Source organism: Ranitomeya imitator, chromosome 2 (assembly GCF_032444005.1).
Source record: "Ranitomeya imitator isolate aRanImi1 chromosome 2, aRanImi1.pri, whole genome shotgun sequence".
NCBI lineage: Eukaryota > Metazoa > Chordata > Amphibia > Anura > Dendrobatidae > Ranitomeya > Ranitomeya imitator.
The window spans coordinates 542,664,061-542,736,149 of record NC_091283.1 but is presented as its reverse complement, the minus strand read 5'-3'; the positions used below and the strand labels follow the sequence as shown (position 1 = coordinate 542,736,149).

At 44.0% G+C, this 72,089-nt stretch overlaps 1 protein-coding gene across 2 annotated transcripts; it reads right to left on the bottom strand.

Moving 5' to 3' along the window:
* Positions 1 to 16,085: 16,085 nt before the first annotated feature.
* On the bottom strand, positions 16,086 to 60,311 carry NCOA6 (nuclear receptor coactivator 6). 2 transcript variants are annotated; one of them, XM_069751927.1, is made up of 15 exons: positions 60,120 to 60,311; positions 58,635 to 58,752; positions 58,290 to 58,545; positions 54,558 to 54,713; positions 53,062 to 53,184; positions 52,515 to 52,646; positions 51,238 to 52,029; positions 49,578 to 49,724; positions 45,070 to 46,132; positions 25,079 to 25,188; positions 21,035 to 23,737; positions 20,102 to 20,170; positions 19,678 to 19,705; positions 18,578 to 18,714; positions 16,086 to 18,007 (listed from the first exon to the last, which is right to left on the bottom strand). In XM_069751927.1, the coding sequence occupies exons 3-15, from the start codon at positions 58,525 to 58,527 to the stop codon at positions 17,961 to 17,963; spliced, it is 5,745 nt and encodes a 1,914-aa protein (XP_069608028.1). In that variant the 5' UTR covers positions 58,528 to 58,545; positions 58,635 to 58,752; positions 60,120 to 60,311; the 3' UTR covers positions 16,086 to 17,960. The 2 variants fall into 2 exon arrangements, with proteins under 2 accessions (XP_069608028.1, XP_069608029.1); XM_069751928.1 differs by lacking the exon at positions 20,102 to 20,170.
* Between the last annotated feature and the right edge of the window lie 11,778 nt (positions 60,312 to 72,089).

Below are 72,089 nucleotides of genomic sequence, written 5' to 3'. Positions count from 1 at the left end.
CTTTTCCTCAACTCCATTTGAAGGCCATGTATTTGAAGTTCTATGATCTGATTTGTAGTCCCTGCTTTTATCTATAGAGTGTACGTTTCCTTTTTTTTGGCAAGCTTGTGCATCATCACAATTATAATTAACATCATTTGATGCAGCGGGATCCAAAGTAAACAAGCAGTCATCTGCTATTTTAATGAAAAGCTAATGATGTGCAAGAATAGACATTTAACCAGTTAGGATCCAGATTAGATTCCTGGTTGCACACAAGCAAAGCGTCAGTCTGCAACTACATGACATCTTGGCGTATTCTCATACAGTCGACACAGCCATATTAGGGATCCACCATTCCTGTGCTTTTATTATTGCTGTTTCTGGATGCCCAGCTCCCCTATGCAGGTGCCATTGTTGCTTGCTTGGGGTAAAGCGATAGTATCTCTATACTGTCATAATCTAGGCAACCCTCCATCTTTTACTTCAGCTGTGCCTCCAAAAATGACTATGATAAAGATTGTTAAAATTAATGGCATTAGGCCTTTACCAATACTAGTGTTGCCCATAGCAACCAATCACATGACTGCTTCAATTTTTTCATGTCCTGTCTAGAAATGAAAGCTGTAGTCTAATTGGTTGTTGCTGGCAAGGCCAGTTTTTCTATTACACAATGATAAAATGGGTTCATTGTCCCCTACATGTATAGACAGTATTAACACAGGATTAATAATGGCTGTCTCTACTGTCTCATGAGCATTTTGGATGGCAAAAACAATCACCTCACTAACATGTTGTGTTTAGTGTGCCATTTCCATAAGTCGGCCATGTTGGTCTGTATGCGTGGCGTCAGTGGAAACCAGAGAATATCACAGCTCGATGGTGCTGTTCAACGTATTTACAACGTGCACCAGATTAGGATATAATCCTGGTGTTTTATTTTGGGTGCTAGTTTTGATCATTTCTGTGTGCTAAGAACTAGATTATAATTTAAAATGTAAAAAAAAACAAGTTGCAATGATAGAAGAGTTTCGTGTGGTGAAATGATCTGCAGCAATATAAAATCCAATGGTCTGCAAGCTGTGATCGTCCAGCTGCTGAGAGACTACAACTCCCAGCATCTCTGGGCTGGCTTCTCAGCAGCTGGATGGGCACAAGCTGCAGGGCACTGGTAAGTACTGTATATAGTAGTGGGATTCCAGACATCCTTGCGGTATATACGATGCATGTGCCTTTAGTCTTGTTTTTGCATGGATTTTCAATCACTTTAATTAGACAGGGTGAATATTTGCGGTTCTCCTGTGAGAACATCGTGTGAGTCCTTTTGAGATGTGAGCAGATGTTTTTAAAAACTTTTGACGCCCATAACAGGGCAACAAACCAGCAACTGGCAGAGAGACCGAGTGAGAGGGGTTAAAAGTGCTGAATACAACCAGCGTATGTGAGCGAGCGGTCCTCCAAGTCATTGGAAGTTCTTAAAGGGAGTCTGTCGGCACAAAATAACTGATCAAACAAAGCACACTCGCTCGGTGCACATTGAGTGTCTCATCTGGCGTGTTTTCCATCTATCTCCGTCCCCCTCTTCCATGATTGACAGCTCTGGCTTTACAGGAGCCGGAGAAGGACAGAGATACATTGAAAACCTGTAAGCGGAGGGTGCTCTGAGAACATTGTGCTTGGTTTGAGCAGTCGTTCCGTGCTGACAGACTCTATTTGAGATTAGTCTGTGTATTTAGGCCAATTGCGTAGAGTTCTACATGGATCTAATATACAGTATATAATAGGCTGACATACTGAAACGCTTAGATTCACATGTAGCGGGTGCACCATGGCTCTTGCCACACAGGTAAGAATATAGTGGCAAAAACCTCAGATTGTTTTACCGTGAGTGGTGGCGGCTTTAGGCTATGTGCACACGTAGAATGGTGCACTGCGGATTTTTCCGCAGCGGATTTGATAAATCCGCATTGAAAAACCGCTGCGGTTTTTACTGCGGATTTATTGCGTTTTCTATTGCGCTACGGATTTTACATCTGCAGTTTTCTATTGGAGCAGATGTAAAAACTCTGCGGATTCCACACAAAGAATTGACATGCTGCGGAAAGTAAAACGCTGCATTTCCGCGCGTTTTTTTTCCCGCAGCATGGGCACAGCGTTTTTTGTTTCCCATAGGTTTACATTGTAATGTAAACTCATGGGAAACTGCTGCGGATCCGCAGCAAAATCCACACTGTGTGCACGTATCCTTAAAGACCTTCACTTATCGTAGCTGCAAAACTGCGACAGAAACTATTTAGTGGTTTTGTCAAGTGGTTCTAGGCTGTGCGGCAAAAGCTGTAGCCCAAATACTACATCTGAAAAAAAAAGTCAAGGGCTTGGTTCACACTTGCTGAATTTGGCGTGAGTTTTGTACACAGATTCAAAAACTGAAATATTTATCATTTCTGCATCTGCAAACATATTTTTATATATTTATTAGTGTTTTTGTTTTTTGTGGGAAACATACCAAAAATGGATTGGAAGATCCGTAGTTTAACCTACAGATTTTGGGTCTCCCCATAAAAATAATTGGATAAGGGTGGTTTCACATTTGCGTGTTTTTGTGGTAAAAAACGCAAAAAAAAATGCGTTTTTTTCCCTATAGTTAACATTAAAAACGCATGCGTTTTTTTCTGCATGCGTTGTTGCAGAAATGCAACATGTAGTATTTTTAGCGGCGTTTTTTTGGCCGCAAAAAAACGCATTGCTGTCTATGTAAACACATGCGTTTTTAACCACATGCGTTTGCATGCGTTACAAACGCGTGCGTTTAAAAAAAACAAAACACACTGATAAACCACCCCACACCATAAAATTGATAAAGGGACCCTAACCCTACCCCCTTTAAGGGTAGGGTTAGGATCCCCACCCCTAACCCTAGCTCTTTCTGTTTATAGTGGGTTTTTTACTTTATTTTGATGATTGGCAGCTGTCACAGATTTATCTGCATGCGTTTAAAAAACGCAAACGCATGAAAAAACGCATGTAAACGCTTCAAAACGCCGCGTTTTTCACCACATGCAAAAACGCATGTGTCAAAAAAACGCAGCGTTTGCACGTGTTTTTTCACCATGCGGTTTTTTTTTAAATGCATGCGTTTTGAAACGCAAGTGTGAAACCAGCCTAAAATCCACATAAAGTGCATTTTCACAATAGCAATTCACCTGCTGCAGATTTTTAAAAAATTAAAATGCAATTTCCACACTGCAGGGGAAGAAGAAAAAACAAAAAACAAAACCCCATATGAGAAACTGACCCACACTGACGGTACTGTAAAATGACACAGATTTTAGATGTGTAAAATGCACAAAAATGAGTAACCTAGCTTTACGCCTCATTCACACAGACCGATTATTCTGATAAGAGTGTGGCCTGAGTGGCATCAGTTCCTCTCACACGTGGAAAAAGGAAAAAAAAATTCTCCACCTTCTCCTTTCTGCCAGTTTTGATGTCATCAGAGTTTGGTCCAGTTCTTTCATGTACTCATTGACTTGCATTTCCGATTTTGAGCTGACCCTCGAATACAAATCTGACATATCTCCACAATTTTCCATGGACAGAGTGGTCCGTGAAGATATACAGACTCGAATGGCCTCATAGACTATCCCAGGTACCAGTGCTATCCGTGAAAAACACGGCTGGCCCTCAGATGTGAAAATTGGCAGTCTGAATGAGCCAAAACTGTGATCCTGGGTGTACCCTTCATCTATTTCTCTGCTCCCTTACTTGGGGAGTTGGAAATCCAGCTGTTACTCCCTGTAACAAAGTAGTAGCCATTAGCAGTAACTCTGAGTTAGGTCAGTGTTACTACCCCATTATCAGTATATTCTCAGCTGGGGTCTATAACCAGCGCCAACGCTCCGTCCTTCCACAAAGCCTTTTAACCTGTCACTCTCTGTCCGCGCTCTCTGCCCTCAGTAGTGTATCTGTCTGTGTATGTAGCTGATGATCTTTTATTAATAAGCATAGTGCAATTAGACATGTATTAAACTCATCCCTGAGTGTTGGGAGGGGGTGAAGCCTTTTAACCCATTCTATGCCTTACAACGAAACATCTTTCTGGAGATTAGATAAAAAATAGGGTTCTGCCAGGCTCTTTAATAATGAGAAGTGAGATCTTTGCTGTCTAGCTGTCCTGTCTTCTTGCCTGTGTAGCAACCTCCTTCCAGTGAAGAGGGTCATAAATGAGTTTGTACGCTGATCTATGTAACCCTGTCACCGCCACCACATAAGAAAGTTGCACTCGCGTGGTAGTTAAAGGGTTACGTCCGTTTGCCTCCTCCCTCTTAGAGGGAACAGAGTTGAATTATTACTATAGTGTGTTCGCTATTGTGTGAGTTTGGGCGATAATTTGTTATCACTAGTGGGTACAGACTGACTATAGATTCTATATCTTTGGATGGCTGTATGTGGTTTAAGATTTAATTTGTATTTTATTTTTTGTCGAGGTGAGGCTGTTAAAATGTAACATGTCATTGACTAAAAAAAAAATATATATAAAAGGATAAAATGCAAAGAATTAAAGTACTACTTAATGCTATGTGTTGTGTGATTATTTATGGTAGTCATCTTGGATTTTAGCCATGGTCACACTTATTACAATGGTACCCATCTTGCCCAGTGTGGAGTACCCGATTACACCCAACTCCCACAATATACGTCACGCACAGACATTCTCCCCATCAGACGTCTGATTGTTATTCAGAAGAGATAAAGTATGGTACAGGATTAAAAGATCCAACTGCAGTCTTCCAGAAACAGCCAAGCCTTGGGGTTGTGTCTGGTGACCCCCTGTCCACATGATAGGCAATGACTTGCTGATGGTCTGACTGCCACCCCCTCTCGCTTCTGAGAACAGGGCTCAGCCGCCTTTCCTGAATAGTGACCAGGTGTACATGTGCGGACTGTGCTCCACTCATTGTATATGGGGGCTGCTGAGCGCTGGATCTGCTGTTCATCAGACCCACAGACTATGAATGGAGTGCAGACTGCACATGCACACCTCCCAATTCAAAATGTGGCTACACAGTACCATTCTGGAGATATCTGGGGGAAACGAGGTCCCAATGGTTGGATTCCCAGATATCCGCAAATGTTGCCCTATCCTATGAATAGGGGATAGCTTAATTTAAAAGTGTTTAGTTAGCTCAGCAAGTTAACACCCCCTCACGTACCTTGCTGGATATTTGATCACTGGTGCCACCACCAAATTCAAGAACAGAGTAATGAAATGTGCCAGAAGAACGGAGCAGAAGCCATGTAAGCATGCCACTAATCCATTCATTGCCTGTGAGACTGCCGGAGATGGAGTAAAACACTTAAAGCAAGTCTGTCATCAGATTTTGCAAGACAAACCTCCTTCATTATTAAATACATCTTTCTCCCGCTAAAGCTGATATACTATACTTTAAAAATCCATGTGAGAATGGCTGGATTATCCTATTTAAAAGTTTACCTGCCAGATATTAAAATGAGCATTTTGAATCCAGCTCTGCTCCTTTTAATATGGATTAAACAGCCATACTGCCACGGATTTTAAAAGTAAATGCATTAGCATCATCAGGTCTACAGCTACGTTTTTCAAGCAGAAAGAGGTTTGAGATACTCTTTTGTTAGAGTTATGTTTTTCCTGAAGAGGTTTTGAAACGTTTTTTTTTTTTGCAGCCTTTTGAGTGGACTAGTTTGGAGAGGTTTGAGGCTCTGCTTTAGTGTAGTAACATGCACTTTTTATTTTACCAATTGTGCAAAAAACAAAACGAACAGCAAATTTTCCATGAAAATATATTAAACCAATTTTCCGGAGTTAAGGTGATTTTGGAGACCATCTGCTCCAAAAAAAAAAAAAAAAAACACGTGTCCACAAAGCCTAAATTCTTTACAACTTTTTTGTGCATAACATTTTTTATTTTCATTAGATCGCTTTGGTGTGCATTAGAATTTTTTTCTGATTTTTTTTTTTTCCATCCCACTGAAGTAATGTCTATAATCCAACGCTAATTTAAAGACCCCTAAAAGATCACTTTATTTCAAATGTATCACTTAGAAACAGCTCTGTGAATCACGGATACAAAGTAGAAGTAAAGCAGAAGCCTTCCAACTTGCAGCCGTGTTTTATGGATCCATATATTTATGTTCACACTAGGCATTTTTTTCTGCAGCAAAACCTGCACTCTTGATTTAAAAAAAAAAAAAATTAAAAAACGCAGGTTTTAGAATTTATTTTAGGATCCCAAATTTCAGCTTTGCTTCCACCGCAGAAGCATGAACACAGGTGACCAATGCAAGACATATGATCATGAAAAATAGAATTAGACTTACCGGTAATTTGGTTTCTAATAACTCACCATGACAGCACACCGGAGGATGTTACCCCTTTCCTAATAGGGACAGGAAACACAAAAGAGGTCAAATAGCTGCTCCCACATCCTCTCCTCAGTGTTATTATAAGGGACCACAGGAGTATGAATGCTTCAAATTATATTTTGTTTTCCTTATTTGAATAATGCAAAAATTAATAAGCAAGGGGAGGGAATTAACCATGCTGTCGTGGTGGATTATTGGAAACCAAATTACCTGTAAGTCTAATTCTATTTTCTCTAATAATCCTCCACGACAGCACACCGAAGAAATACCCAAGAGTAATAATAGGGAGGGATAATAGCCTGGAGGACTTTTCTCCCAAAGGCTATCTGCTCGATGGAAGAACTGGTTTCTCAGCCCGGGAGACTGACACCGCTCTGGTAGAGTGAGCCGTGAACTTCCCTGGAGGTTAACAGCTCTGGATTTTGTATGCCTCATTGATTGCTCTCTTGGCGATTGAGGATCTGGAGGTTTTCTTCCTCTTATTCTGACCCTGAAGATGGATACACAGATTCTGGTCTATACTACACTTCTCCGTTTCCTAGAGAGAGTGAACAACTGTCCTCCGTACGTCCAGAATGTGGAACTCTTTCTTTTTCATTCGTCAGATTTTGATAGAAGGAGGGAAGGATTATTTCCTGGGCCCCATGGAACTCGGAAACCACTGAATGATAGGTCTAGTAGAAGAATAAGTCTGTTCTCCAGGAATCTCATGGTGGGTTTGTTAATTGAGAGAGCCGGTAATTTGTCCATTCTCCTGCCTGTAGGTTTGGCTACAAGAAAAGCTGTTTTCCAGGAAAGTTTGTCCAAATCTATAGAAGGGCTCAAAGAGTGATAGTATGATCCCTTTAAGGACAATATTGAAGACCCAGGAAGGGACTAGATTTGTAATTCTAGGACGTAGGCGAGATGCTGTGGTTATAAATCTCTTTTCCCAGCGGTGGTCGGCTAGGGTTTGGTCGAAATAAGAACTTTGAGCCACCACCTGGACCTTGAGGCTACTAGGTTTGAGACCTTTCTCTAGACCTTGTTGTAGGAATTCCAGGATCAGTACGATGTTTGGTTGATGCAAATCTTGTTGTTCAGATGCACTCCATGAGATGATCTCTATATCTTCTGATATATGGCATTCGTCACTGATTTCTTACTTCAGTGCAGCATTCTAATAACTATCTGAAAGACCCCTGGTTTTCAAGATTGAGAATTGCAGCTAACTATAGACCTGTCTCTAATCTTCCCTTCATCTCTAAACTCCTTGAACGCCTGGTCCACTCCCGTCTCATCCGCAATCTCTTAGATAACTAGTAACATAGTTAGTAAGGCCAAAAAAAGACATTTGTCCATCCAGTTCAGCCTATATTCCATCATAATAAATCCCCAGATCTACGTCCTTCTACAGAACCTAATAATTGTATGATACAATATTGTTCTGCTCCAGGAAGACATCCAGGCCTCTCTTGAATCCCTCGACTGAGTTCGCCATCACCACCTCCTCAGGCAAGCAATTCCAGATTCTCACTGCCCTAAGGGCTCATCTCCACTTGTGTGAGAAAAAAACGGTCCGATTTACGCACCGAAAAAACGGATGTAATGTATGCGATTGTCATGCGAGTGTAATGTGATTTTTTAATCGCATCATCCGTTTTTACATCCGTATGCAATCCGTTTTTTTTCTCTGCAACTATTTTTATACAGTCATTTACAGGACTATTTACAGTGTTCTGTGCCACAGAATGGTAAGGTATCCGTAAAAAACGGATGGTCCGTATTCCATCCGTTTTTTTTCTTTGCAACTATTTTTATACAGTCATTTACAGGACTATTTACAGTGTTCTGTGCCACAGAATGGTAAGGTATCCGTAAAAAACGGATGGAATACGGATGGTCCGTATTCCATGCGGTTTTTTTCTCGCACCCATTGACTTGCATTGGCGAGTCTCGTCCGAGAATCTCAGCAATACGCAGCATGCTGCGATTTTTTTCTCAGCCGACACAGATTTTTCTCAGTCCGATTTCGGCTGGGAAAAAAATCGCAAATGGAGTGTCACCTATTGATTAACATTGGTCCGAGTGCAATTCGATTTTTTTGTCGGATTGCACTCGTCCGTTTTCCTCACAAGTGGAGATGAGCCCTTACAGTAAAGAATCCTCTTCTATGTTGGTGGAAAAACCTTCTCTCCTCCAGACGCAAAGAATGCCCCCTTGTGCCCGTCACCTTCCTTGGTATAAACAGATCCTCAGCGAGATATTTGTATTGTCCCCTTATATACTTATACATGGTTATTAGATCGCCCCTCAGTCGTCTTTTTTCTAGACTAAATAATCCTAATTTCGCTAATCTATCTGGGTATTGTAGTTCTCCCATCCCCTTTATTAATTTTGTTGCCCTCCTTTGTACTCTCTCTAGTTCCATTATATCCTTCCTGAGCACCGGTGCCCAAAACTGGACACAGTACTCCATGTGCGGTCTAACTAGGGATTTGTACAGAGGCAGTATAATGCTCTCATCATGTGTATCCAGACCTCTTTTAATGCACCCCATGATCCTGTTTGTTTGGAACTCTCATCCCGAACCTCTTCAATCTGGTTTCCGCTCTGCTGAAACTGCCCTCACTAAAGTCTCTAATGATTTACTAACAGCTAAATCTAATGGTCACTACTCCATGCTAATTCTCTTGGATCTCTCCGCAGCATGCGACACGGATCATCAGCTCCTCCTCACTATGCTCCACTCCATCGGCCTTCAGGACACCGTTCTCTCCTGGTTCTCCTCCTATCTCTCCGACCGCTCTTTCACTGTATCTTTTGTTCCTCCTCCTCTCATCTTCCCCTTACTGTTGGGGTTCCTCAAGGATCAGTCCTAGGCCCCCTCCTCTTCTCTTTATATACTGCCTCTATTGGACAAACAAGCAGTAGATTTGGGTTCCAGTACCATCTCTATACTGATGACACCCAATTATACACTTCTGCTCCTGATATCACACCTGCCTTTTTAGAAAACACCAGTGATTGTCTTACCGCTGTCTCTAACATCATGTCCTCCCTCTATCTGAAACTGAACCTGTCAAAACCTGAACTCGTGTTTTATCCCTCTACTAACCTACCTTTGCCAGACATTTCCATCTCCGTGTGTGGTTCCACCATTACTCCCAAGCAACATGCCCGCTGCCTTGGGGTCATACTTGATTCCGAGCTTTCATTCACCCACCACATCCGATCACTGGCTCGCTCTTGTTATCTGCACCTCAAAAACATTTCTAGAATTCGACCTTTTCTTTTGACTATGCAAAAACTCTTACTGTTTCTCTTATTCATTCTCGTCTGGACTATTGTCACTCTCTCCTAATCGGCCTCCCTCTTAAGGTACCGTCACATTAAGCGACGCTACAGTGATCTAGACAACGATCCGGATCGCTGCAGCGTTGCTGTGTGGTCGCTGGAGAGCTGTCACACACACCGATTCAGCGATGTCTGCGGGAGTCCAGCGACGAAATAAAGTTCTGGACTTTCTGCGCCGACCAACGATGGCACAGCAGGATCCAGATCGCTGCTGCCTGTCAAACTGAACGATATCGCTAGCCAGGACGCTGCAACGTCACGGATCGCTAGCGATATCGTTCAGTGTGAAGGTACTTTTACCAAACTCTCCCCACTCAAATCTGTCCTGAATGCTGAAGCCAGGATCATATTCCTCACCAAGTTATTCCGATGCCTCTATTTTGTGCCAGTCATTACACTGGTTACCCATCCACTCCAGAATCCAGTACAACCTTATTACACTTATCCACAAAGCACTCCATGGCTCAGCACCACCCTACATCTCCTCCCTGGTCTCAGCCTGTTTATTGTTATGCTGTAATGTCTATTGTCTGTACAAGTCCCCTCTATAATGTAAAGTGCTGCGGAATATGTTGGCACTATATAAATAAAAATCATTATTATAATTTAGAAGCCAGGCAGTCAGGTGTAACTAATTGGGATCCGGATGATGAATTGGTCCCTGGTGAAGGAGGTCTCTGGTGGAAGTGTTACAAGCCCATCTATACTTGCTTAGAGTTTGGGCCAGAACAGTGCCACTAGAATCCCTTTGGCCTCTTCGGATCTTACTTTTTGTAGGTCCCTTGATAGGATTGACACCGGAGAAGGCGTATGCCAGTTTCAATTTCCATGGGTGAACTAACGCATACACCCCCAAACAGGCATCGTCTGGATTTTGGGAAAATAAAACGGAGCCACCTTCGCGTTCTGACCACTTGCGAAGGTCTACTTTCAGAAGACCCAAACTTCTGGTTAATATCTGAAAGACCTCAGGGTCCATACCCCATTCCCCTGGATGAATGCTCATTCTGCTGAGGAAGTTGGCCTTTATGTTGATTTACCCCTTTATGTGAAGAGCAGACGAGGAAAAGATGTTCTTCAGCCCAGGAGCATATTCTTGGTGAAACAGATTTCAGATCGTGTTTCGTGCTCCCTTGGTGACGGAGGTGGGCTCCTGTTGTCATGTTGTCCGAGTAGATCTTCACATGGATATTCTGAACTAGCGATATTGCAGCTCTGAGCACCTCCTCTACCACCTTTAATTCCGTGAAGTTTGACAATTATTGGCTGGCTTGGACCAGAGTCCTTGGAATACGTTCTGGGAAACCATGGCTCACCCATCCCTTTCTGATTGCATCTACTTTTAAGGTGATCATTGGGTTCTGCATCCATGGGACACCTGTGTCTAGGTTCTTTGGGCTGAGCCACCAGGCTAATGAGGCTCTTACACTAGGTGGTATCGCGATCTTTCTATTTAAGGACTATGGGAATCCATCCCAAGAATATGAGTCTGTAGTATTCTGGTATGTGCCTGGGCCCATGCTACCATCTGGATGCAGGATGCCATAGATTCGAGAGCTAACATAGCACACCTTATCGACACCACCTTCTTGCTTTGCAGTAAGTTTATCCTTGATCTTAAGATGATCTGTTTTGGTTTGGCAGAATCTAACAAGACCCCCAAGAATGTCGGTGTTGTTGAGTGAACCATGTCCGTTTTTTTGTGGCCCACTAACCTTCTCAGGCACGACAGGATCTGAGTTGTTAGCTGCAGATGTTCCTGGAGTATCAGTATTAAGGGAGCCACCAGCAGGAAATCGTTGAGGTACGGAACTAGGCATATAGCCTTACCATATATGCCATGACTTCGGAAATGATCTTAGTGAAGATCCGTGATGTAGATGATATTCTAAACGGGAGAATATTGAACTGATAGTGAACTGTATGTACGCTCTGGACATCTGCGAACCTTAGGAACTTTCGATAAGTTGGATGAATAGCAATGTGATAGCATGCATCCTGTAGATCGATCGTCTCCATGACGAAATCTTGACGTATCAGAGGGACTGTTGACCTGACAGATTCCATCTTGAGCTTCCAGTATACTATGTACTGGTTCAGTGGTTTCAGGTTGATTATGACCTGATGTGATCCGTTTGGCTTCCTTATTAGGAAGAGGTTGGAATAATGTCCTCTGTTGTTTTCCCTTTCTGGGACTAGGGAGACTACCTATGAGGATAATAGGTTTCTTACTCCTGCTATCAAAGTGGACTGTAGCTCTGGAGAGGAGAGTTGCATTGTTGGCGTCATGGTTTATTTTGCCGTTGGGTGTGGGGAAGAAAAATATTTTGCGAAATGCGAACTCGGCATCAGGAAAATGGCCGCCGCGATCTCCATCTGCGCACGCGTGGCATCCCGCGGCCATTTTCTTGAAGCCCCGGGCAGCAGAGGACTCCATATGCGCACGCGCGGCCTCAGGAAGATGGCTGCCCCCACAGATCACCAGGGAAATAGCGCTGATCGCGCGTTTTTTCTTCTCCTGCCCAGTGGATTCAGATGGGCATGCGCAAACCACTACGCCACCAACGGAAATATATGCAAGATCTGGGGGAAGAAACAGCGATGTCGCCACGCCCATATGACCTGACCAGCCTGATTGACAGGCGAAAACGGCGACTTTGGTAAGTTATTTCGGCAGCATAGGTGGGGAATCAGGGTAAACAAAATACACTATAGTAACGCACAGCTCAGGCCCTATTTAACAGTATTTTTATCTCGTACTGAAAAAACGGGGTGACAGGTTCCCTTTAAGGTGAGGCGAGTTTGCTGGCCAATCAAGCGCAGTGATGCTGTTGTTTTTAAACCAGGTATTGATACTTTTGGCAGTGTGGACAGGTGCAAAGTCCTGCAGGAGAATGAAATTTCCATCTCCAAAAAGCTTGTTGGCAGAAGGAAGCTTGAAGTGCTCTAAAATTTCCTGGTAGACGGTTGCCCTGACTTTGGAAATGATAAAACACAGTGGACCTATACTAGCAGATGACATGGCTCCCCAAACCATCACTGATTGTGGAAACTTCAAACTAGACCTCAAGCAGCTTAGATTGTGGCCTCTCCACTCTTCCTCCAGACTCTGGGACCTTGATTTCCAAATGAAATGCAAAATTTACTTTCATCTGAAAACAACACCTTGGACCACTGAGCAACAGTCCAGTTCTTTTTCTCCTTGGCCCAGGTAAGACGCTCGTGGTGTTGTCTATTGGTCATGAGTGGCTTGACACAAGGAATGCGACACTTGTAGCCCATGTCCCGGATACGTCTGTGTGTGGTGGCTCTGAAGCAATCACTCCAGCAGCAGTCCGCTCCTTGTGACTCTCTCCCAAATTTTTGAATGGCCTTTTCTGAATCCTTTCAAGGCTGCGGTTATCCCGGTTGCTTGTGCACCTTTTTCTACCACACTTTTTCCTTCTCAACTTTCCATTAATATGCTTGGATACAGCACTCTGAACAGCCTGCTTCTTTATCAATGACCTTTTGTGGTTTACCCTCCTTGTGTAGTGTCAATGACTTCCTTCTGGACATCTGTCAAGTCAGCAGTCTTCTCCATGATTGTAAAGCCTACTGAAACAAACTAAAGGACCTTTTTAAATGTTTAGGAAGCCTTTGCAGGTAATACTTTGGGGATTTCATTGGCTGTAAGCCATAATCATCAACATTACCAGAAATAAACACTTGAAATAGATCACTCTGTAATGACACTATATATGAATTTCACTTTTTGTATTGAAGAACTAAAATAAGTTAACTTTTTAATGATATTCTAATTTTGTGAGAAGCACATGTACTTACTGGGACCAGAAAGGTGCTGAGATATGCAGAGCGGGAAGAACCTGTCAACTCCTTTATAACACACAGAGTTGGTCTTAGCTTTAGGTGTCTTCCTTATCCGGGGCTCTTATATAGGTGACTGGATCCAGCACCTGCCCTTTTCATTAGAGGACCTCCTCCCCCTGATAATAATAATAATCTTTATTTTTATATAGCGCTAACATATTCCGCAGCGCTTTACAGTTTTGCACACATTATCATCACTGTCCCCGATTGGGCTCACAATCTAGAATCCCTATCAGTATGTCTTTGGAATGTGGGAGGAAACCGGAATGCCCGGAGGAAACCTACGCAAACACGGAGAGAACATACAAACTCTTTGCAGATGTTGTCCTGGGTGGGATTAGAACCCAGGACCCCAGCGCTGCAAGGCTGTAGTGCTAACCACTGCGCCACCGAGCTGCCCCTGATGTCCAGGTGTGGGGCGCAGGGTTCCACACCTATCTGTGCCAGAACTGCTATCCCGATAGCGGTCATTTGCAATGCGTTCCAGAGTGGAACACAAGGACCTTGGGAGCCGTGTCATCATCCTGAGACCGGTGTCTGACGTCTCTTCCGGCGCCGCCAGCATGTGCAGACCTGGAAGTGCACGCACCCCAGGGCATGCATCGGGAAAAAACTGCTCTTCTCCCCAACAGAGTCCTTCACTGAGACAGGATCAGTATCTGGGGAGGACAGGTAAGCCTGTCGGTTCCCTGCTGCCCGGCTATGTACATTTTTATCATGGTGTCCTCTTCATCCCTGATAGGGACAGGGAAAACACTGAGGGGAGGATGTGGGAGCAGCTATTTGACCTTTTTTGTGTTTCCTGTCCCTACTAGGAAAGGGGTAATATCCTCTGGTATGCTGTCCTGGAGGGTTATTAGAGAAAAATACACATACAAGTGTAACAGCAGGTGAGGTGAATTGGTCAGGAATCATTTACCCAAGACACTGGCAGTGAATTGAGTTTGAAGCACACCGTTTACTTTCATACTTTAGTCTGCCATTGAGTTGCTCAGACATTGTTCAATCTGACACCTTGGTGGACCACAGGCATTATTTAATTTTATACCTTGTTAAGCCAATGTTTACTTTTTACGTATCCTTAATTTAATTAAACTGTACTAATCCGTACTGCCATCTCCAGTGACCAAGACAAGATGGCAAACCGGGGAATATCACAAAAATAAATGGATTTCACATACTGCTGTACTTGCTTTTTTCCCATTAAAAATGATGCAAAATCTGATACGTGTGTTTTTGCAGCTTTTTTTTCACCACCAATTGCTTTCAATGGGTGAAAAACGCTGAAAAAAATGCCAAAAGGGACATGCTCTATTGTGCAAAAAAACATACAAAGCATAGAATATTGGATAAAAACCCAAGGTGTGCACATGGGATTTTTTAAATTTCAGACTTTGCTGGTACTGTAAAATGCAGCTGAAAATTGCATAAAATATGCCTGGTATGAACATAGCCTTGTTGCAGAAAATAATCTTACCGGCGGTAGCATTATCACCGATAAGAACTACCGCACCGGTGTTTCCCACGCTGTCACACAGATGACAGTGTGGGAAAAACCATAGGAAGCCAGTAAGACACAAAGAAAAACTAAGCAAATCTGCAAACATTTTTATACCTGAGTTTTTACTGCGGATTTGACTGATTCAAATGAAGGCAAAGGGTGAAAAACACCGCACAAAGAATTGACATGCTGCAGAAAAAAAAATGCACTGCAAATACTCAAGGAAAATTGCTGATCATGTGCACAACACTTCAGGATTGTCATTGACTTAGCTTGCATAAGGATTCCATAGTGTTTTTGGTCCATTTCTGAAATACTGCCAAAACGCATTAAAATGCACTGTGTGCACATAGCCAAACACTCAGTAATCAGAAGAGCTGATAGACTGGTTTGTGACGTGACACAGCTAAACTCAGCTGCACTGCTCCTCTAACCACAATGACTCATGCAGGAGAATGGACCAGGAGACGAGAGTTGTGTTGTTACATCTCTCATACAGAAACCTGATCTACGCTCTGTTGGGGGGAGAGGGGTGGTGTTATTCTTTCCTTTGAGTGTTTCTGCCTTCTTATGATTGGTCAGCATCATACAAGGAGAAAAAGTTTAAAAAAAAAAAAATACACTCTCCCCCCCTCCCCCCCCAGTGAAAACTGTATGACAATACCCGCTTGTCGAAAAAAAAGGTGAACTCATTAAGAGCCAAATACTTGATTTCAAGTATCTCTGCAGCATACAGGCAAAGTTAAAAACAAAATGTTTTATTCATTATTACAATGTGTATCCAGTTTAACATGAAACATCTGGTGAAAGGGCCTCTATAAAAAAAGAGCAGAGTGGGAGATTTCTGTTTTTTTAGGTGTACCACTGGGCAAAAAACAAAAACAAGAACTAACAAGTGAGTACCCCATAGAATATGAGTCCGTGCGCTGTCGGTGAGATGGCTACAGACCCTACATGTAGAAATTCTATGCCAGTCATACAAAACAAAAGCCACACGTTTGTCAATAAGAAAAAAAAAACATTTAATTTTAAAACATCCACATATTTGTTACAAATGTTTCCACTGGTCCAATTCTACAACAAATTAACCATATGATTGTTAAAACTATTTACAACATTTCAGTCTGCGAGCTGATGCTTTATTACTCAGCTATATAAATACAGTACTCCGACAACACAAAATAGGCCACGTTTTCACGGCTGTAAAAAGCGAGGGAGGGACAAGCATTCACCTTTATTATATACAGAATATTGCAGCTATGTACAGCGCGCGGCTCTCGGCTGATGTGGGTGTAACTCCCAGTAGGCACCTCAGGGCACAACATTAGGAGAGCCGTGGATGAAAATGCACGTTTTATGGTCTAAACTAAAAGTAAAGCCACTAGTTTAATACAATTAGTGGTACCACTGTAGCCCGGGTACACCAGTGCCTGACACCACAAGTGGCCTAACCTGTCAGAGCTCAGCTTCCATGTCTAACACTGCACGGTGACTGTGTGCTATGGGAAACAAGGACCGTTTTCTATTAGACAGTACTGATCGATGTGTTCACTTTCAGGGGCAATGAACCAAATATGCCGAGGCCATATAACAATCCTGGAGCGCTGTGAAACACGGTCTGATTTCATGTGCCTGCATGGAGATATATTATATATATCATGACATCAGATGGCGAGTCACAACGTACCCAATTGTATGACTGACTTACAAGTAAGGTGCAGAAATACATCAAATTGCCTAATATTAGAGGCTGCTCGTCCGTGGCGGCCTTAATGGGAACCGGTCATGTGAAAAAAACGCAGATATGGGGTCAATCTGCAGGTTAATAGTGTTCTGAAGCTACCACTTGCACTTAGAGCCCTGCTGCGTTTTTTTTCATTTGACAGGTTCCCTTTAAATCTTTTTCTGTATGGTCACAAAAGTTTACAATAGGATTATCCTGAAATTATGAGCTCTGTACAAGGGCTATTAATAAACATGTATGGGGTCGTGCTGCTGGGGCGCAGCAATCAGCAGTTATTGATTTATTGCCCTTGCAGTGGCATCCACGCTGGATGAATCTCTACTAGGGATTTTACCATTCTGAACATTCATGGCATATCAATTTCATGTGGTGTAGAAGTCTACCTGCCAAGGTGAGACCACTGGCGCCCCCACAGATCCTAAAAGTGCTAGCTATGCCCATGTATGCAGCTACTATTCATTGAGAAATTAAAACCGCCAGATACACTGAATTGTCTACTGTAAGTGGAAAGCAATGCGTGAAAATTAGCGATGAGCGAACATGCTCGGTTAAGGTGTTATCTGAGCATGCTCCTGTGCTAACTAAGGGTTTACAATGTGCTCGAAAAATATGTTCGAGTCCCCGCGGCTGCATATTGCGCGGCTTTTCGACAGCCAAAACACATGCAAGGATTGACTGTTTGGTAGGCAATACCTGCACGTGTTGCGGCTGTCGAACAGCTGTGAGACATGCGGGAGCGGGCCTCGAACATATTATTTGAGCACATCGTAAACCCTTCAATAAAAGGTTACAAACACTTTGAGACTCATTGTAATAGTTGGAAACACTTTTCCAATTAGATCAGATGTCTTCTAATGATCATGGAGCCCACTGCCCTCTAGTGGTACAAAAAAAAGTAAGTGACAGGTACAAATTAAGTTAGGTAGCGTAATTAGATTCATTTAACAAAGAAAAAGGTTTCTTCACAGAAGCAGGGAAAACAAATAATTAAAGCCGATGAGAACTGTACAACCGTATTCACCTCCAGTCAATAAAAAAATAGATATATCACAGCTCACGAACATATACATATCTGTCAGCAGATTTGTAGAAAAAAGTGGGGAAAAGTAGTAGACATGAAAACAAGCTTTACTTGGACTTCCTCCGTTTGGGTTGAGGGGGGCTGGCTCCCGTTTCTGCAAGAAACACAAAAACGAAGAAATAACTGGTTACTAAGAGCAGCAGACAGCGAACATTTGCCAGAAGCAGATCACTGAGGACTGATCAAGTAAATCCACTGTGGTGGCGGCATGTTCGGAAGGAGATTACTGTACGGCTGTACACATGAGCACTGCTAGGCCACATGATTATACGTCCTGGTTCCCAGTGACCCCACTTCTCTGTCTGGGAACCCAGTGGGTAGGTCATAAATACGAGATGCTGGCCTGATACCTGCTCCAGCAGTGGCCACTAAATGTTCTGGGCATGCCGTTCTGCTCTGTACATTGCCTTTACCAGACTAGATATCGGATGGTGGGTGCAGAAGCAAGGTGTTGCACCACTCCGATCTGATATTGATCACCTATTCTACAAAATAGGTCATCGATATGGAAGTCCTGAACAACTCCTTTAATGTACTGGATGAAGGAAACCCATTGATGCCTCCACACTGTAAAAGCCACTGACTGTACACCACCTTTTATACATGCCGGACTCACGCTCAGTCATATGTATCTGCTGGAAATTATTTGGCTGCTTTCCTTCACCTTTCGCTGAGCTGGATGCAGAGCTGGGACGTGCTGAACGCTTTCGCTGTCCACTTTCCATACTCTCCTGAGTCATGGGAAACTCTTCTGCTCTTGAATTTCTTCGGCTTGGCGGCCGCGACTGCTCAGCTGGTTCACTATAGAGGAAAAACGATGCAATACATCTTAGGAAGCTGAGATCACATGGGTGTATCACCATGCATGGTCTATCCAGGAAAGTTGGACAGATTGTGGCATTATTAATGCTGAACTATTGTACAATGAGGAAATCACAGGTCACAAGGTGCTTTATACGCCAATGTGGTGTACTGCAGACCTCAGTGTAACACCTGCCTCTCTTACTACACTAACAACCCCAAACACCAGTCTATTCTAAACCTCTCCATGGTGGCAGAGATGTACACCATCAGAAATGTAAGCATGAAGAAGGAATACAAGCACAGAAAATGCTATGACAGTGGGAGCATACAAGCAGTAGGCACATTGCTCCAGGAGACCTGGAAACATTAGGGTTCTGCATATATCCACCAATAGAATGTTCATCACATGCTTATTCCCAACCTAACCACTTGTTACAGAAAATCCCAATACAATCAGCGAAAATGTTAACTAAGCCATCTGGGCAAGGTCTAACAATTCAGAAGCCCACAACGGACAGCAGGGGCATAACTATAGCAGATGCACGGGTGGAATTCGCACCTGGGCTCTGGAGTCTAGGGGGCCCAAGAGGTCCCTTTCGTCCATATGAAAAGACTTTCTATTAATGACCTGTGATCATTGGGGGCCATGTTGGAGATTTCGCATCCGGGACCAAGAGCTTCAAGTTACACCACTGCGACGGTCCTACTAATGTACACAAACAGCTTCAAAGACCCTGAACCTGCCTGCCTCCAAAGACCACAGGTCACTATCGCGAAGACTTGCACCTATCTCGGAGGTCCGATGACAAACACCAGGCCCAGTCCTACTTGGTGCCACAGCTGCTCTTAGCTGAAAACAATCTTCATTGATTTCTATGGGAGTCCTGGATACATAGACATTTATAGCACAAGATAAGAATATCAGCTTGAAGAAGGAGTCAGAAGCAAAGGCGCACTCACCTTTCCACTGTATCCTGTGACTCTGGATCTAAAAAAAATAAAATATATATATATGTATCTTATGCTTCACACACACTGAGGTTCTGTCGAAGATCACTGCGCAGACTACATGTAATCTAAGCACGATTTCCTCGCTTGCACACCTGCTGTGGATGGCAAAGAAAAATGGCCAGGGGAAGGAATATGAATGGAGACTGTCCCAGACAATATGAAGAAGAAAAATTACTACATTTAGAGAATGTCTGTTTAGACACCAGTGCAAAGAGGAGGGATAAGCGGCTGCCAGACAATGCCAACGCCGCCCATCTCAAAATGATATGGTCTGAAAAGGTCCACTCTTTTATGATGGTTTTCATAGATGACGCCCAATGTATGTGTGATACAGCACCTTCATGGCACGGAAAAGCGTTACATGACATCTTACCTACGATATCTGGAACAGTTTGCTTGTCACTGACTGCACCTTCCTCCTGCCCAGTGTTCTCAGAAGGAGCTTTGTCAAGGGAAGGTTAACAAAGAAAAGAAAGGTATTGAAAGCAGAGAAGCCACCAAAATGGACTTTCATCAATATCCAAAAACAAGAACATGAGGGTCATGTCCACTCAACAGACGTCAACCAAAGGTAGCATGGGGAGTACCCAATAGAGAGGAAACAGGGAGGAGGAGGGGAGGTTGCAGCCGTGCCATGATTTTAGAGTTATCAGGAAGGAAGAGTCTTTGCCATTATAGTTAGACTTTAAGGAAGGAAGAAGAAATATGAGGAGAACACAAGGCAGTGGATGTAGACAGAGCTTCTAGCCATCAAAAATATGGGTCATCATGTCAAAAAAATCTCAGTTCATCGGTCTCGACACTGAACAGGTCTGAGTGGCAACTAAGTGGTCCAACAATGGTCAGGGGTCGTACCATCTACCGTCACTATGAAATCATCAGTGTAAAATCCTGCATCGTAGAATGCACATACATCTTTCCTCTTATATTTGCTCAGTGATGATATCGACAACATCTAGATCTATGATAACGAGCGTCTCATAATAAACCTTGATCACCAATAAATAGCATAAAGGGAAGGTGTCATGAAGACAATGCCTTTATACAAAGAAGTCAACAGTGTGATTGGCGTATGAGTTGCTCGGTCAGCCATGTTTTCTGCTGGAGAACTGTAGCATTAATATGCTTTGTCTTCTCAGTAGGTCATTCACCTAGGTTTTCATAACCGTGGACAATTGTTTATCATTTTGTTTTTGTATTTTAGCTGCCGAAACTACAATACTCTTGTAACAGTTCGAATGCAGAGCTAGTGTTATAGAGGTACTGTAAAATAAATAATGCATTATTGTAATTACATAAAATATACCTGTTTCTAAGATCTGTTCAGGAACGGTTTCATCAAAGGTGGTGCTGATCCGTTCCACTAGTGACGCTTCGCTGGGTTTATCAGCCAACAATAAAGGTTCAGAAGGGTAAGACAGAAGGTCAACAGGAGTGTTCGCAATAGGACCTACAGGATCCAAAGAAAGTGTGGACGTACTACTGGTCTCAGAAGAAATATGGCTGCCTTGTGGTATGGTTCCTCCTGGCATACCAATAGAGAGGACATTTGCATCAGAGCATTCGGAAACTGAGCCAGGTACATTAGTAAAGTTGTCCTTTTCAGTTCTGGAATTTTCTATGGAGGGGGCAGTCATGGACTGGTTTGTAGATGTCTCCGGGTTGTTGTCCAGTGTTGGTAATGTTGTACATTGTGATGGCGCAGGAGAACACAATTCTGGAGTTTTTCCCAGCAGGGAGCTACCATCTTCTGAGCTGCTCTGCATTGGAGGAGGTGGTAATGGCAAAGGTGAGGATGACTCGGAAGGTGTAACCTGGGGTGCATTTTGCACCGGGCTTATAAGGCCTGGTAGAGTGGTAGGAAGGCTAGAGCTACTACTGGTAGGAGATGAAGCAGTAGATTGTCCAGGATACTGAATATTTTGTGAAATATGCAAAGGTCCCACAACGGCAACAGACTGAGGCACCAGGTTAGTGCTGGAAGTAGGTATATTACTTTGCTGAGATCCTTTCATAACTTGGATGATGGATGAAGAATTAAAAAAGACTGGAGTGATAAACTGTTGGCGACTATTCGCCTGGACAGAGGCCTGACCTTCAGATACAATAACCTTATTACCCACATTTGGCATAGTAACCACAGTTGGTACCAAAGTGGGCTGCAGATGTGAAGCCATGGAGGAAGATACACTTGCAGAAGTGGTGATAGGATTTGATGTCACAAAGACCGTAATCTGGCTTGAAGGCAAACCACTGGAAACGTTTGGGGGACCGGCAGGTCTCTTCAGCGATGTGCCAGGCAGGGTCAGCTGTACATTAGCACTAGGCTCTGCTGTATCTAACCTAGACTGAACAGAATTTGTTTCTGGGATCTGTTGTGTGTTTGTTAAACAATGGGATTCTTTATTTAATGCATCTCCTGATAAACCAGCACCTTCTGTTTGTGTCTCCTCTGTGGGCATCTGCATGAGTGAAGTTTCAGGAGATGGATTTGAAGGCTTCATATTTATATTGGGGGCATTTGAATGGTCAAGTAATTGACTTAATGATGTAGGAGCATCTCTCATGGCGGGGGAAATGGCAGCCAAGGCCTCACCACTCGGAGGCTTTGGGATGTCTATATACAGTGCATCTTTCTTAGGAAGCTCTTCGGGAGATGTCATCCTAATGTGTTTGTGGCCACTTACTTTAAAATCTACTGTAGCTTGTTCTTTAGCAACCATCTGCATACATAGTGTTTCACTCTCTGAAATCATACTTGGGTTTTCTTTGATCTCCTCAGTTATGACAGCAGTACTTGGCATAGAAATAGGAGGATATTGTCCAACTGGAGCTGCAATTGCCTGGTTTTGCCCTAACATTTGGTTGGCTACCATGTTCCTTTGCATCTCCATATTATGTAGAACACCAGGGGTTTGTGGTCCTCCAACCATCATTTTTGCAGTCTTGGAATTCTGCCTACCAGGGCTCGGTGTTGTCTTGCGACTTGATGCAGGGCTTGAACGCCTGCTATTGCTGGGACTTGCTCGCTTGTTAGCACCATTTGGTGGTTTTCCTGAACCATTATCCATCTTGTTCACATGTTGGCCAAAAACCTGACTGTTTACAGTTAAACCAGGGGGAGCCTGCCCAATAGCTTTTAGGGTAGTTGGGTTCAAACCTTGCTGATCAAAGCCCCGACTTAGCGTAGGTCTCGGAGGTAATGGGATATTGATCTGAGGAGGGAAGAGACCCGCTATAGATGCATTGAGTCGTTCTGGGGAAAGGCTAATTTCTGAAGGTTCTGTGCTAGGAGGGCGGTTATTAGGAGTCTGTGGGTAATAAGGTCTGGGACTTGCTCTATTTGGGGTTTTAGGCCTCGATGACTGTGATGGGGTCTGTACACTTTGGTAATGGTGTCCATGACAGCCTGCCATAGTGTTGGAGTGCTGTTGTTGGGGACTTGTACCTTGTCCCAGAGACAGAGAGGAAGCAGCTCCTGGTTTTGTACCAGACATCATCATTGGATTTTGAGAGACAAGCAAGTGTGGTGCCATGCCGCCTTGGGGTCCAGAGGCTGTGGGAAGGTCAGGAATGTCAGGAAGAGGAGCTGCTGAGGATCCATCACCCAGAGGTGATCCAGATTGATTTTGCCCAGTTTCTGGGAATCCCATCTTTCTACCGTTGCCTCCTAATGATGCATTGGACACCATAGACATCCTTGGCTTATCTGGAGAAGGTGGTATAGAACCAGAACCCTGTAAATTTACCAAAACAGAAAAGTTACCACCTTGTTGCACGGGCATCCTCTGTGCATCACAGTTCATAGATGCCCGGGGGTTGAATACATTTTGCTGTAAGGGTAGCTTTATTGGTTTTTGGTCTTGTTGTTGCTGCTGTTGCATCATCAACATCATCATCATTTGTTGAGGAGGAGTCGGTCCACTTTGACCCGGTTGTTGTCCCAGCTGCATTAACTGAGGAGGAATCTGCTGAAGTTGTCTTTGCTCAATCCCCTGGGCTGGATAGCCTGGAACAAATTGTAAATATTACAATAATATTGTGAAAAGGTAGTTAATGAGGTAATGAAGTCACATTCGTTCACCAGGTGAAAAGTAACACAAAGGTACAAAAGTGCTCAGCATAGTGCTGCTCTCCCAGGACATATAGTGAGGATGGACACAATGCCATAGAAACACGCAAGAGAAACGTGAAGCTTCACTGGGTGCTTGTGTCACTCATTTTTGCAATGAGTGGGGTCTCAGCACCCAGACACCCATTAATCAAGAATCACTTTCAATTTTCAGAAAGTTACCCACCACAAATAGAAACTAACCAGAATTGCTTGCAGTGGAGCACTGGTGGCAACACTTCCTTAGTAGTCCTTGGGGAGCTTCTAATACAGGCGATGCTCAACTCTACAAATAAATACGCATAGTAATGATCATCTTCAAATAGTGGCCTTCACTAAATCTTTCTTTCTCCATCTTTACTAATTACATTCTGGCACTACAAACTTCAGCGCTGAAGACAACTGCTGGTGCTTGAGCAGAGAGCCTTCGCATACTCCTATGGTACTACTAGCCTTCTAATGCCAGTACATGCATATGAGTATGCGAAACAGCCATCACGTCAAGTGCCAGTAACCCCTCCCCAACTGCTGAAGTTTGTAATGCCATAATGTAAGTAATAAGATGAAGGAAGAAAGATTTGGTCAGGGCAACTATTTTATTTGAAGATAGTTTTTGAAAGTTATATTTTAAATTTTATGAATTAAGTTGCCACCCATGGGACTGCACTTTTCAAACCACAGGTGGGTCGTGCTACTGCATCTTCACATAACACCACCAGGAATTTCTGCTACCAGAACAAGATGGTAAGTCTAGTCAAACAAGCTGGGGTGTTAGACAGATTTGTATAATTTAAGCAAGAAGGTTAAATCACAAGTTATTGACTCATTCATACATGGTGCTTATTTGGATGGTGTTTTCTATGCAACAGTTTTTCCAATTACCTTAAACTAAGAGATACCTTCAAAATTCATCGGAGAAAAGACCTAAAGTAAAGTCATCACTTACAACTTGGGCATCAACTGTATTAGATTCTGCAATGGCTACGTCAGCTAAGCACCATGTTTGCATGGTGGTCCAGAAAGCCATCAGTTTTCAGATAGTTACCAGTTGATATGCAAGAAACAATTTGTGCCCACTGCCTTCCATTATGTCATTATTTAAATCACCATCTACTAAGTTACCCAAGTACAATTTACATAGTCTCTTATGTCACATGGATGTATCTATCCATAGATAAAATGTAAGAGAAAAAAAAAAGATATATTGTGTATATTTTATATATTAAGAACTTTGCTTACCTGATGGCCTGTTCGTGAAATCTGAAAGCTTTTGCCCAGTCTCAAGGTTTCCCAGTTGGTCACCGACTATTCCAGTCTGATCAGAGTCCTCGATACGAGTCTCATTGGTGCTGATGAGAAAAACATGCTTTGATATTTGCCAGTCTTAAAACCCACATATATAATATATATTTATATAAGTAAATATATTTCTAAATGTGCTATTAACATGAAATTCTCACGTCAGTAACAACCCATCCAGTCCACACGGGCACAGAAATCAAACCATAGATGTCCATAAATTAAGTTATGTGTAATAATGAGAAATGACACAGGGAAAGTATTGGACAAACCTACTAAAAGGTAATACTTTGTAGAAAAGCCTTTGTTGGTGATGATAGCTTCAAGATACTTCCGATATTGAGAAACTACTTCCATGCATTGCTCGGGTGTGATTTTCACGATTCTTCCAAACAAACACTCTTCAAATCCTGAAGGTTCCATGAGCTCCTATGAACTCTGAGCTTTAGTTTCCTCCATAAAATTTCTATTGCATTGAGGTCAGGCGATTAGCTGGGCCACTCTAGCATCTTTCTTTTCTTTCTATGACACCAATTAAGAGTTTCCTTGGCTGTGCTTTTCGGATCATTGTCTTGCTGAAATGTCCACCCTCAATTTATTTCATCATCCTGGTAGATGGCAGCTGATTTTTATCAAGAATATCACAGTACATTTGTCCAGTTCTGTATGCTGAAAAACATCCCCAAACCATGATGTTCCCACCTCCAAACTCCACTGTTAGCATGGTGTTTTGGGGGTGATATACAGTACCTTTTGGCCTCCAAGTCTGTATTATGGCATCTAAAAAGTTAAATTCTGGTCTCATAGGACCAGACTATACCCCCTCCCAGTATTTCACAGGCTTGTCTAAATGTGGTTGACCAACTTTAAACGCACTTGAACATGCTTTTTGTTCAGCAATGGAGTCTTGCATGGTGAGCATGCATACAGGCCACGTAGGCTGAGTGCATTACTTATATCACGCGTCATCTCCTTTTAATTGTGCACTCTGGAATCCACGGTCTATATGTAATAAGCTTCCTTTCCTGCACAGCTACTTTATAAACAACTCTCTTAATCTGTTGACCCTCACTGAAACCTGAATTCAGGATTCTGACAGGGTCTACTCTGTAGCTATTTCTCATGGCAGCTTACATTTTTCCCATTATTTGAGACCAACAAACGGACTTGGTGGTGGAGTCAGCATACATCTGTCACTATGCACTTTCCAGGTCATCCCCCCAGTTCCATCACGGTCATTCCCTTCTTTTGAGGTCCATACCATCAGACTCTTCCATCCCCTCTCCCTCAAGAGTAGCGGTCATTTACTGTCACCCAGGCTCACTCACCCACTTTCTTGACCATTTTTTGCCTGGCTGCCACACTTCATGTCCTCAGAATTACCAACCCTTATCCTGGGAGACTTCAACATCCCAATAAACAGCCCGACTTTCCCAGCTGCATCCCAGCTTCTATCTCTAACCACTTCTCTTAGCCTCTCACTGCTCTCAACCTATGAGATACACAAAGAGAGCAACACCCTTGATCTGGTCTTTGTCTGGCTCTGTTCAATCTCCTACCTAGATAACTTACCTCTTCACCTCTCCGACCACAACATTGTCTCCTTCACGCTCACAAATCCTCACCCACCCCAGCACACTCCTAGCTACCACACATTCAGAAATCTACAAGCCATTAACCCTCATACAATTACAGACTCCGTACACTCATCACTGTCCCGATCTGGCTGTACATCACTACAATGTCACTCTCAGAAGCACCCTGGACCAAGTAGCGCCCCTCACCCTCAGAACCTACAAACACAGAGTAAAGCAGCCCTGGCTCACATCACAAACTCGATTTCTCCAGTGATGCTCTAGGAGTCCCGAACGCCTATGGAGGAAAACTTGCACTCCAGATAACTTTATCTATTATAAATTCATGCTAAGAATCTATAACTCTGCTCTTCACCTCGCCAAACAGACCTACTTCACCACCCTGACATCACTATCAAAAAAACCCTATAAAGCTCGTTGACACCTTTCACAACCTCCTCAGTCCAAAAGCACAGGCCCCCTATCACAGATCTGTGCTGATGATCTGGCCTCCCACTTTAATGAGAAAATAGAAAACATCCATCTGGAAATCAGCTCCCAGCCACCAAGTGCCACAAATCCAATCCCTCCTCACTCTCTACATTTGACTAGGTCACAGAAGAAGTCTCCATGCTCTTCTTCTCATCCTACTACATGCACTACTGACCTCATTCCTAAACACCTACTCCAGTCTCTCTCTCTCCAGTCATCACTACTCACCTTACTAAAATCTTCAATCTCTCGCTCTCTTCTGGTAACTTCCACTTCTCCTTCAAGCCCCCAAATCTAAGAAGCATCATTGTCAGAAGCTCCCTGTCCTCTCAAACAGCTGCAGGAACCTTTCCTTGCAACCAAAAAAAAATGTAAAACCTGTCCATTTATAATGACCACGGACAAGATAAAGATCCCCAATTCACATCAGGACTACAAGATACCAGGTACTTTCAGCTGCATCACTTCTAATGTGGTGTACTTAATTATTTGTACTAAATGTCCAACTGGGGGTCTGTATGTGGGGGAGACAGGGCAGAAACTGAGAACAAGGATGACCTCTCATCGCCATACAATAAGAGAAAAAAGAATGGATATACCTGTGGCAATACATTTCTGTCTCCCAAATCATAACATTATGGACATGAAATTACTTGTGTTAAAGGGGAAATTCAAATCCCAGAGAGAAAGGAAAATCTGGGAATATAAACTGATGACAACCTTTCACACTCTAAATGCAGGAATGAATGTGTCACACGGATTTATGTCTTTTTACATCAACTAAGGAACTTGCCACTCAGACCATGAAGGGTCACCACAACAGAGACCCTAATCACAGGACAATAAAACAATCCTTATCTAAGAACTGGTCCAATATTTATGGACGTAACGGTTTATCACCCATGGTAATTCTGCTTCATGTCACCTGGCTTATCCATGGTGTTTTTTTTTTTCCTATACTATGTTGTGCATAAATATGTGATTCTTCAGAATTTGTTTTAGTCTTTGCCTGATGAAGAGACGTATGTAGTCTCGAAAGCTTGCAATTTGTTACCATCTTTTCAGTTAGCCATTAAAAGGTATCAACCACTGAGGAATCTCAATTCTAAATATTTTTCTATCTACTGGCTAACACGGTACCAAGATATATTTCTTCACTCCTCCTTCAAACACTCTACCATTACATTATTAAAAAAAAAAAGAAAACCCTCTCTCGACCCATCCTGCATAAATAACTACAGACCAGTCTCTGATGTTCCCTTCAACTCTAAACTCTTGGAGCACCTGGTTTACTTCCGCCTTACCGATTACTTCTCCACTCACTCTCTCCTAGAGCCATCCCAGTCCGCCTTCCGCCCCCTACATTCTATAGAAACTGTACTCAAAGTGAGTTTCTGCATTTTGATAGCAAAACGTAACGGTGACCACACTCTGCTCATTTTGACACTGTTGACCACCATCTCCTACTCTCTATGCTCCAATCAATGGGTATAAAGGACACTGCTCTCTCCTGGTTCTCTTCCTATCCTACTGACAGATCCTTCAGTGTTTGTTGGTTCCACTTCGTCTCCTATTCCTCTCACTATTGGGGTCCCTCAGAGTTCAGTCCTGGGCCCTCTTCTCTCTCTACACGACCCCAATTGGAGAGACCATCAGCAATTTGACATTCATGCTGATGCACACAACTACACACGTCATCCCCTGACCTTACCCCCGCTGTGTTACAGAGCACCAGTGACTGTCTGTCCGCAGTTACCAACATCATGTTTGCTTTCTATCTTAACCGCAACCTTTCCAAAACTGAACTTCAGCTCCCGCAGTCTACTCACCTCCCTAAAGCGGACATCGCCCTCTCCGTGTGTGGCACCACAACACCTAGGCAGCAGGCACGCTGTCTGGGTGTTTTGTTTGACACCAATTTTTCCTTCACCTCCTATATACAATCTCTTGTCCACTCTTGCACCTAAAGAACATTTATAGAATCTGCCCCTTTATCACCATGGAAACAAAAGCCTGATCCACTCCAGCAATCACTACAATAATTCTCTATTAATTGGCCTTCCCCTCACTTGACTTTCTTCTCTCCAGTCCATCCTTAATGCAGCAGCCAGGGTCATCGATCTGGCTAATCGTTACTTGGACACCTCCGTTCTCCATTCTTTGCCGGTCATTGCACTGGCCGTCCATACATTATAGATTTCAATTTAAACTGCTTGTTCTCACCCACAAAGCTCTCCACAGTGCAGCACCCCACTACATCTGCTCCCTCATTTCTATTTATCAGCCTACCCAATCGTTACGCTTCTCAAGCGACCTTAAACTAACATCCGCACCTTCCACTCCCAGACTTCTCCCTAGTTGCACCAATGTTCTGGAACGCTCTACCCCAAAAAATTAGGACTAACCATAACTTACAGTTTTAGGCCTTCCCTAAAAACACACCTATTTAGGGTTGCATATCATGATCACTAATCGAAATCCTTTTATATATAATCCATTCTCTACTTCTCTGATCAGAACCCTCCATCAAATGCCATCGCTCCCAAAAGCACCAGAAATATTGGATGCTGACTAGCTCATGCAGCCTTTATTTAAACCCCATTCCATCAAGATGGCTGGACCATCATTGTAAAAAAGCCCCTGTACTTTGTCACCCCCACCTCATTGTAGATTGTAAGCTCTTACGGGCAGGGTCGTCAATATCTTTGACTTATTGTATTATCGTTAACTTTGTTATGACTGTTGTACATGAACTGTTAAATTGTAAAGCGCTGTGGAATATGTAGGCGCCATATAAATATTATTATTAGTTTTCATTGAAACAAGTGTACTCTCTGATTTCAAGTCTTTCTGTAGCTCTCCACAGGTGGTCCTCAGATCTTGGACAACTCTTCTGATCATTTGTTTTACTCCTCTGCTTGAAATTTTGCAGTGGCACCTGGTCGTGGAAGGTTTATGGTGAAATGAAGTTCTTCCCATTTCTGCATTATGGCCCCAACAGTTCTCACTGGAACCTTTAGTAGTTTAGAAATTCTTCTGCAACCAATATCATTAGGATGTTTTGCAACAATAAAGTTGCAAAAGTCTTGAGACAGCTCACTGGTTTTATGCATCATGAGAGGTTTCTTGTGTGGCACTTTGGTAATGATGCATATCACTCACTTATCCAGCTCATGCAAATATTGAAGTGCTCCCCTTCTTTGGCAAACATTTACATGATATGTTGGGAATATGATTATTTGTTTTCAAAATCTAATCCGTATTATGACAGGATTGTATGGGCAGGACGCTACATTGAGTCTTTAATCTTTATTAAAAAAATGGCAGAAGATCAAGTGTTTTTTGAATTGCAATGATCGGAATTTACAGTTTGTCTCAGAATACAAGGATCAAAGTTCCCCTTTTCTAGATGTATTTGTTGAAGGACAAGTGGATAATGGTAAAATCTGTAGCAGATTATATCGTAAGCCAACTATGGGTAATGGAGTTTTGCATGCGTCCAGTGTACACCCTGTTCACACTATAAAGAATCTGCCCATTGAAGAATTTTTTAGGGCGAGGCGTGCTTGTTCTAATGGTGCTGAATTCAATCAGGAGTGCAAAGTAATTGCAAGGAGATTCAAGCAGCAAAGTTATTCACAGGCATGTGAGAACAGGGCCAGAAATATAGCATGCAGTAGAAACAGAGAACAATTTAATGGATCGCAGTATAAGCGATTCTCAATCAGAAGCACCGTATATACTTGAGTATAAGCGGAGATTTTCAGCCCATTTTTTTGGGCTGAAAGTGCCCCTCTCGGCTTATACTCGAGTCATTGTCCCAGGGGGTCGGCGGGGGAGGGGGAGCGGCAGCTGTCAAATCTTACTTACCTGCTCCCAGCGCGTCTCTGCACGTTCCTGCTTCTCCGGCGCCCGCAGATTCTTCCTGTGCTCATTGAAGTAATGAATATGGAAGCATTTTCACTACTTTAATGAGCGGTACGATGTGACCGCTGAACACAGGAAGAAGCTGCGGGTGCTGAAGATCACCTGTCAGTGAGGAGCAGGTGAATATAATGGGGACTGGAGGTTGAGTATTGCGTGATAGTCATCTGTCCACGTTCCACCGCTGGGCGCCGCTGTGTCTTCTGCGTCCTATGCCTGTGACGTTCAGGTCAGAGGGCGTGATGACACGATTAGTGTACGCACCGCCCTCTGCCTGAACAGTCACTGCGGAGGACGTGGAAGACACAGCGGCGCCCAGCGGTGAACGCGGACAGGTGAATATTGAAAGTGTCGGGGGCCTGCTCAGGACAAGACATGAGTATGTGATTTTTTTTTTTTTTTTTTTTTTAATCGCAGCAGTCGGGTATGGGGCAAATGTTTCTATGGAGCATCTTATGGGGCCATAATCAATCTATGCAGCATTGTATGGGCACATTATCTATGAAGCATCTTATGGGGCTATATGGGGTTAGCACTGCAGTCTTGCAGCGCTGGAGTCCTGGGTTCTAATCCCACCCAGGACAACATCTGCAAAAGAGTTTGTATGTTCTCTCCGTGTTTGCGTGGGTTTCCTCCGGGTACTCCGGTTTCCTCCCACATTCCAAAGACATACTGATAGGGATTTTAGATTGTGAGCCCCATCAGGGACAGCGATGATAATGTGTGCAAACTGTAAAGCGCTGCGAAATATGTTAGCGCTATATAAAAATAAAGATTATTTTTATTATATCATCAACCTATGCAGCATTGTATGGGCACATTATCTATGGAGCATCTTATGGGGCCATAATCAATCTATGCAGCATTGTATGGGCAAATTATCTATGGAGCATCTTATGGGGCCATAATCAACCTTTGCAGCATTGTATGGGGCACATTATCTATGGAGCATCTTATGGGGCTATAATCAACCTATGCAGCATTGTATGGGGCGCATTATCTATGGAGCATCTTATGGAGCCAAATCATCCTATGCAGTATTGTATGGGGCATATTTTCTATGAAGCATCTTATGGGGCCCATCATAAACTTTATGGAGCATTTTATGGGGCATATTTTATTATGGAGCATCTTATGGGGTCACCATGATCTGTATGGAGCATTATATGGGGCTCTTGATTCAATATGGATATTCAAAAACGCGTAACCTTCAATTAATGTTACTTTTATTGGTATCTATTTTTGAAATTTACCAGTAGCTGCTGCATTTCCCACCCTAGGGTTATACTTGAGTCATTAAGTTTTCCCAGTTTTTTGTGGCAAAATTAGGGGTCTCGGCTTATACTCGAGTATATACGGTAGTTTATTTCTACACCATTTTCCATTGAATATCCACAAATAGTTAATATAATAAAACGGCATCTTCCAGTTTTGAGGCAGGATGAAAAAACTAACACCATTTTAGATAATGGAGTGCGATTTGTAGCCAAAAAATCCAAGACTTTGGCCAACATGTTATAAACTGGGTGACATGTGGGATCAAATAATTCAGAAAAAAAAAAAAAAGCTTGTTCCTGGTTAGAAAGTACAGGTAACTACAAATGCGACATGAGCAGATATGGATTGTGTCAATATATGCAAAAAAACTGCTAAATTTAGAGCAAAAGATGCACAGTATGATTATACTATCACATTTTTTTGCTAATTGTAATTCCAGATACAGTATACAGTGGTACAGTATCTACACTACGAGCCAGAGAGGCAGCTTGGATCTTAAAATTAGATACTTGTTTCCCCAAAGGAATGAATTATAAAACAGATCTGATGTATTTTTATTAAGTGACGTTCTCATGTATAAATTTAATAAAGATATGTGGTTTATGTATATATGTGTGGGTATTTATATATTTTATATGTATTTACATACATTTATATACATGAGTAAGGATATTGTTGTATTTGCAACATTGTATATAGACTTAGTGGCTATAAGGTTTGTATAACACTCAGGTTGGGCAGGGTGTGTGTCTTTGTCCAATGGGTACTCAGGTGTTTGATATATGGTTAACCCCTTCATGACCTTGGGATTTTCCGTTTTTCCGTGTTTGTTTTTTGTTACCCTCCTTCCCAGAGCCATGACTTTTTTATTTTTCCATCAATTAGGCCATGTGAGGGCTTATTTTTTGCGAAACAAGTTGTACTTTTGAACGACAGCATTGGTTTTAGCATGTCATGTACTAGAAAACGGGGAAAAAAAAATTCCAAGTGCGGTGAAATTGCAAAAAAAGTGCAATCCCACACTGGTTTTTTGCTTGGCTTTTTTGCTAGGTTCACTAAATGCTAAAACTGACCTGCCATTATGATTCTCCAGGTCATTACGAGTTCATAAACACCTATCATGTCTAGATTATTTCTTACCAAAGTGGTGAAAAAAAATTTCAAACTTTGCTTAAAAAAAAAAAAAAAAATTGCGCCATTTTCCGATACCCGTAGCGTCTCCACTTTTCATGATCTGGGGTCGGTTGGGGCTTTTTTGCGTGCCGAGCTGGTGTTTTTAATGATACCATTTCGGTGCAGATACGTTCTTTTGATCGCCCGTTATTGCATTTTAATGCAATATCGCGGCGATCAAAAAAACGTAATTCTGGCGTTTCGAATTTTTTTTCTTGCTACGCTGTTTGCGATCAGGTTCTTTTTTTTATTGATAGATTGGGCAATTCTGAACGCAGTTCTGAACGCAGTGATACCAAATATGTGTAGGTTTGATTTTTTTTTTTAATTGATTTATTTTAAATGGGGCGAAAGGGGGGTGATTTAACCCCTTCATGACCTTGCCGTTTTTTGCAATTCTGACCAGTGTCCCTTTATGAGGTAATAACTCAGGAACGCTTCAACGGATCCTAGCGGTTCTGAGATTGTTTTTTCGTGACATATTGGGCTTCATGTTAGTGGTAAATTTAGGTCAATAAATTCTGCGTTTGTGATAAAAACGGAAATTTGGCGAAAATTTTGAAAATTTCGCAATTTTCACATTTTGAATTTTTATTCTGTTAAACCAGAGAGATATGTGACACAAAATAGTTAATAAATAACATTTCCCACATGTTTACTTTACATCAGCACAATTTTGGAAACAAATTTTTTTTTTGTTAGGAAGTTATAAGGGTTAAAATTTGACCAGCGATTTGTCATTTTTACAACGAAATTTACAAAACCATTTTTTTTAGGGACCACCTCACATTTGAAGTCAGTTTGAGGGGTCTATATGGCTGAAAATACCCAAAAGTGACACCATTCTAAAAACTGCACCCCTCAAGGTACTCAAAACCACATTCAAGAAGTTTATTAACCCTTCAGGTGCTTCACAGCAGCAGAAGCAACATGGAAGGAAAAAATGAACATTTAACTTTTTAGTCACAAAAATTATCTTTTAGCAACACTTTTTTTATTTTCCCAATGGTAAAAGGAGAAACTGAACCACGAAAGTTGTTGTCCAATTTGTCCTGAGTACGCTGATACCTCATATGTGGGGGTAAACCACTGTTTGGGCGCACGGCAGGGCTTGGAAGGGAAGGAGCGCCATTTGACTTTTTGAATTAAAAATTGGCTCCACTCTTTAGCGGACACCATGTCACGTTTGGAGAGCCCCCGTGTGCCTAAAAATTGGAGCTCCCCCACAAGTGACCCCATTTTGGAAACTAGACGCCCCAAGGAACTTATCTAGATGCATAGTGAGCACTTTGAACCCCCAGGTGCTTCACAAATTGATCCGTAAAAATGAAAAAGTACTTTTTTTTCACAAAAAAATTCTTTTAGCCTAAATTTTTTCATTTTTACATGGGCAACAGGATAAAATGGATCCAAAAATGTGTTGGGCAATTTCTCCAGAGTACACCAATACCTCACATGTGGGGGTAAACCACTGTTTGGGCACATGGTAAGGCTCGGAAGGGAAGGAGCGCCATTTGACTTTTTGAATGAAAAATTATTTCCATCGTTAGCGAACACCATGTCGCGTTTGGATAGCTCCTGTGTGCCTAAACATTGGCGCTCCCCCACAAGTGACCCCATTTTGGAAACTAGACCCCCCAAGGAACTTATTTAGATGCCTAGTGAGCACTTTGAACCCCCAGGTGCTTCACAAATTGATCCGTAAAAATGAAAAAGTACTTTTTTTTCACAAAAAAATTCTTTTCGCCTCAATTTTTTCATTTTCACATGGGCAGTAGGATAAAATGGATCATAAAATTTGTTGGGCAATTTCTCCCGAGTACGCCGATACCTCATATGTGGGGGTAAACCACTGTTTGGGCACATGGTAAGGCTCGGAAGGGAAGGCGCGCCATTTGACTTTTTGAATGGAAAATTAGCTCCATTTGTTAGCGGACACCATGTCGCGTTTGGAGAGCCCCTGTGTGCCTAAACATTGGAGCTCCCCCACAAGTGACCCCATTTTGGAAACTAGACCCCCCAATGAACTTATCTGGATGCATATTGAGCACTTTAAACCCCCAGGTGCTTCACAGAAGTTTATAACGCAGAGCCATGAAAATAAAAAATAATTTTTCTTTCCTCAAAAATGATTTTTTAGCCTGGAATTTCCTATTTTGCCAAGGATAATAGGAGAAATTGGACCACAAATATTGTTGTCCAGTTTGTCCTGAGTACGCTGATACCCCATATGTGGGGGTAAACCACTGTTTGGGCGCACGGCAGGGCTCGGAAGGGATGGCACGCCATTTGGCTTTTTAAATGGAAAATTAGCTCCAATCATTAGCGGACACCATGTCACGTTTGGAGAGCCCCTGTGTGCCTAAACATTGGAGATCCCCCAGAAATGACCCCATTTTGGAAACTAGACCCCCAAAGGAACTAATCTAGATGTGTGGTGAGGACTTTGAACCCCCAAGTGCTTCACAGAAGTTTATAACGCAGAGCCATGAAAATAAAAAAAAAAAATATTTTCTCAAAAATGATCTTTTAGCCTGCAATTTTTTATTTTCCCAAGGGTAACAGGAGAAATTTGACCCCAAAAGTTGTTGTCCAGTTTCTCCTGAGTACGCTGATACCCCATATGTGGGGGTAAACTACTGTTTGGGCACATGCCGGGGCTCGGAAGTGAAGTAGTGACGTTTTGAAATGCAGACTTTGATGGAATGCTCTGTGGGCGTCACGTTGCGTTTGCAGAGCCCCTGATGTGGCTTAACAGTAGAAACCCCCCACAAGTGACCCCATTTTGGAAACTAGACCCCCAAAGGAACTTATCTAGATGTGTGGTGAGCACTTTGAACCCCCAAGTGCTTCATAGAAGTTTATAATGCAGAGCCGTGAAAATAATAAATACGTTTTCTTTCCTCAAAAATAATTATTTAGCCCAGAATTTTTTAATTTTCCCAAGGGTAACAGGAGAAATTGGACCCCAAAAGTTGTTGTCCAGTTTCTCCTGAGTACGCTGATACCCCATGAGTGGGGGTAAACCACTGTTTGGGCACACGTCGGGGCTCAGAAGGGAAGTAGTGACTTTTGAAATGCAGACTTTGATGGAATGGTCTGCGGGTGTCACGTTGCGTTTGCAGAGCCCCTGGTGTGCCTAAACAGTAGAAACCCCCCACAAGTGACCCCATTTTAGAAACTAGACCCCCCAAGGAACTTATCTAGATATGTGGTGAGCACTTTGTACCCCCAAGTGCTTCACAGACGTTTACAACGCAGAGCCGTGAAAATAAAAAATCATTTTTCTTTCCTCAAAAATTATGTTTTAGCAAGCATTTTTTTAGATTCACAAGGGTAACAGGAGAAATTGGACCCCAGTAATTGTTGCGCAGTTTGTCCTGAGTATGCTGGTACCCCATATGTGGGGGTAAACCACTGTTTGGGCACACGTCAGGGCTCGGAAGTGAGGGAGCACCATTTGACTTTTTGAATACGAGATTGGCTGGAATCAATGGTGGCGCCATGTTGCGTTTGGAGACCCCTGATGTGCCTAAACAGTGGCAACCCCTCAATTCTACCTCCAACACTAACCCCCCCACACCCCTAACCCTAATCCCAACTGTAGCCATAACCCTAATCACACCCCTAACCACAACCCTAATTCCAACCCTAACCCTAAGGCTATGTGCCCACGTTGCGGATTCGTGTGAGATATTTCCGCACCATTTTTGAAAAATCCGCGGGTAAAAGGCACTGCGTTTTACCTGCGGATTTTCCGCGGATTTCCAGTGTTTTTTGTGCGGATTTCACCTGCGGATTCCTATTGAGGAACAGGTGTAAAACGCTGCGGAATCCGCACAAAGAATTGACATGCTGTGGAAAATACAACGCAGCGTTTCCGCGCGGTATTTTCCGCACCATGGGCACAGCGGATTTGGTTTTCTATAGGTTTACATGGTACTGTAAACCTGATGGAACACTGCTGCGAATCCGCAGCGGCCAATCCGCTGCAGATCCGCAGCCAAATCCGCACCGTGTGCACATAGCCTAATTCTAAAGGTATGTGCACACGCTGCGGAAAACGCTGCGGATCCGCAGCAGTTTCCCATGAGTTTACAGTTCAATGTAAACCTACGGGAAACAAAAATCGCTGTACACATGCTGCAGAAAAACTGCACGGAAATGCAGCGGTTTACATTCCGCAGCAGTTTTACAACTGCTCCAATAGAAAATCGCAGTTGTAAAACCGCAGTGAAATGCGCAGAAAAAAACGCGGTAAATCCGCCATAAATCCGCAGCGGTTTAGCACTGCGGATTTATCAAATCCGCAGCGGAAAAATCCGCAGAGGACCAGAATACGTGTGCACATACCGAAACCCTAGCCCTAACCCTACCCCTAACCCTACCCCTACCCCTAACATTAGTGGGAAAAAAAAAAATTCTTTATTTTTTTATTGTCCCTACCTATGGGGGTGACAAAGGGGGGGGGGGGTCATTTATTATTTTTTTTTTATTTTGATCACTGAGATATAATCTATCTCAGTGATCAAAATGCACTTTGGAACGAATCTGCCGGCCGGCAGATTCGGCGGGCGCACTGCGCATGCGCCCGCCATTTTGGAAGATGGCGGCGCCCAGGGAGAAGACGGACGGGACCCCGGCTGGATCGGTAAGTATGATGGGGTGGGGGGGACCACAGGGGGGGGGGGGGGGGAAAATCGGAGCACGGGGGGGGGGGGGAAATCGGAGCGCGGGAGGGGTGGAACGGAGCACGGGGGGCGTGGAACGGAGCACGGGGGGGCTGGAATGGAGCACGGGGGGGTGGAACATAGCACCGGGGGGGGGGTGGATAGGAGTGCAGGGGGGGTGATTGGAGCACGGGGGGGTGATTGGAGCACGGGGGTGAGCGGACAAGAGCACGGGGGGGAGCGGAGCACAGGACGGAGGGGAGCGGGGCAGTGTACCGGGCAGATCGGAGGGCTGGGGGGGCGATCGGAGGGGTGGGGTGGGGGCACATTAGTATTTCCAGCCATGGCCGATGATATTTCAGCATCGGACATGGCTGGATTGTAATATTTCACCAGTTATAATAGGTGAAATATTACAAATCGCTCTGATTGGCAGTTTCACTTTCAACAGCCAATCAGAGCGATCGTAGCCACGAGGGGGTGAAGCCACCCCCCCTGGGCTAAACTATCACTCCCCCTGTCCCTGCAGATCGGGTGAAATGGGAGTTAACCCTTTCACCCGGCCTGCAGGGACGCGATCTTTCCATGACGCCACATAGGCGTCATGGGTCGGATTGGCACCGACTTTCATGACGCCTACGTGGCGTCATGGGTCGGGAAGGGGTTAAACTTTTATATTTTTTTTTTTTCGTTTTATTATGCTTCAATAGCCTCCATAGGAGGCTAAAAACTGGCACAACTCGATCGCCTCTGCTACATAGCAGCGATCATCAGATCGCTGCTATGCAGCAGAAATGCAGGTGTGCTATGAGCATCGACCACAGGGTGGCGCTCACAGCTAGCCGGGATCAGTAACCATAGAGGTCTCAAGGACCTCTATGGTTACTATGCAGAAGCATCGCTGACCCCCGATCATGTGACGGGGGTCAGCGATGCGCTCATTTCCAGCCGGAAGCGGTAGTTAAATGTCGCTGTCTACGTTTGACAGCGGCATTTAACTAGTTAATAGCGGCGGGTGGATCGCGATTTCACCCGCCGCTATTGCGGGCACATGCCAGCTGTTCAAAAAAGCTGAGATGTCCCGACTTTGATGCGGGCTCCGGCGGTGAGCGGGGGTTCTGACCTTGGACGTACTATCCCGTCGAAGGTCAGAAAGGGGTTAATTGACATGTATTGTGCTTGGTTGTAGTCTCTTGTTATGTGTCTTTATATATTGTGTTGTATCCTCACCCACCCCCTGCAGACTGTGAGCCCTCGCGGGCAGGGTCCTCCCTCCTTATGTACACGTGTGCCTTGTTATCTGCTCATGTTTAATGTATTTGTCTATATTTGCCCCGTATTCACATGTAAAGCGCCATGGAATAAATGGCGCTATAAAAATGTATAATAATAATAATGTGTTTTTGTTATGCTATGACAAAGGGCAGTACTGCCTGAAACACATCAGCTTGCTTTTATGATACACTAATGAAGGACAAGATTTTATTCTATGTTCATCCCCTCCATTCAATATTTGTATAAGCTGGACAAGTGCGTGATTTGTATTTTCACCTGGGAGTCGGCCGGCAGGAACTTGGTGGTGATCCGTGCTCTGCACATGTCTACTGAGAATTGGAGTCCAAAAAGTCTGGTTGGGTGAGCTGATGAAATCCTAGTATCTGCACCTTGGTAATGAGACACCGTTTTATAGGCCATTAATTGAACCAGCTGATATTTTTCACTAAGCGGCGGGATTGCTTTCTGATAGATTTCAGCTGGTGTCTTGACTTTCCATAGTTCAATACTTTTTCCCTGAATCATTTCTCATTATTACCATAATATCACCCTTAGCAACATATTTAGGTAGAAAATTGTTGACGTGTTCAATACTATAGATTTTTCTGTATTTTCATGACTATGAAAATTGTACCTTCACACTGAAGGCATCAAAACTATGAATTAACACATGTGGAATTACAGTATATACTTAACAAAATAGTGTGAAACAACTGAAATTATGTCTTATATTCTAGGTTCTTCAAAGAAGCCACCTATTGCTTTGATGACTGCTTTGCACACTCTTGGCATTCTCTTGATGAGCTTCAAGAGGTAGTCACCGGGAATGGTCTTCCAACAATCTTGAAGGAGTTCCCAGAGATGCTTAGCACTTGTTGGCCCTTTTGCCTTCACTCTGCGGTCCAGCTCACCCCAAACCATCTCGATTGGGTTCAGGTCTGGTGACTGTGGAGGCCAGGTCATCTGGCGTAGCACCCCATCACTCTCCTTCTTGGTCAAATAGCCCTTACACAGCCTGGAGGTGTGTTTGGGGTCATTGTCATGTTGAAAAATAAATGATGGTCCAACTAAACGCAAACCGGATGGAATAGCATGCCGCTGCAAGATACTGTGGTAGCCATGCTGGTTCAGTATGCCTTCAATTTTGAATAAATCCCCAACAGTGTCACCAGCAAAGCACCCCCACACCATCACACCTCCTCCTCCATGCTTCACGGTGGGAAATAGGCATGTAGAGTCCATCCGGTTCACCTTTTCTGCGTCGCACAAAGACACGGTGGTGGGAACAAAAGATCTCAAATTTGGACTCATCAGACCAAAGCACGGATTTCCACTCACCTAATGTCCATTCCTTGTGTTCTTTAGCCCAAACAATTCTTTTCTGCTTGTTGCCTGTCCTTAGCAGTGGTTTCCTAGCAGCTATTTTACCATGAAGGCCTGCTGCACAAAGTCTCCTCTTAACAGTTGTTGTAGAGATGTGTCTGCTGCTAGAACTCTGTGTGGCATTGACCTGGTCTCTAATCTGAGCTGCTGTTAACCTGCGATTTCTGAGGCTGGTGACTCGGATAATCTTATCCTCAGAAGCAGAGGTGACTCTTGGTCTTCCTTTCCTGGGGCGGTCCTCATGTAAGCCAGTTTCTTTGTAGCGCTTGATGGTTTTTGCCACTGCACTTGGGGACACTTTCAAAGTTTTCCCAATTTTTCAGACTTAATTTTTCTTAAAGTAATGATGGCCACTCGTTTTTCTTTACTTAGAATTTGTATTATGGCAAGAAAAAAGCAGCTAACAGTCTATTCAGTAGGACTATCAGCTGTGTATCCACCAGACTTCTGCACAACACAACTGATGCTCCTCCCAACACCATTTATAAGGCAAGAAATCCCACTTATTAAACCTGACAGGGCACACCTGTGAAGTGAAAACGATTTCTGGTGAGTAACTCTTGAAGCTCATCAAGAGAATGCCAAGAGTGTGCAAAGCAGTCATCAAAGCAAAAGGTGGCTACTTTGAAGAACCTAGAATATAAGACAATTTCAGTTGTTTCACACTTTTTTGTTAAGTATATAATTCCACATGTGTTAATTCATAGTTTTGATGCCTTCAGTGTGATCGTACAATTTTCATAGTCATGAAAATACAGAAAAATCTTTAAATGAGGCGTGTTTAAACTTTTGGTCTGTAATTATATATATATATATATATATATATATATATATATATATATATATATATATATATATATATATATATATATATACACATACACTATATCCCGGGAGATCTGACAAGTAACAGCATTTCACTGCTCATGCGGTTCCATTAAAAAGTGCTGCAAATTATGCGACTCGAAGGAAAAAAAAAAAAAAGTTAAAAATGAAAAAAAAAAAAAAAGAGCTTTCTCTCCCATTTCAAACTTTGGGGGCTATTTATGAGGTATAGGGGTATGTGCACACAACATTTTGTTTTTTACCTTCGGTGATTCAAAAGTTTTTTTCGCTTTTCTTTTTCTTTTTATTAAGGAATCCATTTTCAGAAACGTCGGCTTTTTTGTGGCGTCTTTAATAAACTACAAAAGGCACCAGGTGTCTGGTTTTTTTTGGACTCCCATAGACTTCCTTATTTATTTTGTAGCATCTTACAAGCAGAAGAATGGTCAAGTCACCACTTTTAACCGTTATGTGAGCTTTGAAAGGAGAATCAGTTAAAGGACTATGGAAAGACTGAACAGCAAATCGTTAGGCAGTGAAGTGCATGTATAGTCTTTTGAGTGTTTTTAGGGTGCTTTCTAAGATACTTTTCAGAGCGGATCTTCACATACCCAAATATACTAATGAGTACTGTAAAGGCACTACTTTAATGCCCTAATGGAAAGAGACAGGTTCTCGTCCTGCCGAACAGCTGTCTGACCTTTATTTGCAGCTTATGGTGGGAAAAGCCACCACTGGCCAAATAGTTCTTTGTAAAAGCGCAAAATCCCTAGATAGCGCCATACACCTTTGACAGGGGCAATGAATGCCAACACCAGTGTGAAAATGTGTGATAAAATGACAAACCAGCCACTCAGGCTCATACAGAAGTAGCTGGTGTCTGAGTGAGGTGGCACCACACTTGGCTTGACCGCGTTGCTACGTGGTCTGCCACAGAGGGCTCAGGATATATGCACCATTTACTATTGGAGACAGAGTGGTTTATTGCTTAATATGGGTACTGTGCATTTATTGACTTTGTCCCCAACTGATGGTAGTGGAAGGCTGAGGACGATCATCCACTCTCTACATCTCCTTCTCCATTGCCCTTACAAAGAAAAAATTGCCGAAAGAAGTAATGCGCTTAGTCAGGAGGTGTGGGCACATGCAAGAATGAGCTTAAAGTTATTTTATCAGGTGTCCGGACTTGGCTCTTTGCTTATAGGAATCTGTCACCAGGTTTTTGCCACCTAATCTGAAAGAAGCATAATGTGGAGAAAGACCCCAATTCCAGCAATGTATCACTTACTGGGATACTTACTGTAGTTTTGATAAAACAGTGATCTTATTAGGAGATTATCACTAGAGGACTAGTAAACCTGCTCCGGTGCAGGCGTACTTTGTCTGCCCTGTTGAGGGCAGAGCAAAGTACTGCAGCAAAGTACTGCAGTGCGCCAGGCGCCGAGAAAGGTCAGGGAGGCCCGACGCCTGCGCACTGCAATACTTTACACTGCCCTCAACAGGGCAGACAAAGTACACCTGCACCGGAGCCGCAGCGTGAATACAAGAAGTGGACGTCATCGTAAGAAGATGGGAGGCCTCGGACCGGACCGCAGCGGGACAGCCCCTGGGTGAGTATAATCTAACCTCTTTTTTTCATCTTTCAGGTTAAATCGGGGGCTTATCTACAGCATTACAGAGTGCTGTAGATAAGCTGGTGGGCTTAGCTCATCTACGATTTTGGGTGTGACAGGTTCCCTTTAAAAAGGTATGTGCACAAGTTCAGTATTTGCAGCAGAAAAAACTGCTGCAAACAATGATGGGTTGGAAGAAAAAACACAATATAAAATACATGCTTTTGTCCCATTAGTATTGGTGAAATCTGCAAGGAAAAATTAAACAACGAGATGTCAGGATTCTCATTCACTTTGCTGGCACTAGGAAATCCTTCAGATTTTGTTACAAAATGTGCAGAAAAAATGCAACAAAAAAGTAAACGAAATGTGTGGACAGACCCTACAGGGGTGGAAAATAGTATAAAATAAAAACAGATTTACTGGCCTCTGTTGTCACGTGGGCATCATTTAGGGTATGTGCACAAGATGCGGATTTTGCTGCAGATCCGTAGCGTTTCCGCAGCTGGGGGTCCACAGCAGTTTCCCATGAGTTACATTACAATATAAACCTATGGGAAACAAAAAAACGCTGTGCACATGCTGCAGAAAAAAACGTGTGGAAACGCAGCGGTTTACATTCCGCAGCATGTCACTTCTTTCTGCGGATTCCGCAGCGGTTTTATACCTGCTCCTATAGAAAACCAAAGTTGTAAAACCGCAGTGAAATCCGCAGAAAAACCATGGTAAATCAGCGGTAAATCTGCAGCAAAAACGCAGTGTTTTTGCCCTGTAGATTTATCAAATCCGCTGCGGAAAAATACACAGTGGACCATTATACGTGTGCACATAGCCTTACAGTATGAACAGGAACCAGCAAGGCATTGCTTAAGTTGAGATACATCATTTCACACCATTGAGCAGATTTTTGAAAACCACAGAAAACCTCTTTATATCTGATATGTGCCCTGTTCATAATTTAGAAAGTAGGGCTGTATCTGACAGAGCACATCAAGGTTAGCCAGAAAACCAGTGCTGAAAATTTGTCTTGCAGATGCCACACAGTGACCTGTTCTTTATCTCATATTGCCTCTGTCCCTCTTTACTGAGACAAAAGTTCAACTCGCCTCATGTCAAATGTGCCCTTGGCTGCAAATCACCTGTGAACCCACACATACGGTATTGTTCATGATTTTCTGAACTGTCATCTTTGCATACTTAAAGGGAACCTGTCAGCAGGATTGTGCTCAGTAACCTAAACACAGTGTCAGATTGGTGCCATTATTCTGGTTAAAATGATATCTGGTTGATTAAATCTGTCTTGTGGTTGTTGTTTAATCATTATTTTCAGTTCTGAATTAATGATATTCTTGTGCTTCGGGCAGCCTGTGGGGGGGAGGGGGGGGGGTCTTCATGAGGTGCTCTGATTAGGTATTCACCAGTATGGCTTCTGACAGGTCATTGATCCCTCACTGACATGTCCCCTAGGTTACAGAAAGAATAATACATATTTATCTTGGAAAAAAGCATATCTAACTCAAAACTGAAAATAAAGATTAAACAACAACCACAAGGCAGATTTCATCAACCAAGGTATCATTGTAATCAGGATAACGGCGCCGACCTGACGCTGTCTGTAGGTTACTCAGCACAATCCTGCTGACAGGTTCCCTATAAGAAAATATGTCTTCATGTAGGGTTCAAATTGACAAGAAATACGGTTCCCCTTCTCATTTTCTACCTACCTCATATGTTCCTCCCCTTGCTGGTTCTTCTTCTTCCTTGGTGGCTTTTTCTTTTTAGGTTTAGCAGCATTACTATTCTGTTTGTTATTCATACCAAAGTGTCCAGCTGATATGTCACTCTGGAGCAGGTTCACCAGGAGAGGGCTGGTCAGAGTGACATCTTTATTGAGAGGGAAAGCTGGGTTTTGACCACAGGAAAGCGGATTTCCATTGCCCCCCTGACCAAATGCAAAAGGTAAACCATGGCCTGGAAAGTGTTGTCCAGGGCCTCCACTCCCAGGCATGTTCTGCAAGTGCTGCTGATGTTGTACCATGTTTCCTTGTTGTTGCATGGAAATGTCATTTAAAATGGCGCCCAAATCACTGGCAGATTGAGCTGTGGCATCAGCATGGACTTGTTGAAGATGCTGGCCAGGTCCAGTTTGTCGGATGACCTGACCCTGCATATTACTTCCCTGTGAAGGATTACCACCTGCTGCGCCCTGTTGGGAAACAGTCTGCCCTGGGAACTGTAACATTTTGTTGGCCAGACCAGGGGTTTGTCCCCTTACTATATGGCTAGGTCCCGCCATCACACCTCCGGGGTTTTGGTTACTAAATCCCTGTTTATTGCCCTGCATAATTTGCTCCATGACAGAATTCTGCTGCATTAAAGTTTGACCTTGAGACACCATCATCTGACTGTGAGGTGGAATCATTTGCTTAGGAGGTGTCATTCTCTGAGTCGCTTGACCCAAACTTTGAGATGTGCCCAACATCTGTCCCTGTGACATAAGCTGATTTCTTGAAAGTACCAACTGTCCCTGTGTATTCAAAGGGGCTTGTCCTTGAAGGTTCACCAATTGACCTTGGGAGGATATGATCTGCTGGTGCATGCCAAGAATCTGAGATTGAGCTCCTTGCTGGGGTTGGCCATGCAGACCACCAATATTCACTTGGCTCACCCCACCACCACTTGTCTGCTGGGCATTCAGGTTGTTATGAAGTCCTATGAGATTGGTCTGCATCATATTAGGACCACCTCCTTGCATCTGACTGTGGGACCCTCCATTTGTTTGACCACCTACAAAATGACACAAAAAACAGGGATCACAATCAGACACTAATACAATATGCCTATCCAATTTAACTCCTTAAGGCCCAGGAATTATTAAGGAGTCTTTTTTGCGCAGTAGATTGCTCTCTCCCCTTCATCCAGAGGCATAACTATTTTAGCGTGGACAGTCATTTAAGGGCTTGTGTTTTGAGGGACAAGCTTTAGATTTGAATGAGATCAATCATTGTGCCCTATAATGGAATGAAAAGCTGGGAAAAGAAATTACAAGCGCAGCGAAATAGTGAGAAAAGGAACACAATTCTGCCACATTTAGTTTTGTTTTATACAGTTCCTTACGCAGTAAACATTTTATTGAAATTTTTAGCGAAAAGAAAAGTAGTTTGTGTCACCGTTTTCCGAGACGCAGAACGGTTTTATTCCTCCATCGATGGAGCTGTTTGAGGGCTTGTTCTTTGTGAATTGACATTTGAGTACAAATAAAGTTTTGATTAGTTTTTACTGCGCAAACCAGTCAACTAAAAAAAACAGTAATTCTGGCATTTTAAATTTTTTTTGTCTGTCTTTTCCATATTCACCTTATAGTATATTTTACTATTCCGTTAGTTTGGGCACTTATGCAGGTGGCAAGACAAAATCTGGTACGGTTTACCTGCCCATGTACACAACGCTTCAGCTCTGGCAAGTAACATTTTTCAAGAGATAACTAAAAGACTCGCTGAAGAAAAGAAAACTGAAGAAGGCACTTGAAATCGGCCTATTGCCAGAGATGAAACATTACGTAGCTATGCTTGGAATAAATATAACTTTTTACTTTTAAACTGCCATTTTTTGTTTGTATATAAATACATTTTTTATTTTACTTTTAATTATGGAAGTCTCCCTAGGGCACTGGAAAATGTGATTGCTTAATTGCCTATAGAATAGCCTGCAATACTAAATTTATGATCTCATGTGTCCAGCAACAGGCAGGGATTCATATGAGCTTTAAAAGGGGTTGTCCTGTCCAAATAGATAAGTCCATAGTCTCGACCAGTGGGTGTGGCCTCGCTTCCATACATTTGTATGGAGGGAGGCGGTTCCAGCTAATCAGCGACACCCACTAAATGGCCGCATCACTAGACAGGGCGCAGCCTCGATCCATACAAGCGTATAGAGCGAGGCCATGGGACCGGGAGTATGTGTAACGCATACATTCCCTCCGGTCCTGGTCAAACGGCGAATCCCTGCAGCGCACAGTGCGTGCACTGGGGGATTCATAAGTCTGCAGTCACACAGCGTGATAGCACATTTATCGATTTGGACCGGACAACCCTTTTAATGTGGCAGACATAGGGTCTTCAGTAGACCCCAAGATGATATGACAACACATCGGCACCAGGCAACTGAATCAAGTAGGGAGAAAGGAAGAAGGAGAAAGTGGGGGTGAGAATTGGGAGAAACGACAACAGTCACGATGGAAGCCTTCTAAATGCCACAGTCTTGCTTGACAGTGGCATTTTGAGGTTAAACTGTTGCAAATTAAAAGGACTGTCTGCACAGAATGACTGTTGAAACCAAGAATAGGCGCTCAGTGCTTCACGGCGGGGCCAAGCATCTAAATACACCTTCCCACCTGCTTGGTTTCCATCTATCTCCACCTTTCTCTGGCCCTATGAAGCCAGAGCTGTCAAAGAAAAGGGGGATAGAGACCGAGGGAAACCAAGCAGGTCGGAAGGTGCATTTCAATGCTTGGCTCCTCCATGAAGCACTGGGTGGCAGGACTTCGTCTGTAGCCTGTATGCCCTATTAGTATGGGCATACAGGCTACAGACTGCTGAGGAGAATGATCGCTGTGTGTCTTATATCAGATGACCTCCTTCCACTCTGTGGGGAAGATGCTAATGGAAGATGAAGTTGCATCCCAGAGCTTATTTTACATGAAATTAGAAAACATTAGGGGTCTTGTTAAATGGTGACAAAAGCAGAAAAAAAAATTTCAGACAAATTTCCAATTTTTTTTCACCACTTTAAAAAAACAAACACAAAAAACAAAAACTATGCATGTTTGGTATCTGCGTACTCGTACTGCCCTGGAGAATCATAGTGGCAAATCAGTTTTTCCAAAATACAATTGTGGAACTGCACTTTTTTTTTTTCCAATTTCACTAAACACAAAATTTTTCTTGTACACTATATGGTAAAAATCAATGGAGTCATTCAAAAGTACAGTTCGTCCGGCAAAAATACAAGCCCTCATACAGTTATATCAATAGAAAAAATAAAAAATAAGAAATTATGGCTGTGGGAAGAAGGAGAGGGGAAAAAAAAAAAAATACAGAAAAGGGCCCGGAGGTGAACGAATACTCTGAAAACGCTGTTTTAACGATAATCTTGCAGTCTAAACAGGCTTCCAATTTCCCTACAAAGGAGCAAAACATACGCTTGTTTTGTTAGGTGAAATAATTTAAATTTTTTTTTTTTGCACAAAATCCCCACAAAGCTTTGCAGCTGTCAAACAGCCGCAAGACATGCAGTCGCGGGGACTCTAACATACTATTAGAGCACACCGAAGTCACTCAGTTTGCACCCGAGCATGCTGAGAAAACACCTTATCCGAGCATAACAATTTATCTTATAATTTGTAATGAGAGGCACCTTAGCAACTATGCTTACCACTTCGCGCAAAGCATTTAGTTTGTACAACTATGGACCTAAATTAGTGATATGCCATCCTTAAGGGTTGTGCTGCCTCAATGCCAACATGGATGAGGAATGCACTGATAAGGTGGGAGACATCCACAAAGTGAAAAGATTAATGTACCACTCTATTTTAATCAGAACTGGGGAGAACAAGTACTCATTTTAATGGCTAGGCTGCTGCAATTTCCAGCTTTCCTATAAAAGTAATGGGTTGCAGTGATTCCCAAACTGACTGCTAGAGTTGCTGGATATGGAGGAATTTTTTTTTAATCATCATCTTTCTTAAATGTTACAATTTTGGGCTGAGGAACGACTAATAGAATGGGGCAGCTCCTGCTGCAAACGCTGGAAGGTGAAGAGGACATGACTGATATCCTGGGCCACACAGTGAACAGTTAATCTTTATTAATCTTTATTTTTATATAGCGCTAACATATTCCGCAGCGCTTTACAATTTGCACACATTATCATCGCTGTCCCCAATGGGGCTCACAATCTAAATTCCCTGTCAGTATGTCTTTGGAATGTGGGAGGAAACCGGAGTGCCCGGAGGAAACCCACGCAAACACGGAGAGAACATACAAACTCTTTGCAGATGTTGTCCTGGGTGGGATTCGAACCCAGGACCCCAGCGCTGCAAGGCTGCAGTGCTATCCACTGAGCCACCGTGCAGTTCATTTGAAGCAAACAGGTGACGGGAGCCATTGCTGGGATACAATGACATTTCCTATAGGTGAAGTCCCTTAAAGTGTGTAATCAGAAGGATACATACCAGTTGGCTGCCCAGCAGTGTTTGCCTGCGGCTGCGCCACTCCGCTGTTGGCCGGTGATCCAGCAGCGCTGGGTGGAGTCTGTCCTTGTAGAAAATTTGCATTGGTTTGTCCTGCTGGAAAACCTGGTGGAAGCCGTTTGGGAACTCCTTGAAACATTAAAAAGGAACAGTTAAAGACAACCTATCAGTAAGAATAAACTTTTATTTACAATTAGAAAATCTAGCTATATTCGTGATTACTGGTTTTAGATCTGATTTTAAAAGCAGTCAGTATCTAAAAAATATCGATTTATATACCAATTATTCAATGGAAGCATGACTCCATCTTGTTGCTGGAATGGCTTCTCATCGATATCTCTGCACCATGGATGTTTCTAGTGAGCACGCGGAGGGAACAGAAAGCCTGTTGTTGCTGGGGGACAGTGTCAGTATCTTCACACTGGTCTTTGCTCTGATCGGTGAAAGAACACAGTGATCGGAGCAGTCAAGGATACCTGAAGCACTGCGGAGAGGCAGGGAACACGGATGCAGTACTTACTTCTGATGACTCTTCTTCTAAAGCGATGAACTTAGCAGCCGTGTGCATCATTCCCTCTGCACTAAACAGCGAGATCTCACTATGATTTGTGAGATTCCCCTGCGTAGTGCAGAGGGACTGATAATGTGGGCACGGCTGCCGGGGGTATCTCCTCAGAAGAGTCACCAGAAGTACTGTATCAGTGCTCCCTGCGGCACCAAGTGTCCATTACTGTTTTACTGCACTCTGTGAGGAGATGATCAGAGCAGTGTTCTGTTCAGGTTGGGAACATTGTCTCCTGGCAGCAGCTCCACGCCACTGCCCTGAACATCATCTCTTAGCTTTAAGCAAGTTCTTGATGCTCAGGGCAGATAGATTACTTCCGGGCTGCGGAACGACGTAATGCTGGGAGCTGGCGGCGTCTCGTCAGAAAGTCGGATTTACATACCATGTGTGTACCACTCACACGATAAACAAATGACTTTAGTTAGCAATTTTTAAATGAATTATATAGTAAAAACTTTTTAAAAAATACGTGCAACATAAAATAAAAAGGAGGGGTGATAGGTAGTCTTTACTAAATTCAATGTAATCAACCATACGGTTTAAATTTAATTGGTTATTATAAGGTTTGTCCATTTTCCATCTAAATTAGCCAATTTGCTTTATTAAAAACAATAAAAACCACCAAGCATGTGGAAGTTCCTACTACTTCACCGCTGCCAGCTGCTTTGCACACTGGGTTGAAGCTATGACGTCTCGTCTAGCATATCTGCCAATCACTTCAGTCATGCCAAGGTAGGTGACAAGACCAAATGGGAAAAGGGAGACATGGAACCACAGCGGCATTAGCTTTAACAGACAGGTAATGCTTTAGTTTACTTTAACACCTTATTAATGTTTAAAAGTGGAGAGTACAACCCTGCTGTATTCTTAAGAACAATATTTTTTCTTATAGGACAGCTAACGCATTTCACATCCCTTCACCCAAATCGGGGCTACTTATGTTTACTCTATTGCTAAAGAACAATATAGGTAGCTTTACACAGAACAGTTACCCTTCTCTAAATGGTAAATATCAGGTTTCTCAACTGCTGTATCACTCATTTTAAGAACTATGTACACCATTAGGTTATCACGTACCTGCGTGTATATTTTGTGGACCCTGATTCTGCTGCATCATAAAGTTTCCTGCAGTGCTTCCCTGTGGCATCATGCGCCCTGGAGAGCTTACAGGCTGTGGTTGAAACCCCTGAGGCAATGTGCCGCCCTGTCCTGCCCGTGGTCCCATGGCTTGCTGTTGTGTTTGGTTCACTGTAGGGGATGAGGCAGGAGAGCTTTGCTGAAAGGAGGAAGGAGATGAGGCAGGAGACTTGGAAAGATGAGGCTGCTGCAATGGAGTGAGCACCCTTGGAGGTGCTCCCTGCATTGGTTTCATTGGAGGTGAGCTGAACTGATTTGAATTGGCCATGGAAGGGAAATTAGAGTGAACTTGTGATGCCTGCTGGCTGCCAAATGGGTATGGAGGTGGTGGGTGAGAAGGTGTTTGTCCTGTGGACAGTGATGGCCTCGGTGGAAACTGCTGTTGTTGCTGTAATGGACCTCCACCCAGACCAGATTTCTTCCACTGTTGGTTGGAGGCCACTGTCCCCATACTTGCTTGTGCTGGAGGAGGTTGCAGAGCTCCTGATGCTAGCTGATTCCAGCCTGGAGGCACAGGAACTTGTGCAGGGGTTGCAAAAGAAGGACGAAGACCTTGGGTTACTTGCTGATGTTGGGGCAGTCGAGTCTGCTGCTGAAACTGTTGAAAGTTGGCTGGATTGACTGGCCGATTGGCAACAACACCTTGCATGGGGAGCATCTGGGCAGCCATGGAACTGGACGGGTGACTCTGTGGCTGTGTATTTAAACCAGGCACAAAGGGATCCATAATATCTAATAAAAGAAACATGTAGAAGCACATAATGGGACGTTGACAGGTAAGAACAACAACACAATTCATAGGGGAAAAATACATTGTTTACTTTCAAAAATTACCAACCATCAATAAATTAAATCAACACCTATGCAATTAAATGGATAATCCATCAATTTAGATCACTTGCTGGCATAGCTGGATGGGTTTCATCTTGGGAAGGGGGCAGAGATATACTACCAGGGTGTACACTTGAGGTGATATAAGTTTGCCAAAAAGGTGACCATGGATTAGGTAAGCGACAACTATAAAATCAAGCCACCTTCACTGTAAAGCAGCTTTGCCGGACATGCAGTTCATGGATCAATAGAGAGCTATCCGAAGCAGTGCAAAGCCAGAGTGCAATAACTGCCCTGAACAATCAGATTGCTGCAAACTAACGGATTGGCATAGGATTTTTCATTGCATGGTCTTTGAAAATTTTAGTTCATCTCACCCACTTTACCTTGTTGTGAAGCAGGCCGAGGAGTCCTGGGCTGGAGTTCATTGCTTACACCAGCAGCCATCATAGCTGATGAAACATGGGGACCCTGGGACATCATGGAGGCTGTTGCAGGGCTGTTCATCCTGACCAAGCCTGAACAGTCACATAACAGACTTAACATTTTATAGGACGGTAACAATTACGTCATCATTTAACCATGTAAACATGACGCCAATCAGCTGTTGAACAAGCAATATACCATTTTGTTTGTTGTCTGCTTGGGAAGCTCATGTGGGCCATTAAATCTTTGTTATATTTCCATTTTGCACTAGTTCATGGGCATAAATTGGCCTTAATGCAAGTTATAAACTATAGATGGGTGCTAGGCCTAGATTTCCGAGAAGGTAACACCCATAAGACTCATCTTTTGTGTGACTTACACCAAAGAAATAGCTGCAGCTATATACAACACTAATAGTCCGTGCCTAGCCAATGTGTCTTCTGGAGCGAGGTGTGAGAAAGTATTCACCAGAGGCAATTATTATTGACCCACTATAGCTGGGCATACCTGCTCTATTCTGCACTGCAAAGCTGGGGTCAATCCTCATTGCGTTACTTGCCGCCACCGGGCCGTTCATCCTCACCTCTTGAGCAGGATTTTGGGGTAACACTAGGTTAATAGCCCCTTCTCCTGAAACACAATAGAAATAACAAATCTCTTTAATCAGATTGTTAAAGCACATGATAACAGATAATTCTCAAACCAACTTTGTCAGATCGTCACAACATCAAAGCTTATCCTGTACAAGCAGAAAATTGCTAAAAATCGCTTGGTCATTAAAAGGGAACATGTCACATCCAGAAACGCTATTTACCTGCAGGTGTAGTAGCCATCTGCACATACATAGTGTTTAAATCTTGTTTAGTCGGCTTACTGGAGCAGTACAGGGAGAAAATGAAGAGAAGCTGCACATACACTAGAGCGGACTGTCATAGTGCTGGGGAGTGATTACATTGTGCTCACAGTGTAGTGATCAGTCACTGCTACAGCCCCTGCACCACCTCGATGACTGGCAGCAAGTGGCTGCAGGGAGAAGAAAACCTTTTTTCCCCCTGCAGCTGCTGCACAGGGTTTAAACACTATTTACCTGCAGATTGACCCTATATCTGCAGCTAAATAGCATTTTTGGACGTCTCCGGATCCCTTTAAGACAGAAAAAACACATGTTGTATTAAAAAGGTAAGGTAAATAAACCTAATCAATTGGTACCAAAGTTATAACATTTTCTACTACAATTCCTTTCCCCACCATGATTTCTGTAGTAAAGGTTTTATAGTCACCTAAAACTGTTCATTTTAGCATGTTCAAGTGAACAAAGCGATGTTTCACTATCCAGCCCAGCCATTACTAAAAGTACACGTTCAGGTGTACGGAGCAATGAAACCAAAGAAAATGGCTGATTGTCAGGGGTGCCAAGATTTGGAACCAAACCAATCTGGTATTGACAGCCTAAAGATAGTTCACTAACTTTAAAGACCTGGAAAACGTTGGTCTTTTTGGGCACATTGCAATCCTTTTAAGGCACTTGTCCTTTACTGTATTTACAAATACCTGAAATGTTGGCCATCGTACGTTATATCCCTGTATGTACTGATGGGAAGAGCATGGTGCAAAATGTTTAGGGAAACCACTAGTGATGAGCGAACGTGCTGGGATGAGGTGTTACCCGGGCATGCTTGTGTGCTCACCGTGTCTTCTGCGTGCTCGAATAATATGTTTGAATCCCAGCGGCTGTTCAACATCCGCAATCCCTGCATGTGCTGTGGCTGATGAACAGCCACGAGACATTCAGCTGCGGGGACTCGAACATATTTTTCAAGCACGTCGAAGTCACCTTATTCAAGCACGTTCGAATATCACTATAAACGACAAGAACCCTTTGATGCCGCTTTATGACTTCAATCTGCAAAACACTGAATTGACTATGCCCTCCTAGCGAAATGCACAGGTTGCTGCATTGCACTAGCAAGGAAACAAACAGAAACGGCGTGTCAACGTTATACCTTCAATCTGGACAGACAGAATTCCTAGATCCCGCAGCTGCTGGTTATTGCCTTGGGCAAGGAGGCGTAGGCGCTCAGCGGCTTCTCTGGGGATGTTGAACGTGACTCGGACACTATTCCATGGCTCCACCTTTCTAAGCTTCAGCTGGTTGGACTCTACATAGTACGTACCGCAAAACAGAATGGTAAATCTGTTACCAAACAGCAATAAAATGAACAGAACTGTAAGGCTATGTGCACACGTTCAGGATTTCTCGCAGAAAATTCCTGAGAAAAACCGGACATTTTCTGCAAGAAATCCACAAGAGAACTGCATGCGCTTTTTGCCGCGTTTTTTTCCGGACACTTCCCAATACATTTTGTAGTGGGAAATCCGCAAAAAAAAAAACAAAAAACGCAAAATGCTGCGGTTTTTACCGCGATGCATTTTTTTTTGCGGAAAAAAACGCATCATGTGCACAAAACATGCGGAATTTGTTCTAAATGATGGGATGCTTATTGTATGCGATTTTTGCGGTTTATAGCGTTTTTATCGGGGAAAAAAAACACGAAAAAAAACGCAACGTGTGCACACAGCCTAAAGATGCTTAGTAAGAGAAAGACAAAGCCAATGTAGATTCCATACAATACCTAATGAATATATATTTTACCATCCTACTTTTTTTCATTGAAAGTGGTCCCAAAATATGTCTAACATTCCTAATATCTAATGCATAATACCTCAACACAAACAAGGGATTTTTTTTCCCGCTATTTAAGCAAATTTTATGATCATATGTTAGTGTTACTTCATGCTTGGAAACTATCCAAGCTACAGTACAGACCAAAAGTTTGGACACGCCTTCTCATTTAAAGATTTTTCTGTATTTTCAGGACTATGAAAATTGTACATTCACACTGAAGGCATCAAAACTATGAATTAACATGTGTAATTGTATACTTAACAAAAAAGTGTGAAACAACTGAAAATATCTTATATTCTAGGTTCTTCCAAGTAGCCACCTTTTGCTTTGATGACTACTTTGCACACTCTTGGCATTCTCTTGATGAGCTTCAAGAGGTAGTCACCGGAAATGGTCTTCCAACAATCTTGAAGGAGTTCCCAGAGATGCTTAGCACTTGTTGGCCCTTTTGCCTTCACTCTGCGGTCCAGCTCCAACTCGATTGGGTTCAGGTCTGGTGACTGTGGAGGCCAGATCATCTGGCGTAGCACCCCATCACTCTCCTTCTTGGTTAAATAGCCCTTACACAGCCTGGAGGTGTGTTTGGGGTCATTGTCCTGTTGAAAAATAAATGATGGTCCAACTCAACGCAAACCGGATGGAATAGCATGCCGCTGCAAGATGCTGTGGTAGCCATGCTGGTTCAGTATGCCTTCAATTTTGAATAAATCCCCAACAGTGTCACCAGCAAAGCACCCCCTCACCATCACACCTCCTCCTCCATGCTTCACGGTGGGAACCAGGCATGTAGAGTCCATCCGTTCACCTTTTCTGCGTCGCACAAAGACACGGTGGTTGGAACCAAAGATCTCAAATTTGGACTCATCAGATCAAAGCACAGATTTCCACTGGTCTAATGTCCATTCCTTGTGTTCTTTAGCCCAAACAAGTCTCTTCTGCTTGTTGCCTGTCCTTAGCAGTGGTTTCCTAGCAGCTATTTTACCATGAAGGCCTGCTGCACAATGTCTCCTTTTAACACTAACAATGACATACAAAGCCATTCACAATCTGACTCCTCCATACATCTGTGAAATGGTCTCCCGCTACCTACCTACACGCAACCTTCGATCATCTCATGATCTCCTACTCTACTCCTCTCTCATTTCTTCCTCCCACAACCGCATCCAAGACTTCTCCCGTGCTTCCCCCATACTCTAGAACTCTCTACCCCAACACATCAGGCTCTCACCTACCACGGAAACCTTCAAAAGGAACCTGAAGACCCACCTCTTCCGACAAGCCTATAACCTGCAGTGATCCCCAGTCTACTGAAGCACCACATGACCAGCTCTACCCTCACCTAGTGTATCCTCACCCATCCCCTGTAGACTGTGAGCCCTCGCGGGCAGGGTCCTCTCTCCTCCTGTACTTGTGTGTGCCTTGTTTTACTCATGTTTATTGTACTCGTCTATATTTGCCCCATTCACATGTAAAGCGCCATGGAATAAATGGCGCTATAAAAATGAATAATAATAATAATAATAACAGCTGTTGTAGAGATGTGTCTGCTGCTAGAACTCTGTGTGGCATTGACCTGGTCTCTAATCTGAGCTACTGTTAACCTGCGATTTCTGAGGTTGGTGACTCGGATAAACTTATCCTCAGAAGCAGAGGTGACTCTTGGTCTTCCTTTCCTGGGACGGTCCTCATGTGAGCCAGTTTCTTTGTAGAGCTTGATGGTTTTTGCCACTGCACTTGGGGACACTTTCAAAGTTTGCCCAAGAAATCCCACTTATTAAACCTGACAGGGCACACCAGTGAAGTGAAAACCATTCCCGATAAATACCTCTTGAAGCTCATCAAGAGAATGCCAAGAGTGTGCAAAACAGTCATCAAAGCAAAAGGTGGCTACTTTGAACAAGCTAGAATAGAATACATATTTTCAGTTGTTTCACACTTTTTTGTTAAGTATATAATTCCACGTGTTAATTCATAGTTTTGATGCCTTCAGTGTGAATGTACAATTTTCATAGTCCTGAAAATACAGAAAAATCTTTAAATGAGAAGATGTGTCCAAACTTTTGGTCTGTACTCTCTATTTTAAATATGCGTATTTTAATAATAGCATAAAGTATATGTTAATTTGGCTGTTTTGCTCTATAACACAACTGAAAAATTCTGAAGTTTGCTGAAGAAATTAAAAAAAAATAATTAGTGTCTATCATTTTCAGAACTGTGTAAAGTTTTTATTTTTCTGGGAATTGAGTTATGTGAAAACCAACTATTATTGATACCAAATTGGGGCACATACACGTTTTTATATTACTATTTTAGAGAGGTGTGGCGACGGGGAAAAAAAAATTCTCACATTTTTTTTCTCCTAATACTGTCTATTATATTGGTTCATTATTTATATTTTTTGATAGTCTGGGCTTTCACAAATGCAGAAATAATACATATGTTTATTTATTTAATTTTAATGGGGGGGAGGGAAATTAAACTTTTTAGCTTTCTAAGGGTACTTGAAGCTGTTGCTATCAATACCACAGTATTGACATATTGTGAAAATCGCCATCTCATATGACGCTCGGTCTAAGGCCGAGCTACACGGGAGAGCCAAGATGGAAAGCAGTAACACATTTATAGCCAACTTTAACCAAGTTTCCAATTCAGCATACAACTTCAAACACATAAACCCCCCCAAAAAGGGAGAGGGGTACAAGAAAGATGAGATCAGCCGAATCAGGATTTTACAGATATTTAGCACTAGATACATAATTAGCCGAAGAACAGAGTAGTGCTTGACAGATGCGGATTGGTGTATGCTATTCACGAGTCCTAGACTTTGAGAAATTTAGCTGGCCGGCTTTTAAAGATACATTTTCTCTGGATTACCGCAGCATTTCAGAGAAAAAAAAAAAAAAACGTACCTGGATGGGATAGCCAAACTGATTCATGGCCATGGTCTGGGCACCATTAATCAGGTGACCAGTTCCCTTTAAACTAAAGTAGGATATTAGAATATTGAAAACTAAGCAACTTGGAGCACTAGCAAGCAAAATGTTCTTACCCATGCTGATCAGATGGGGTACTCCTTGCAAAATGTTTTCTAGCTTGCCCTGTAGATCTATATCCCCTATGTCTCCTTTAAATGCTACAAAGATTGTGGAGCCGTTGTCTTCTGCTCTCAGCTCATCCTCAATCCCAGAGTCATTGTCACCTTCGTGGTTGGTTTCAGGAGAGAACGGTCTTTCTTGGGTGTCTCCTGGGTCAAGGCATTTTTCTGAGTCCATAGCTGTGTGTGTCATGACAGTCTCGCTCTGACTCTGTAATGGGAAGATGGGTAAGAAAACTAAGCCTTGTGCCGTGTGAAACATAAACCTCCATCTTTGCGGAATAGCTAAATTTCTATTACCGACACAGCTCAAAATGTGAGCTCCGTCTACGTTTCTACATGGTGGTCTCTCTTCAGGAAGGAGGCAGCAGAAGACATCTTCAGTCAGATTTGCAAGCTGGAGCTCCCCGATTGTGTCCTGGAAAACATGACGGCAATACGAAAATATGAGATGAGTGAGACGTCTAAATCTCCAACTGTTTCTAACATATACGTTTCTTTACTGCTGGAAGGGACTATAGGAAATAAATGTAATGCGCGTATGTCAGTTCTAATGCTACTTCGAAAAGGCACGAGCGGTGACTACAAGCCGAGACAGCAGCACATAGGGGACCAAAATCACCCAAATGTCAAAGCATGAGAATGCCAGCCATATTACTTCTGCAAGATGCCATTAATCTCAGCAGAGGTGGATGTCAGAGTCTCTGCAGCATAGAGGATAATGCGCTGATAGGTGGGTGTCTGACCAATGGGGGCCAGTCACCAGAAGACGGAATGGAGGGGCACGCCATGGAGAGAGTCTTAGTCTATAGATCGGCAATTTACCCCAAATGGCTCCAAAGGGTCGGCAGCCCATCATTGAGCGATGAAGGGAACACCATTCATTATTTCGTGACCACGGCTCCTGGCAGAGGTATTAGGAAGCAAGTGAGTGATCAAAGTGAGGGGGAAAATGGCAAAATATGGATCTGAGGGACTCGGCAGGAAGAAAATTATGGGATCAGAGTGCCATTGCTGAGCCCTGGGCACCGCTAAAAGAAATGGGCACTGAAACATCCTAACTGGGCTACAGAGCGAAGGGAGGGCCTGGATGCTGTGGACGGCAGGTGTATCCCTTACAGAGGGGAGCGATGGCAGCACTGGGAAGCAGATGAGCAGGCGGTAGCGCCATGCTCTGGCAGCGCCAACCAGCAGGATAATGTGCCACACCAGATCTTAATTCCATGGCGCATCGAACGCCTGGCAAAGCGCTGCCCACTGTGCGGGGTTATCCCCCCAGTCCCACAGACGTGGACAGAACGGTAGCGCACGTGTGAGACCACTGTCGTCTCGGAGAATCCGTACTACACGCGTGACCAGCGGACTGAGCGGTGCCCCCATCACCGTGGGCCACGGAGCAGCCAGGAGGGGGCATCAGGACCACCACACTGAGCACAGGCTGCCAACCTCATCCCACAGACCAAGCACCGGACTCAGCGGCCCCTTGTGAGGCCAAGTTACCAGCTCCACACACTGTCAGACGTCAGGAGTGACAGCAGCAGCAGCTTCGTGCTACAGGGGGCAGTCTGCGGCCAGATGGGGGCGCAGTGTCCGGTCACAGCACAGACGGCCCGGCCTGTGCCACCTGCACTGCTCACATGGGCACCCTGAGCACACACGTAGTGTCCTCTGCCCCCCAGCACACAGAATGGGCCCTCCCGTGACAGCCCCGTGCACAGTACCATTCTCGGGCCCCGCTCGCCACCCGCACTTCGCTCCGTTATTCCCCACAAGAGACGCCCTCACCTATTACCGGAGTCCAGGCTCCTTCCGCTCCCGGGAACAACGAAAAAACAGCGAGGCCCAGACTGTACCACTTCGCGCACGAAAAGGGATCGCCGTGCTGTGAGCATTTCCATGGGAGGCAGAAATGGAAAGCAAAACGCAGCTCGAACACCCCTGCTAAAGTGGTACAGCTCTGCCGACCAATCAGGACCCAGTTGGTTACGTCATCATTATTCGGCACAGGAACGGAGTGGGTGTGGCTTGTGCAGGAATGGGTGGAGCTGGGGACACAGTGAGGGAGCAGCTCGTAAGTGGCCAGCGGTGACGTCACGTGCCGTGACCTCTGCCGGGGACACCGGGGGCGATCACTGTACGCTGCGCGGCAATGGCTGCTCCGTTCTGGAGTAATGACGTCGTCAACCGGATCGCCATCTTCATCCAACATTTTTAAAATTGCTTTTAACGTGATGTAGGAAACATCCGTCATATTCATTAAAGGGGGTTTCCACTTTCGAACAAGTGCATAAATGTAAAATAAAGAACACAGATCATCAACTCTTCAATGGATCTTCCCCACATGCAGCCAATCACTGAGCTCCGGAGGGGTGATGTCCACAGCGGCTGTGCTGTCAAAAAACCAGACTGGATCAGAATTGAAGAGCGGGTCCTGGACCAGGGAGAGGGAGCGGGTCCTGGACCGGGGAGAGCGAGCGGGTCCTGGACCGGGGAGAGGGAGCGGGTCCTGGACCGGGGAGAGCGAGCGGGTCCTGGACCGGGGAGAGGGAGCGGGTCCTGGACCGGGGAGAGGAAGCGGGTCCTGGACCGGGGAGAGGGAGCGGGTCCTGGACCGGGGAGAGCGAGCGGGTCCTGGACCGGGGAGAGGGAGCGGGTCCTGGACCGGGGAGAGCGAGCGGGTCCTGGACCGGGGAGAGGGAGCGGGTCCTGGACCGGGGAGAGGGAGCGGATCCTGGACCGGGGAGAGGGAGCGGTTCCTGGACCGGGGAGAGGGAGCGGGTCCTGGACCGGGGAGAGCGAGCGGGTCCTGGACCGGGGAGAGCGAGCGGGTCCTGGACCGGGGAGAGCGAGCGGGTCCTGGACCGGGGAGAGCGAGCGGGTCCTGGACCGGGGAGAGCGAGCGGGTCCTGGACCGGGGAGAGCGAGCGGGTCCTGGACCGGGGAGAGCGAGCGGGTCCTGGACCGGGGAGAGGGAGCGGGTCCTGGACCGGGGAGAGGAAGCGGGTCCTGGACCGGGGAGAGGGAGCGGGTCCTGGACCGGGGAGAGGGAGCGGGTCCTGGACCGGGGAGAGCGAGCGGGTCCTGGACCGGGGAGAGCGAGCGGGTCCTGGACCGGGGAGAGCGAGCGGGTCCTGGACCGGGGAGAGCGAGCGGGTCCTGGACCGGGGAGAGGGAGCGGGTCCTGGACCGGGGAGAGCGAGCGGGTCCTGGACCGGGGAGAGGGAGCGGGTCCTGGACCGGGGAGAGTGAGCGGGTCCTGGACCTGGGAGAGTGAGCGCCTGCGTGTTTTTTTTTTTTGTTTTTTTTACAAGAATCCAGTCTTTTGGGGACCACTTTTTTGAAAATGCAAAACCCCGTAACCCTGGGTCAGGCGCATCTATTTATTGCACTCTGGGGTTCGGGTGCAGGTTATAAAATCTATATATTTCATTATCTCAGTTTATGGGCTCTAAAAGTAATCAGCGACCTTCATAGGGATGTATTGGAAGAGAGAAAATAAAATCAGATGCAATAAACCCAAACATGTAAGGCTGGTTTCACACTTGCGTTACAAAAAGCATGCTTTTTTAAAAAAAAAACGCATGGTGAAAAAACGCATGTAAACGCGTGCAAACGCTGCGTTTTTTTACGCATGTGTTTTTGCATGTGGTGATTTATCAGTGTGTTTTTATGTTTGTTTTTTTTAAAAACGCATGCGTTTTTAACACATGCAAACGCATGTGGTTAAAAACGCATGCGTTTACATAGACAGCAATGCATTTTTTTGCCGCAAAAAAAACGCATGGGTTTTTTCGCGGCAAAAAAAACGCCGCTAAAAATACTACATGTTGCATTTCTGCAACACAACGCATGCAGAAAAAAAACGCATGCGTTGCAAAAACGCGTCAAAACGCATACAAAAAAACGCATGCGTTTTTAATGTTAAATATAGGGGAAAAAACGCATGCGTTTTTTTGCAGCAAAAACGCAAATGTGAAACCACCCTAGGACATTGATGACGAGTCCTGGAGGTCTATAATTACACAACCAAGGGCTGGTGATGAAAGAACGACTTGCAGGAGTTCAATAGGTAGGTAGAAAGCTGGAGATGCTGATGGAATACGGGATACGGTAAATTGTAGAAAAGTTAATGAAAGAATAGTGCATTAAATTTTAAGTCCTGAAGATGTTCATTTATCTGTTCTACAACTATCCAGTATGTGTTGGGTTTCAGTTATTTCCAAATTAACATAACGTTTTGATGTCAGTGAACCCGACTTTCCAATTACCATACCAAGATTTTGATGTGAAACAAGACCAATCCTTGCTACTGATGACACTAATAACTGTAGATTTTTTCCTATTTGAATTAACTATTCTTAAATTATGAAAGGGAAAAGTACAATTAGAGTATAGAGCTGACAATATTCTACCCCCTGCAGTCAGGGAAGAGGTTCCTGGCTTTAACGTGCAGGCAGTCCAGAGGTGTATCCAGATTTTCTGGCACCAGGGAAAGAATTCAGTTTGGTGCCCCCTATCCCACCTCCTGGCACATATGGGATATCCACACTTAGTCACGTGCCAACGAGCTGCTCACCCTCATTCAATGTTCAGTGAAAGACTGAGGGAAAAGCTCGTTGCCACGTGACCATAAGTATGAAAATCGCCTGAGGGAAGTGGTCATGTGATGACTGATGGAACCAGCAGGCAGAGCTGAATCCTGACAGTGAGTATATGACACCCTGTTAGGATTGGCTACAGTGCTTCATTTTATAATGAAAGGGCTCGTCCAGGTAGGAGATGAAAGTCTGCAGTCACTATAGGTGGCTGCAGGTTTGTGAATTCTCATAGTGCATATACTGCACACTTTTGATTCTCCCTTGCACAAGCATGCGATTGGACTAGATGTGTCCTGCCTCACTCAGTTCATTTTAATTTATTGAAGCTACATATGTCTAGTCGGAACATGACCACATGCAGTGGCGTAGGAAGGGGGGTGCGGGGGGGGCGGTCCGCCCCGGGCGGCACAATGCGGGGGGCGGCCGGCGCTGCAGGAGAAAGGAAAAAAAAAAAAAAAAAGACGACCCTTTAAATCTTCGGGCGGCGCCGTCCGCCGCCACGACCAGGCTCCCCCCGCCCCTGGGCCCCCGCCCCCCGCTCTATACTCACCTCTCCTGGTTCCTGCGGCGCCGGCAGCTACAGCGTCCTCTGACTCTGCGACGTCTCAGAGCAGAGGGCGCGATGACGTCACTACTGTGCGCGCCGCTCTGCCTCTCTGTCCTGAGCGTCACAGAGCCGGAGAGACGCTGACTGCACCGGACCTGCGCTAGGAACGGGAGAGGTGAGGATTTTACTTTTTTTTTTTTCTTTATGTCTGACTCTGGGGGCAATGCTGGAGACCATTGGGCAGATTGCTGGACACACCGGGGCAATACTGGAGACCATGGGGCAGATTGCTGGACACACTGGGGCAATACTGGAGACCATGGGGCAGATTGCTGGACACACTGGGGCAATACTGGAGACCATGGGGCAGAATGCTGGACACACTGGGGCAATACTGGAGACCATGGGGCAGAATGCTGGACACACCGGGGCAATACTGGAGACCATGGGGCAGATTGCTGGACACACTGGGGCAATACTGGAGACCATGGGGCAGAATGCTGGACACACCGGGGCAATACTGGAGACCATGGGGCAGATTGCTGGACACACTGGGGCAATACTGAAGACCATGGGGCAGAATGCTGGACACACTGGGGCAATACTGGAGACCATGGGGCAGAATGCTGGACACACTGGGGCAATACAGGAGACCATGGGGCAGATTGCTGGACACACTGGGGCAGATTGCTGGACACACTGGGGGTAATATGCTGGACACACTGGGGGTAATATGCTGGACACAATGGGGGTAATATGCTGGACACACTGGGGCAGATTGCTGGACAACATGGGGGTAATATGCTGGACACACTGGGGCAGATTGCTGGACACACTGGGGGCAGGACTTGGGGCATGATTGGAGACATGGGGCATGATTGGAGACACGGGGCAGGATTGGATCATGGGGCAGGACGGATACGATGGAGGCTGGTGGGGCAGGATGGGGAGATCATATGGGGCAGAATGGGGAGATCATATGGTGTAGAATGGATAGTCATGAGGGCAGGATACGAGAACATATGGCTGGAGCCAGGAATGAGATAAACGGGGCCAGGGTGGGGAATAGTGTTACCATAGGGGCTAATTAAGGGATATTATTACTGCAGTGATGTATTTATTTTATTTTTTGAGTATACTGTTTTAAATGGGGGGGCGGTACTGTTATTGTGCAGAGTGACACTATATCGCCTTTTTGTCTTCATGTGGTGTAATGTAGAAGTTGTGAAAAATTAAGTAATGTGTTCTGCAAGCGGAGCTCGAGATAACTGTGTTATTTCCTGCAGAAACGAGTCCTGGCTGGAAGGACTGATGGCGGTCTGTGCTGGATGAAAGATGAAGGACTTCACCTAGAGACGTCACTGGTGAGTCAGTGTTACCTATACACTGACACTATACACTGTATACTATATACAGAGGTCCTGTGTACAATGTCACCAGTGATCTCTGTATTACCTCTACACAGACACTGCATACTAAGTACAGATCTCCTGTAAATACTGGCACTTATGGTGATAGTATTGTGTTGTTTTTTTTTTTATTACTGATCAGTATTGTAGTATTCAGTCACTATGTGGTGGTAATATGTGGTCTGGAAATGGTGTTGTGGTATTTGTCCCTTGTATGTAGTATTATTCGGTCACTATGTGGTCTGGTCACGGTGTGGTGGTATTAAGTCACAGGTTTGGCATGTGGGGGTGACACCATTAGGCCCAGTTTAAGTTCTACAAAACAGAAAAACCATTTTTGGTAACCTTTGTGTGTATTGAGCCGGGGAGGGGGGGGGGGGGGGGGCGCCAAACTCGGGAACAGCCCCGGGCGGCAAAAGCTCTAGCTACGCCTCTGACCACATGTATGTAAATCACCGGCACGAGAGAATCCTAAGAGCATGCAGTGCGCACTGTGAGAATTCAGAAGTCTGCAGTCACATAGAATATCTGCAGACTCATTGCAAACTTTGACAACTCCTTTAATGCTCCTAATATAAATAAAGATATGAGAATTAGTATCGCAAAAATTTTTTACACCAGGTATCTGATTTATGATGTAGTCTCTGGATTCGTTCTCTTTCTTTCCTTCTTCAGCTTGTCCAGATGCCATGATGACTTTTCTCATCCACAGCCCGTCTCTGAAGACTTCCATCTTCTGTGGTCTTCTGCAGCACATCCCCACATGTTGCCCTTAAAGATAGCAGCGTCATTATAATGCTCCTGAATAAAGATATCTGCCCTACGCTGAGCAGCTAAATGAATAATTGCCCCTCACTATATTCCCTGCACAAAATATGACCACCACACTGTCCCTCTTATGGTACATGCTCTCCGTGCTGCCCCCTCTTCACACTGTTCACTCGCACTGGATCCCTCCGATAGGGCCAATTCTCTATACTATGCTCCCCACTCACTACACCCCCCCCCTCCTTGCCCTTAAACTGTTCCGCCATGGTACCTCCAGACTACTCAGTCTCTATTCTGGGCCCACTCACACTTTTCTTCCCCCATATTGTCTCCTCGCACTATTCCCCTCAATAGTCTACACACACTTTTCCCCCTCCCTCCTCATACATTTACCCTCTCACTTTCCATACTGCCTCCCCACACATCCCTCTGACTCTCCATACTTCGTCCGCACCCATCCCATCACCCTCGCTCTCATTGCTGTCAATACTGTGTCCACATACATTTTGCCCTAGCTCCTCATACTGTGTCCTCACCCATACCCCCACTCACCATACTGTGTCTGTACTCATCCCCTCATCTCACCACTTCCTACTCATATTGTGTCTTCAAATTTTTTCCCCTCCCCACATTGTGTCTGCACCTGTCCCTTCTTACTGTCCTCAAATCATCCCCCGATACAGTTAATCTCACCAAACCCCATTACACTAAATACCCCATCACAATAAATCTCCCCCAGGCTCATTACAGTAAATGCACCCCCACACACAATAATAAACCCCCCAGGAAATAAATACCCAATACGCTCCACTAACGTGGGGCACTTCCCACCACTGTTCTCTGTGTCGGGGAGTGATGTCAACAGAGTTATCACATGACCTGATCACACTGCTGACGTCGCTCTGAGCCAGCGGCCAGAGCTTCAATTGTACTCATGTGTGAAGGACACGAGAACAATTGATCACTGGGAACTGGCATGCTGCACGTTCTGTGAGTCGGCTGTCAGCTTCACAGCCAGCAGTCTGAGGGGCGGCAGAATGCAGGGGAAGACACATCTGACCACCGCTTTACGCGGTTCGACTGAGCCCCCCTTTCCCCCCCCCCCCTGCCTGCTGCAGCTGGGACACATGCCCGGGCTGCCTACCCATAGATACGCTTCTGGGCCAGTCTGAACATTTGCTTCAGTCGTATGCAATCTTTTATGAAATTATTTGCAATCCTTCTGCAATGCCCCAGTCCTGTCTTGACGTATTGGGGCCTGGTGAGGAAGATTTCAAAAAACCTGATCTGCACATCCAAACATAGACACAGTGTGAACAGGTGCTGAACCCAGAGTCGCCAACTCGTATATGTTTAAGTAAATAGGGCAGCACACTGCAGCGCCAAAACATGCAAACTTGAAAACACAAAATTTGAACTGCATTACTGCACTGAAAATATGAAAAAATGAGAGCTTTTAGCGCATAAAAATGGCCAATTTTATGTGTACCTCGTAGCCACGATAAGGCATCTCTCTTATACGAGGCCCTACGCTTGACCTACCTCTCTGAGAATAAACGTCTCCATCTGAATGGGTACATGTGAAACCTCTCCTTGGACTCAAATTCTCTCTCACTGTGGAGGGGTATTGGACCTATTATAATTAAAACACCTGAAGCTAGGAGGCGGGGAGTGCACGATCAGAAGGCTAGAGAATACATTTCAAAAAACCTGATCTGCACATCCAAACATAGACACAGTGTGAACAGGTGCTGAACCCAGAGTCGCCAACTCGTATATGTTTAAGTAAATAGGGCAGCACACTGCAGCGCCAAAACATGCAAACTTGAAAACACAAAATTTGAACTGCATTACTGCACTGAAAATATGAAAAAATGAGAGCTTTTAGCGCATAAAAATGGCCAATTTTATGTGTACCTCGTAGCCACGATAAGGCATCTCTCTTATACGAGGCCCTACGCTTGACCTACCTCTCTGAGAATAAACGTCTCCATCTGAATGGGTACATGTGAAACCTCTCCTTGGACTCAAATTCTCTCTCACTGTGGAGGGGTATTGGACCTATTATAATTAAAACACCTGAAGCTAGGAGGCGGGGAGTGCACGATCAGAAGGCTAGAGAATACATTTCAAAAAACCTGATCTGCACATCCAAACATAGACACAGTGTGAACAGGTGCTGAACCCAGAGTCGCCAACTCGTATATGTTTAAGTAAATAGGGCAGCACACTGCAGCGCCAAAACATGCAAACTTGAAAACACAAAATTTGAACTGCATTACTGCACTGAAAATATGAAAAAATGAGAGCTTTTAGCGCATAAAAATGGCCAATTTTATGTGTACCTCGTAGCCACGATAAGGCATCTCTCTTATACGAGGCCCTACGCTTGACCTACCTCTCTGAGAATAAACGTCTCCATCTGAATGGGTACATGTGAAACCTCTCAGAGAGGTAGGTCAAGCGTAGGGCCTCGTATAAGAGAGATGCCTTATCGTGGCTACGAGGTACACATAAAATTGGCCATTTTTATGCGCTAAAAGCTCTCATTTTTTCATATTTTCAGTGCAGTAATGCAGTTCAAATTTTGTGTTTTCAAGTTTGCATGTTTTGGCGCTGCAGTGTGCTGCCCTATTTACTTAAACATATACGAGTTGGCGACTCTGGGTTCAGCACCTGTTCACACTGTGTCTATGTTTGGATGTGCAGATCAGGTTTTTTGAAATGTATTCTCTAGCCTTCTGATCGTGCACTCCCCGCCTCCTAGCTTCAGGTGTTTTAATTATAATAGGTCCAATACCCCTCCACAGTGAGAGAGAATTTGAGTCCAAGGAGAGGTTTCACATGTACCCATTCAGATGGAGACGTTTATTCTCAGAGAGGTAGGTCAAGCGTAGGGCCTCGTATAAGAGAGATGCCTTATCGTGGCTACGAGGTACACATAAAATTGGCCATTTTTATGCGCTAAAAGCTCTCATTTTTTCATATTTTCAGTGCAGTAATGCAGTTCAAATTTTGTGTTTTCAAGTTTGCATGTTTTGGCGCTGCAGTGTGCTGCCCTATTTACTTAAACATATACGAGTTGGCGACTCTGGGTTCAGCACCTGTTCACACTGTGTCTATGTTTGGATGTGCAGATCAGGTTTTTTGAAATGTATTCTCTAGCCTTCTGATCGTGCACTCCCCGCCTCCTAGCTTCAGGTGTTTTAATTATAATAGGTCCAATACCCCTCCACAGTGAGAGAGAATTTGAGTCCAAGGAGAGGTTTCACATGTACCCATTCAGATGGAGACGTTTATTCTCAGAGAGGTAGGTCAAGCGTAGGGCCTCGTATAAGAGAGATGCCTTATCGTGGCTACGAGGTACACATAAAATTGGCCATTTTTATGCGCTAAAAGCTCTCATTTTTTCATATTTTCAGTGCAGTAATGCAGTTCAAATTTTGTGTTTTCAAGTTTGCATGTTTTGGCGCTGCAGTGTGCTGCCCTATTTACTTAAACATATACGAGTTGGCGACTCTGGGTTCAGCACCTGTTCACACTGTGTCTATGTTTGGATGTGCAGATCAGGTTTTTTGAAATGTATTCTCTAGCCTTCTGATCGTGCACTCCCCGCCTCCTAGCTTCAGGTGTTTTAATTATAATAGGTCCAATACCCCTCCACAGTGAGAGAGAATTTGAGTCCAAGGAGAGGTTTCACATGTACCCATTCAGATGGAGACGTTTATTCTCAGAGAGGTAGGTCAAGCGTAGGGCCTCGTATAAGAGAGATGCCTTATCGTGGCTACGAGGTACACATAAAATTGGCCATTTTTATGCGCTAAAAGCTCTCATTTTTTCATATTTTCAGTGCAGTAATGCAGTTCAAATTTTGTGTTTTCAAGTTTGCATGTTTTGGTGCTGCAGTGTGCTGCCCTATTTACTTAAACATATACGAGTTGGCGACTCTGGGTTCAGCACCTGTTCACACTGTGTCTATGTTTGGATGTGCAGATCAGGTTTTTTGAAATGTATTCTCTAGCCTTCTGATCGTGCACTCCCCGCCTCCTAGCTTCAGGTGTTTTAATTATAATAGGTCCAATACCCCTCCACAGTGAGAGAGAATTTGAGTCCAAGGAGAGGTTTCACATGTACCCATTCAGATGGAGACGTTTATTCTCAGAGAGGTAGGTCAAGCGTAGGGCCTCGTATAAGAGAGATGCCTTATCGTGGCTACGAGGTACACATAAAATTGGCCATTTTTATGCGCTAAAAGCTCTCATTTTTTCATATTTTCAGTGCAGTAATGCAGTTCAAATTTTGTGTTTTCAAGTTTGCATGTTTTGGCGCTGCAGTGTGCTGCCCTATTTACTTAAACATATACGAGTTGGCGACTCTGGGTTCAGCACCTGTTCACACTGTGTCTATGTTTGGATGTGCAGATCAGGTTTTTTGAAATGTATTCTCTAGCCTTCTGATCGTGCACTCCCCGCCTCCTAGCTTCAGGTGTTTTAATTATAATAGGTCCAATACCCCTCCACAGTGAGAGAGAATTTGAGTCCAAGGAGAGGTTTCACATGTACCCATTCAGATGGAGACGTTTATTCTCAGAGAGGTAGGTCAAGCGTAGGGCCTCGTATAAGAGAGATGCCTTATCGTGGCTACGAGGTACACATAAAATTGGCCATTTTTATGCGCTAAAAGCTCTCATTTTTTCATATTTTCAGTGCAGTAATGCAGTTCAAATTTTGTGTTTTCAAGTTTGCATGTTTTGGCGCTGCAGTGTGCTGCCCTATTTACTTAAACATATACGAGTTGGCGACTCTGGGTTCAGCACCTGTTCACACTGTGTCTATGTTTGGATGTGCAGATCAGGTTTTTTGAAATGTATTCTCTAGCCTTCTGATCGTGCACTCCCCGCCTCCTAGCTTCAGGTGTTTTAATTATAATAGGTCCAATACCCCTCCACAGTGAGAGAGAATTTGAGTCCAAGGAGAGGTTTCACATGTACCCATTCAGATGGAGACGTTTATTCTCAGAGAGGTAGGTCAAGCGTAGGGCCTCGTATAAGAGAGATGCCTTATCGTGGCTACGAGGTACACATAAAATTGGCCATTTTTATGCGCTAAAAGCTCTCATTTTTTCATATTTTCAGTGCAGTAATGCAGTTCAAATTTTGTGTTTTCAAGTTTGCATGTTTTGGCGCTGCAGTGGTGAGGAAGATGTCTCACGCAGACTTTGACTTCTCTGGTCCTCTGACTGCCACATAGGACAAGACTGGACACTATTCTAGGGCATGACAAATCTTTTGCTTAACTGGACTCAGCAATAGAAGCCATATACTCATAGTCTTTGCTTTATTCACATTCGGAGGCCCTCACCATCCATTGCTGTGATGCGATGGCCTCCAGGAAAATGGCCTCGGAAAATTTCGTCTTCCAAGAGCTCGTTGCTGAGATCTCAATCTGAGCATGCGCCTTCCCCGGCGGCCATTTTCCCGGAGGCCACTGCATCACAGCAATGGATGTGCGGGACCTCTGGGCTTTCACAAAATGCCAGCGGAGCCCCCTGCACCACAGAGCACCGCCGAACTTGCCGCACCAGCTTGGGAAGAAAGTGTGATCATCGCCCAGCAGCGTCGGACTGCCGCAGAATCGCCCGACTCCTGCTGCCGCCACAATACTTGTGAGTTTATTCCGACTATAAGACGCACCCCTATTTTCCCCAAAAAATTTTTGGGAAAAAGTGAGTCTTATAGTCTGAAACATATGGTAAGGGTTCCCATGACGGTATGAAGAACCGTCCATTTTTTATCCAGAAAAAAAGATGAATGTTCATCTGTATGTCCAATATATACTGTATATATATATATATATATATATATATATATATATATATGTCTCCTCATCTCAACATGCTTGACATGTCGCTCTCCCTAAGGAAAAATATTAACCTCTTAGCTTTTTTCGGTTTGGCGTTTTCGTTTTTCGCTCCCCTCCTTCCCAGAGCTATAACTTTTTTACTTTTCTGTCAATATGGCCATGTAAGGGCTTATTTTTTGTGGAACAAGATGTGCTTTTGAACAACACCATTGGTTTTACCATGTTATGTACTTCAAAACAGGAAAAAAATTCCACGTGTGGTGAAATTGCGAAAAAAGTGCAATTCCACACTTGTTTTTTGTTTGTCTTTTTGCAAGATTCACTGAATGCTAAAACTGACCTGATATTATGATTTTCCAGATCATTACGAGGTCATAGACACCAAACATGTCTAAGTTCTTTTTTATCTAAGTGGTGAAAAAATGCCAAACTTTGCTAAAAAAAAATATTGCGCAATTTTCCGATTCCCGTAGCGTCTCCATTTTTCACGATCTGGGGTTGGGTGAGGGCTTATTTTTTTCGTGCCAAGCTGACATTTTTAATGATACTATTTTGGTGCAGAAATATTCTTT

Bases quoted from the DNA above. Each gene is read 5' to 3' on its own strand.
- NCOA6 (XM_069751927.1), bottom strand. From the start codon at position 58,527: ATGACACACACAGCTATGGACTCAGAAAAATGCCTTGACCCAGGAGAC. The intron at 25,189-45,069 runs GTAGGTAGAAAA...TTTTCTCATCAG, and splicing joins CAAGGGGAGGAACATATGAG to CACCAATGAGACTCGTATCG. The intron at 23,738-25,078 runs GTAAGCAAAGTT...AATTTGTTCCAG, and splicing joins TTTCACGAACAGGCCATCAG to GCTATCCAGCCCAGGGGATT.